The sequence below is a fragment of the Anabrus simplex genome, chromosome 5, assembly GCF_040414725.1.
Source record: "Anabrus simplex isolate iqAnaSimp1 chromosome 5, ASM4041472v1, whole genome shotgun sequence".
NCBI classification, from domain to species: Eukaryota; Metazoa; Arthropoda; class Insecta; order Orthoptera; family Tettigoniidae; genus Anabrus; species Anabrus simplex.
In genome coordinates, this window is record NC_090269.1 from 253,916,637 (window position 1) to 253,988,725 (window position 72,089).

A 72,089-nucleotide genomic window follows, 5' to 3' on the forward strand; every position below is an offset into this window, starting at 1 on the left:
TAACAATCTGAGCTTAGAGCTCCCACATTTACCGTTTTATTTGAGCACTACTGCTCCATTCACACAATAGTCAAGAAGATGGATCTCCCAATTTCTTTTACACCAAGGTAACAGCCTCCTTGCTCTACAAGTTTGTCTAGAAGACTATTCTCTAAACCTTATAACATTATTGCCTTCCAAAGGCACAATTGAACTTTTACATTGATACATACCCGTGAGGAACTCCAGAAAACTCTGGGCTAAAGCCCGAAACACCACTATTTTCATTGGGTAATTAAATGGATACAAGACAATGCTTATTGGCTGAAAAATAAATATAAAAAATGTTCTATTATTCATCATTTGAAGTTGGCGGGCAGACATACAAGTGTTGTTTTCTTCATCACTACAGGGTTTATTTGATTACAGGTCTTTCCATCCGGCGATATCCATGTTTGCTTGTGTACCTCTTTATGAGGGAAACAAGTTGACATCACTTTCATGTTTCTGATTGTAGCAAGGCCAAGCAATTACTGTCCATTATCATTAGTATTGTTGTATAAACTATGGATCCCCTTTATTCCTGGATATATCTGCTCCTTCCCAAATTGTGCATTTAGGTCTCCTATTAACATCTTAGCATCGTTTGATGGGATTGAATCTAGCACGCGTTCCAGATCAGCATAGAACTGATCCTTGACTATCTGTTGCTTGTCTTCCGTTAGTGCATATACATTTACGATTGTTAGATTATAGAATCGCATTTTAACACGCAGTGTTGCCAATCTTTGATTTACTGCAAAAAACTGTAGTACATCACCTTTGGCACGTGTTCGTACTATAAATGTTACTCCTCCTTCTTGTGCCTTCCTTGACTTCCCACTACTAAATATTATGTGGGTTTTGGTATCCGAAATCTCATTTCTTCCTGACCATCTACTTTCTTGGATGGCTACTATGTCCACTTCGTTGACTTCTAGTTCCTGCCTCAATTCTTTCAATGCTCCGGCTCGTAGAAGGGTACGTACATTCCATGTACGAATTGCATAGCCCATTTCCTTTACCTTCGTTTAAATCCACCATTCCGAAGCTAATTCTGGAGCTTCACAACAGTTTGTTTTCCGAAGAGAGATTGTTAGCCCTGCTCCGACCCCTAACAACCCTGGAGAACCGATGTATTCTGTTAGGGTTGTCTCTCTTAGCTGATTGGTCCCCATTTAAGCTCCGGAAACTCGCTTTCTATCTTTACATGACTTAGCCGTGTACCTTAACCTTTAAATGCGCAATTTAATATTTCTTTAAAATATGATGGTTTTTCATTATAAAAATAATAGACTGTTACCAGAAAAATATTTAAAATATTATTTGTCAAAATTAATATATTTTTATTTGTATCAGTCAAAATTATAAGAGTTCTGCATGTTTTAAGCATCGGTATATGCAAAACTGTACGATTACTGTAGCTACTGCCACACTGAGTCCTAAGGATGTCGTGGCTCACGAATTCTCTGAGGTAAACAACATTTTACTTGTTTTACCTTAACTGCTTAAAGTTCACACCACTCCAGCTGATTAGCAAGAAATCTCATAAAGTAAAAGATTGTTCATTTTTGATACACTAGCGACCACTAGCGAGTTCGTCTGTAAGGCAGAAGTAAATGGACACTTGTAAAATCATAAAGCAGATATAACAATCAAGTATATTCTCCTTTGCACATATGCAATGCTGTGCATTTAAGGGTTAAAAATGTACCCGTTGCCCAGTGGCCACGGCGTGGACGTGCATGTTTCGGACTTGGTAGGAATAAATGGCATTTCCTGTGTTTTGCTAGTGCACTTCCATCAGCAAGAAGTGCGCCCATAGGACCACATACAACCCCTTCGACCCCTTCTCGTTCCCCTCATGCTTGTTATTTCCAACTTATGAATAAGATATCCTTAGTCAACCAAACTTTCAATCCCATACAGCAAAGTCAGTCTGAAAATATATATATCTATGTATAGGTAACTTCTTCGAAGAGCTGTCTTCTTTCTTGCACCTTATACTTCAACTGACGACTACTGTAGGTTTATAACTTGAAATTGCTGTATTTTATGGGAAGGAGAGGCATCAGGATGAGAATAAAAATGGTAGTGTCATTGGAACGATCATTATTTTATAGAAACATTTACACTGGCTGACAGAGCAAATGCAACACCAAGAAGGAGTGGTTCGAAAGGGATGAAAGTTGGGGAAAAAACAGAGACGGCACGGACGAATAATTGATGTTTATTTCAAACCGATATGCAGGTTACAAAATGCGCACGGCATCGACTCAGTAGGATGTAGGACCACCGCGAGCGGCGATGCACGCAGAAACACGTCGAGGTACAGAGTCAATAAGAGTGCGGATGGTGTCCTGAGGGATGCTTCTCCATTCTCTGTCAACCATTTGCCACAGTTGGTCGTCCGTACGAGGCTGGGGCAGAGTTTGCAAACGGCGTCCAATGAGATCCCACACGTGTTCGATTGGTGAGAGATCCGGAGAGTACGCTGGCCACGGAAGCATCTGTACACCTCGCAGAGCCTGTTGGGAGATGCGAGCAGTGTGTGGGCAGGCATTATCCTACTGAAACAGAGCATTGGGCAGCCCCTGAAGGTACGGGAGTGCCACCGGCCGCAGCACATGCTGCACGTAGCGGTGGGCATTTAACGTGCCTTGAATACGCACTAGAGGTGACGTGGAATCATACGCAATAGCGCCCCAAACCATGATGCCGCGTTGTCTAGCGGTAGGGCGCTCCACAGTTACTGCCGGATTTGACCTTTCTCCACGCCGATGCCACACTCGTCTGCGGTGACTATCACTGACAGAACAGAAGCGTGACTCATCGGAGAACACGACGTTCCGCCATTCCCTCATCCAAGTCGCTCTAGCCCGGCACCATGCCAGGCGTGCACGTCTATGCTGTGGAGTCAATGGTAGTCTTCTGAGCGGACGCCGGGAGTGCAGGCCTCCTTCAACCAATCGACGGGAAATTGTTCTGGTCGATTTTGGAACAGCCAGGGTGTCTTGCACATGCTGAAGAATGGCGGTTGACGTGGCGTGCGGGGCTGCCACCGCTTGGCGGCGGATGCGCCGATCCTCGCGTGCTGACGTCACTTGGGCTGCGCCTGGACCCCTCGCATGTGCCACATGTCCCTGCGCCAACCATCTTCGCCACAGGCGCTGCACCGTGGACACATCCCTATGGGTATCGGCTGCGATTTGACGAAGCGACCAACCTGCCCTTCTCAGCCCGATCACCATACCCCTCGTAAAGTCGTCTGTCTGCTGGAAATGCCTCCGTTGACGGCGGCCTGGCATTCTTAGCTATACACGTGTCCTGTGGCACACGACAACACGTTCTACAATGACTGTCGGCTGAGAAATCACGGTACGAAGTGGGCCATTCGCCAACGCCGTGTCCCATTTATCGTTCGCTACGTGCGCAGCTCAGCGGCGCATTTCACATCATGAGCATACCTCAGTGACGTCAGTCTACCCTGCGATTGGCATAAAGTTCTGACCACTCCTTCTTGGTGTTGCATTTGCTCTGTCAGTCAGTGTATATTAATCGTTTACAGTTACTCTATGTGAATCTATTGACTACAATAACTTAGCATGTGTGACACATGTAAAACAACAGTTCGAGACGCCGGCGGCAATATGCTTCCCGCTTTCACCTCTTGGATTTAGGAAACTAGTAACACAACTCACATAAAGTCAAGAGTGAATTGTGGAGTCATTAATGTGCATGCATTCTCAAAGAAAAGTATAAAAGGGTGCATTGAATAAGTCACACATTAGTGACCTCATATGAGATGTGTATGCACGAAACGGTTAAGTTGTGAAACAGACAAAAATTCCCAATTCATTGACAGACCACTGATTAATGATAAATCCTGAGAAATATGAACTCCTTTAACTAAAACTCCAGGTGAAAATTACTACTTACACATGGGATTTCTTGTTTGGCATTTCTTCTGTTGAACTGTTCCAAGTCAGGCTGAAGGAAACAAAAGCAGCATTGTCATGTGGGATGTTAACATGCAGAAAGATATCGGCCCACAAAGAAGAAGAAGAAGAAGAAGAAAATAATAATAATAATAATAATAATAATAATAATAATAATAATAATAATAATAATATCGCGTAATGCAAAATTACGACACTACAAGACAGTTGTATTGCCCGAAGCTTTATATGCCTCAGAAACCATATGCTTAGGTGGTCACTCTAAAATTACAGAAATTGGAAAGCAGGAGCGGAAAATTCTCAGGTAAATGTATGGTCCTACGAGAGAAAATGGAATGTGGATTAAGAGGAGAACAGCGGACCCCTACTCCTTCACCGACAGGTTTACTGATGCCGTACGGAAAAGACGCCTTAATTTATATGGCCATATCTACAGAATGAACAGCGACAGACTAACTAAAAGATTATTCAAAGTAATCAACTCAAAGAAGGTCAAAATAAAATGGTTAGAAGAAACTAAGGCGGACCTCCAAGAAATAAATATTACAGACGACATCACGGAAAATCGTGGAGCTTTTAGAATAAAAGTAGCCAATCATAAATTTAGGGAGAAACCAAAAAAAGACAACTGGTAGGAAGTGGTCGACAGAACGCAAGATGCAACACAGTGCATTCATGAAGAGATTTTGGGAGGATAAGAAGGCACAAACCATCAAACCAACTAACAAGTTCAAACGCGCTCTATGAATGGGCATAACGAAGAAAGAATAATAATAATAATAATAATAATAATAATAATAATAATAATAATAATAATAATAATAATAATAATAATAAAATGAAAAAGGCCTCCCGGTGAAGTATAAGGTGTGTCTCCTCCGCTTCTGCATCTATATCTAGAAAAAATGGTGAACTTTGTGAAATCATAGTAGTTTTCTTCCTTTAAGGACTAGATATCTCTGACAAAATGTTAGCGCAATCAGGGGTTCAGATCCCATTAGTAGTCAGAGAGAATATTTGTACTTAGATGTTGTACGTACTGTCGACCTTCTATTGTTTATTTTAAACCTCCGAAGTTATCTAAACTGCAATTAATTTAACCCGCCCGTCTCAAGGCGTGATATCAAGTTGATTCACCTATCACAAATGTTAATATGAATTTCCTTTAAACCAATCAAAATCGTTTTCACAAAAACATCTAGATTGTTCTGCCAAACCTCCATATAACGAGCAAATTTTGAGCATATGATGTCTGATCTTGCGGCAGCTTTATTGTGTGTTCTTCGAACTAAGAAGAGAGGAAATCTCCTTCGGGAGATGAGAGTAGGATATTTCGGCATCATGGCATCTTTATAAACAAGGAATGGCAGTCAATTTTATTAAGTGAACTAGAGCGTGTGAAGCTAAGGAAGATTTCTACGTTCCTCTTTAATATGTAATTGCTAGATCGCCGGCCCTTTTCCCAAAATAAATGTAAGACTTCCTTTTTCTAAATCAAATGTAAGTTTCAGTCGTCGAATTTTCATATTTTCACTTCCCCATGGGAAATAGTTGAAATGTAAGGAACCACGAATAGTTACCCTCGTTGATGTTCTTCCTAATTAATGTGGGGGTGGCTAAGTTTCTAATATTCTAAATTTCTACTCGTGTTTCGGCTTTAAATTTGTTTTTTTCTTACTTAGTCACCCTGTAGCATGGGATGATACTCTGTGTCATAGGGTTTGCGCCCACTTAGGTATCCTGTCTAAAATTAATTCGCAGTGTTTTTGTTTCCACCTCCTTTTCATTATTTACTTTCGACCTTGTAAATGTAACCTTCTTTCTCTTTCTATGGCCGGGTAGTATAGGCCTTATGCCTCTGAAAATTTATATTCTTTTCGAGGGTAATATATATAATATTTAGGGGTAATGTTACAGCAATGTACCTACTGCATCAACTGTAATTATGACTGATGTGGTCATGTATGAAATTTTAGAGCCCACAAAGGGCAAATTGTACGATAATATAAAGTGAATTCCCAGGAGTTTGAAACCCTTGGGTTTTGCAAAACTTATTGTAAACCTAGACTCCTTTTTCTAAACTTGTTAATTTCCGAAAGGGTTATCTAAACCTTGCAAGATTCTGAAGACCTGTGGGTCAAATATTGTGACTAATCCATTCAAAGCGAGTTGTATTCAATTGTAAATACTGTACCTTGAGCCTTCGAGCTCCTAGTGTTGTATAGTTTCTGAATTGACTGATGTAATTTCTCGGGCTTCTCATCCTCTTGGTGAAAAACTGAAGGTACATTCCTAATGGCAATTTTGTTTAATTCCACGAAAGAAATAACATGCAAATGTGGATTGTTAGCAATACTTAAGTTCTGATTAGTTCCTTATCCATCCAATCACCCCTCACTCTTCTTCTTCCTCTCTGCTCCGTGGAAATAAGTTGGTAATAATAATAATAATAATAATAATAATAATAATGTTATTGATTTACAGTCCATTAACAGCATTTACGGTTATAGATATGCCGAAATACCGGAATTTTCTACCGTAGAAATTGATTTAAATGCTGGTAAATCTATTGACAAAAGGTTGGCATAATGAGGACCTTCAAACATCACCGGACTGAGCCGAGACCCAACCTATCAACTTGTGAACAGGAGGCAAGAGCATCTACCATTAGAGGTACTTAATCCGGCGGAAAAAAAGAAGATTAATGAGAATATACAGTAGCATAAGAAGGAAAGAATGTATCTTTCTACTCATTACTTTGATCTTGGAAGTAGCTAACTCATCAGAGGGAGGTGTTACACGTCTTGTTTAACGTCCCTCAGCAACTTATCTCGCTACATGTACTGTAATTGCTTGAGAACATTTCCACTTGGCAGTTTAGCGACCGCCGCGCCAGGTGCCAGTGTTAAATCACAACGTTAGCGCCTCTTTCTCGAGGCTGATAAGAATCAGTTTATGACCTGTAGCAATGGCCAGTTTATTGGGTTAGACACAAGATCGATTGTATCCCCCCAAGCCGTGCCTCACGTCTTCACACCCTCTCTGCTCTCCTGACAGCCGGCTTTGAAGATGAATCTGCTGGCCAGTATTAGAGTTTCATGAACTACGGTAGCCAAGAACAATCGCAACAACACACTAATACGGGCCGCGTAGAATACCAACAGGAACCATTTTACTTCCATCTCACTTCTGTGTCGTACAGTGTGTTTCAAAAAGAAAATTCGTGCTATTGGAAAAGAGCCTCTTAGTTTCTTTCTTTAACATTTTAAACCAACATCCTTGCATCCATAACATTAATTTAACCCCGTAACACCCATACCAGTTATTTATACACTAGGTTGTGAAATCTTATTTTCTTTACACATTTCAGATTATGCAATGATACGTAACGTGTTTTTGTTGTTTTGTTTTGTTTTGTTTTGTTTTGTTTTGTTTTGTTTTGTTTTGTTTTGTTTTGTTTTGTTTTGTTTTGTTTTGTTTTGTTTTGTTTTGTTTTGTTTTGTTTTGTTTTGTTTTGTTTTGTTTTGTTTTGTTTTGTTTTGTTTTGTTTTGTTTTGTTTTGTTTTGTTTTGTTTTGTTTTGTTTTGTTTTGTTTTGTTTTGTTTTGTTTTGTTTTGTTTTGTTTTGTTTTGTTTTGTTTTGTTTTGTTTTGTTTTGTTTTGTTTTGTTTTGTTTTGTTTTGTTTTGTTTTGTTTTGTTTTGTTTTGTTTTGTTTTGTTTTGTTTTGTTTTGTTTTGTTTTGTTTTGTTTTGTTTTGTTTTGTTTTGTTTTGTTTTGTTTTGTTTTGTTTTGTTTTGTTTTGTTTTGTTTTGTTTTGTTTTGTTTTGTTTTGTTTTGTTTTGTTTTGTTTTGTTTTGTTTTGTTTTGTTTTGTTTTGGTTTTCAATGAATGGAAAAAACTATTGTTTACACATTTGTCAATTCTGTATTGCAGTATGGAATTATAGGATTGGGTGGAGCAGTAAACAAGTATACAATCCCTCTATCCATTACCCATAAGCAGATACTAAAAGCTATGCATGAGAAATCTTTTTTTTTCTTTTCTTTAGTTCCCCATAAGCGGATACTAAAAGCCATGCATGGGAAATCATTTTTTTTCTTTAGTTCAGGTTTTAAACATAAGACATTTATACGCGAAAGTTGTGACAACACACATCATAAAGAACTACCACAGATTCCAGGACCAGAAACTTACATGCCATGGCACTAGACTACCGGTGGCGTATACTGAAGGCTACCAAGACTATCAGTGCAATCTAAAGCACATTATAATGTAAGCATCTGACATATTGTTCCATTTACAAACCCTGAAAGCAATGCGAAAAAACGTCGCACGTATTTCTGAGAACAAGGCTTCGGAGATTGATATTGCAGCCCAGACTCGCGTCCCTCTCCCCTCGACTCACCTCACGCGGCTTGCTGCTGTATGCCTGATAGGCGCAGGGAGCGGTGGGGATAGGTGTGCTAGGCTTCGGTCCGTCAGATCGCCACTGCTAACGTGCTAACTAATCAACCGTGCGTTACTCATCGTATATACTTCCTCACCTCATCCTTCTGACTTGATCACATGGATAATAGAGTGCTGGTATTTCACTCACGTTTACTTCTACATCCTTGTAGGAAGACACTGCAGGGCTGCTGTTATAGGAGTAATATAGTTTTATTTTAATAGATAAATCTGGTAAAATGAAATGCAATCTTTCAGGTTTAGTGTTCTCTTTTCTTGGTTGGAATCGAACCCGTGATCATGGGTCGGACACCACCACTGATCTCCCGAGGAATTTAATTAACCAGTGAACGATGAGTATGGCCGCTGTAAAATTCAACATTTTTATTTAATAATAATAATAATAATAATAATAATAATAATAATAATAATAATAATAATAATAATAATAGTGCATGGTAGCTGTACGGGCTTGGTGGTGACCTAATAAGAATGAACGGTGAAGACGTAATAAACACCCAGTCCCCAAGCCAGGGAATTAACAGTATGAGGGAGTTGATTCTGAGAACTGAACCGGGGCCATCGGACCAAAAGTAAGCATTCTATCCATTTAGCCTCAAAGCCGGACTTTAATTTGCTAAAACTTAGGCAACCATCTCCACTGATCAGGTGTTGAATATTGGCAGTAGCAGAGGCCAGGGCAGTAGCCTTGACAACACAGCAGGCTACTCCGTTGGCTATTGGCTGCAGATCAAAACGCTGAAGGCTTGACTTTCACTAAACCAACTATCGAAATGGGGTAACTTAAGTCTAGTGGTAGCCCACGTCTTGATCCCAGCATACGCCACTGTAGACTACAATTAAGATCTGCATTACCAATCCAAAGTCGGAACACACTTCTTGGACAGAGACATGAATCATATCTAGGACCACGTATTTTTTAATACTCTACACCCAGAAATATGAAATGTGAGAAAAGGGACAAGGCTAAAAAATGCCTGAGCATCTGGCCTCTCCAAAAACAGATATGAATCATATAATAAGTATTCACCTACGATAATTCTTTCCAAACACCACAGGCTATTAAAAGTACTATCATTACTATTTGAATAACTCCACGTCCAATAATCAATTACCACTATAATAATCAAAACTAAGTAAAACAAATTACGTCCCTATTTACAATAAGTATTACCTTGTTATGCTATTTCATCATGTAAAGATATGACGTTAAAGAAAGGAAGAACATTGTAAACGCATCTGAATTTTCTGGTTACATATAGGTAGATTTTAAAAAGTTCATTTAAGTAAAATTTGTAAGCCTACATATATAAAATTATTATTATTATTATGTTTTACCAATAATTACTCGAATGGAGAGTGAAAAAAGTAAATAAATCAATACTAAATGGGTGCCATATTTTTCTTACCATTAATCCAATTTTCATTGAAATGATGTTTTAACGTATCTAATGTAAGTAATGTTTACAAGTCCACAAACAAGTTCGCTTATGTGGAATTCACCAAAATATAGATTGATCTACTGTAATTGTGAATAATATGAATTAAAATAAAATAAATAAGTAAAAAGTAAATTTGAGATACAAGTCGATCAGTAACATATTTTTTCATTGTCGACGACCTTCTGCCAACGCTGGAGCAATTTTCCAGTTTCACCTGAGAAGAAATCTGTTGGTTTGGAATTAAAGAAATTGTCAAGCCAAGTTTGAAGAGCATTTCAATTAACAACGAAGTTATTTGGATATTATTGGATGGAGAACGAAACAGGTGGAAATCTGAGGGTGCAAAACCGAGGTTGTAAAGATGATGAAGGACGACCTTCCCATCAAACTTACGGATAAATGCGTTTATCAAATAAGTTGTGTAAAAGCGTGCATTATCACCTTACACCAACATTTGATGTCTTCTTCGCGGTTGTTTTCCTTGCATTGCTGCTCCATTTTTATTATAATTTAAATAATAATTTTATTTCTCACAAATGACAAGATACACAAGCAACACAACACTATATTTTACTGTATAATGTTCACTTGTCACAATGTCCTTCTGTCCTTGAAAAAACACAAAACTGCATTTTCGCCCCTACCCTATAGTTCTAGAAAACAGTTCTTTCAATTAAAAAACAATCCGTTGGCACAAAACACATTGCGTGAAAAACATAGCACTATTTACCGCACGACCATTCGACTGTTATAATGGAACACTCTTGAGTTCTTTAACGTGATGTTTCTCTCTCGGTGGCACAGGTTTCAATAATTTTTGTTTAGCACCTTTTAGAAGTCGGATGAATGTGTTCAGGGAGCATTGTTCGTTTTTCTGGACATGATAGAGATACCCATGACAAGCCAAGTTTGTGCAAATTTAAGTGCTGCGTACCTAACTCTAGCTCTAAAGCTGCTCTGTAAGCTTCATTAGGATTAGCTGATCCTGTCATCTGTCTTAGCACAGAACAAAACCATTTACAGACGACTTTGACACTTCCACAGGTAGTAACTTTATGCCTCTGTGTCCACCTCCAAATATTTTTTACAGAGTGGCGATTGGATGATATTGTGACGTAATTGTTTACCTTCTGTTGGAATAATTTCCAGTCAGTTAGTATATGAGGATCTTTGAAGTTTCTCCAGATTTCATTCCATTTTATATTCGGGTACTTCTTCGTGAACTGGGATTGTTTTTCGTTCTTCTCTAATAGATGATTGTATATTACACTTGTAGGAGGTACGTTGTTTCCTGTCACTCGTATCGTATCTATCGCTTGCAGCGCTTTTCTAAAACATCGTGTCGGCACTGAATACTTTGGGTTTCGCTGACTTGTATTCCAAATAGAAGTATGATGAGCAGCTCCTATTCCTGTCTTTGCGACCATTAACTCTCACATTAAAAGCGCTTGGCATTTTTCACCAACTGCTGTGAGACCCACTCCTCCTTTCTCTACTGATTTTCTCACTCGTGATCTTGCTACACGAAACATATGTCGTCGCCATAAATAATAACTAATACGTAGTTCTACGCATTGGCTGTTTTCTCACCGGCATGGGTAGAATTTGTGCCACATACCACAATTTAGATAAGGCAAACAAGCTTATATGCCACACCTTATGGATGATGTTCAGGTTTCGACTCAAACTGAGTGACAGTGTGGCGCGTACACTCGAAACTATGATTGTCCCGTTTATGTCAATATTTGGGGCCATATTAGGGGTTAACACTGAACCCAAAATCTTAATTCTATCTTTAATAGATACTGACGCTATTGTCGTATCTTTAGATCAGCTACCAAGCGGTAGTATCTTGGATTTTTGATAACTGACTTGGGCATTAGAGGCTTTCTCGTATTGTTATTATGCACTTCAACTGTGGGGCAACAGTTGGTGTCTGCAGTAATATGGTGACGTCATCAGCATAGGCTGCAACCGTGAACAGTCCATGGGAGTTGGGAATAATGCATATTGAAAAGTGGATTGCCCGAATAAAGGGCGCAATGCTTAAAGCAAAAAAGAGTCATTGACAGGGGATATCCTTGCCGTACCGATGTTTTAATTGGAATTGGTCTGGAGAAGTGTCCATTAAGAAGTATGCAAGTATGCACCGAACTATAAAGGATTTGAAGAAGATTGCATATTGCGGTTTGGAGACCCATGCGTTGCAGCACTGCTAACAAGTACCCATGATGCACTCTGTCGAAAGCTTTTCAGAAGTCCAGGTTTAGAATCGCGCCCATTTCAGTTGATTCTGCTTCAAAGTGTAACACTGCATTTCTTGCTGTCTGCAAGATGTGGGTTATTTTCCTTTCGGGAATAGCATATGTTTGCCCTACTTTGATGATGTTATTAATGTAAGGTCGTATTCTTTTCGCCCGTATTTTCATGAAGAGTTTGTAATCGGTGTTGAGGAGTGTTCGGGCGGAAATCTGATATAGTTCGTGGTGCGGAAACTTTGGGTATATAGATTAAAATTCCTTCATTAACGCCTGTGCAATCTTGTAGATTAGCGAACAATACTTGCATAAGTGTTAAAAGGGTTGTTTTCATGATGTTCCAGTACTTTTTGTAGAAAAAATAATTCAGACCATCAGGACCTGGAGCTGATCTGTTTCTGGCCGTTCGTAGGACCTCGAATAGTTCACTTTCTTCAGTTGGACGGAGGAGATGTTTCCTTTCATTATCATTGAGTTATTCGACGAAAGACAGAATGGTCGTTTGATCTAGTGGGGATTCTCACTGTCCCGGAACGTTTCTCTAAAGTATCCCTCACTTTCATTTACACAGTCTATAGTAGATAAGAGTCGTCTGTTGTCATCTGTATGAAGAGTAGATATTATTTTGCTCTTCCCGTTTCTTTTTTTTTCATTGGCTACATGATAAAGCTGTGCTTTTTCTTCTCCTAAGGATGAATTAGAACATGAACGAACTAAGGAACCCTGTAGGATGTTCTCCTGAATGGCTTTTATTCTTCGTTTAACTGCAGCTATGTAGCTGTTTACGTTGTAACCTGCTTGTTGATGCACCAGAAAGTCAATTAATATAGTGTAATAAGAGTGTAGACTTTTTCGTCTGTTACTTGCTTATTCTGCTCCATGTTTCTTAAAGAAGGTTTGAATCGCCGGTTTAACCTTATGCAACCACTTATGAACAGTTAAAGGTCCCTGTTGGGTGAGACGACTGAGCTTATCTGACCACATCTGTTGAAAGTTCTCTTTCACTTGCTCGTGGTAATTGTTCCTAAGGTAAGGCAAAGTAAAGACGTTAACTTGTTGTAGGAAAAGGATGTCATAATCTCTAATAAATCCTTGTAATAGTACCTGTTGGCTGCGACTTTTCAGTAAATTTACATTAAGTGATGCTACGGAATGAAGAAGTAAAATGGTTAAGGAAAATAACACAGTGCCAATCATAATGATTATTTTGAAGATGGAGACGAGTGTTGAAGTTATTTTTTCGGAACATGTTTGATAATTTTAGTGCCTTTCTTTTTGCCATTGCCATCTACCGGTCGCTTTAACCTAGGGTCCCTGTGGCTAATTTGAGGTAGTTTTGTTTCCGTAGTTTCCATTTCTTCTACAGAGGGAGGTATCTCGTTTTCAAAGGTCGGTGATCTGTTATGCGCTTCCCTACTTTGCATGTTACCGTCTTTGACAGTTTACATATCCTGATTTAATAATAATGTTATTTGTTTTACGTCCCACTAACTACTTTTTAAGGTCTTCGTAGACGCCGAGGTGCCGGAATTTAGTCCCGCAGGAGTTCTTTTCCGTGCCAGTAAATCTACCGACACGGGGCTGTCGTATTTGAGCACCTTCAAATACCACCGGACTGAGCCAGGATCGAACCTGCCAAGTTGGGGTTAGAAGGCCAGCGCCTTAACCGTCTGAGCCACTCAGCCCGGCATATATATATCCTGATTTAGTGGAGGCTGTAAGTGAATATGATTTACTTCTTGGGGCAGCTGTGCTGGCAGTAATGTATCCGACTCAATTGTAGGTAGCCTTTCCGGTTGCGGTATTTGATTATTATTAACAGAATTGTCGTCCTCAGTTATCTGATCCCCCACCTATTGACCTAACAACTCTGTCTCCCCGTGCGTAACAGAAATAGCCAGCATAGTGTTCTGGTGATCATTTTGTGTTGCCTGTGTAGCTTCATGTAAGTCACTAGGTGGCGAACTGCGTGAATTGTCTACAGGAGTCAACTGCGTAGCTTGCAGCTGAATGCGCTGTGTCGGCAGTTTCCCGCACGCCAAGGTTGCCCAGGTGGGACTAGCACGTTGTTCGGTTAGCTGGCCAGGTTATTTACGTCTTGGCATTGACCCCGAAGTGTCCCACTACATTACAAGACGAACACATAGTAGGATAATTTTCGTAACTGATCTGGGCTTTATGCCCACCAATATCTAAGCAAGACGGCATATGTTGCTTTAACATTAATCGAATTGCTCTTACACCATTATGAACCTTCTGCCGGAAATCTGAGCTCCATTTTTCGTCCTGAGTCGAGAAAATGGTCCCATATGTCCTCATTTGCTCCACAATTATTCTAAGTGGTACCTCCATCGGAAGATCAAAAAATCGCACCAACTTTGTATCAAGACTCGCAGAATCAATAGTCTCTTTGCTACGGAACTCATTACTGTGTAGGAAGGAGTACTCTTCTGCATAACCCTGTAGCAGTTTTTCAGTTGTTTCCTGCTTCTTGCATTTGTCGTGTTAAGCTCGATCATATCGTGTTTTCTTTCTTCTAGCTTGAAGGTGTCAAAAATCCAGTCATGCACTTCGTACGGGGCTCGTCGGGGCGTGTCTCGGTGAAGTTGATCACAATCGTGTTCTTCCTTTCCACTAGCATGATCATCTTTTAACTACAAACACATAGATATCTTGAACAACCCTATTCTGTCACCATTGTCAAGAGTTTATCAGGTAGTCACTCACACACAAGGAAAAACAGGCTCGTTAGACTGTACACTCAGTTCGTGAGCTCTCGAGCTGCCCTGATTTGCACACACGCTGGTCCAAGCAGAACTGTCATGGCATTTGAGCTGTTGTCGATAAACGTCAATAGTGATTACATTTACAGGACGCAACTCTCAGAACACTACGTCATCCTTGTACCACCAGACAGACAGTTGTATTTCTATTAATGCTCACCTATTCCTTTCTTTTCCTGATGTTCACACTCAGACACAATTTTTTCGTATCCCAATAACAGTCTTGAGCAGGAACGATTGATGCTGTTTATGGGCTAACCGATAACGCTCAAGCGAAGAAGCACGAATGGCTACACTCGGTTTGGTTATTTTCATTTAAAGCATGTGGTACCATCACTCACAATTTCTGATATTTACCAATTGAATGCAAACGTCACCCTATGCTTAACAGGTTACAGCTTATTCCATTTTTCTTTCTCTGGTTGTCTGACGTGAATCTTCCCTCCTGATCGAGTTACTTCGTAAGACGGTTTTAATCAAAGGCCGATGGTTTTCTTGAAGGTGAATTATTCATGTCAAACTGGACATGTTTTAAACGAGTGTAATATTTATTTGACGTTCTTTCCCGATAGCATTTTCCCCGTAAACGGTGTAGATTTTTCATCCTCTGTTTAAACTCAAACAGAAGAATAAGTCGGAGGGGTTCTCTTTTCCCCCACTTGGCTCTCCGTCTCCCATTGTCTACATATTAAACTGGCATTCTTCAAATATCAACAATTTAAGGTGTACCTACAAGAACAACAATTTCACTCCAAATGACAAATGATAAACAAAACTCCTAGCGACCACACTGCTGCGAGGCCACAAACAAACTCTGCCAATGTTTACATCAATCCAGTATCTCCTCAACGTATTCACTTAGTTCCAAATTGAACCCTATTGCTTCAGTACTTTATGATTGATGTAACATATTTGTAATTGATGGCAATAAATGGCCAAAAGACTATTTTAAATTAATATTTGTCCATGAATTTCTAATAAGGAACAGAAAATTAACCACATTGTTGAGAAATTGCCTTCAATTGAATTACTGTGTTTTAAATGGGAAGCACTGAAATTAACATATCGAAGTACAATGAAATTTCCTGTGATAAATATTCCTCATTATCTACATAGCACAATGTACAAACATTTCCGAAATGCAGTAATTTGTGTTTCTTGCTATGACAGAAATACTTCAAACTTCCCTAGTCATTGTTGGCGGATGACAAAAATTGGTGGTAATACCTCGAAGTAAATTTAGAGGCTACTTTCGATTCTGTGTCAAAAGTGTCTCAATGGCCATGACTTGTAGTAATTATTTGGAGGAAATTATGTATCTCTGGCCATAATACAGTTAAAGCAATTACATTTCACTTGTTTATAATCTATGATTTCCAGTGATTTTTAGTCAGACAATAATAATTTCGTGGATGGGGAGGGGTTTCGAGACCTTTGGGCCTACCGAGACAAGGTCTCATCAATGACGCATGGATCCCGAGGCTCATGCATTTGTACTGACTAATATTCGGACTGAATAACGACTCCTATACGGAGATTTCAAATTAAAGCCCAGAGCAGCCGGTGTGAAGGCGGTGACGATAGTTTTGTCAAGGCGAATTAAAAATAGAGAAACATTCCCTCCTAATACTTATCAAAGTAGAAAATAAAAGAGTTCCAACCTTTCAATTATTGAAGGTTCTTGGCCAAAGAAAGAAAGAAAGAAAGAAAGAAAGAAAATAATACTAATAATAATAATACTGGGCTGAGTGGCTCAGACGCTTGAGACGGACTCCAACTTGGCAGGTTCGATCCTGGCTCAGTCCGGTGGTATTTGAAGGTGCTCAAATACATCAGCCTCACCTCGTGTCGGTAGATTTACTGGCACGTACAAGAACTCCTGCGGGACTAAATTCCGGCACCTCGGTGTCTCCGAAAACTGTAAACATTTAGTTAGTGGGACGTAAAGCCATTAACATTATTGATAATAATAATGTCCGCGTCCGTGGTGTAGTGGTTAGTGTGATTAGCTGCCACCTACGGTGGGCCGTGTTCGATTCCCAGCTCTGCCACGAAATTTGAAAAGTGGTGCGAGGGCCGGAGTGGGATCCACTCAGCCCCGGGAGGTCAGCTGAGTATATGGGGTGGGGGTGTTCGACTTCCACCTCATCCATCATCGATATGGTTTTCCGTAGTTTCCCACTTCTCCTTCAGGCAAGTGGGAAGGGAAGAAGGCAGGGTTAAGAAAGTATGTTTAGCATTTACATATTACCACTATAGGAGTTCGTTATACACAAATAAACATTTTTGAAGAGTTATTTATGGATATTAGTATGATAAGAGGGAATTTTGCAGAAGAAGACGGTATGTTGTTATTTGGAGATTGGAATGCGAGAATAGGAGAGCAGAACCCAGTGTACGGTAGAGAAGAAGGAAGGGTAATGAGGAAAAGTAGAAGTGAAGATAAAGACATTAACAGTTTGGAGATAAACTCTTAGAAATGTGTGCAGCGAGAAATTTATATATTCTAAACGGATGGAAGGAGGACGACAAAATTGGGGAACTGACTTATGGCACAGAACAGGGAGGAAGCGTGATTGACATAGTAATAAGCTCAGAAGATATTATGTTGGAGAAAATTATAATGGAGTTAGGAGATTGGATCGAATCACATCATTTTCCAGTGTGTGTGTTAATAAAAAGGAGGGAAGGGAGGGACAAGAAGAGAGAGGTTAAGAAGAATGATGAACTAGGGAGAGGGTATATTAAATGTAAATGGACAGAGAAAGCAGAACGGGAATTCGATACGATAATAAAAGAAGAGTTACAAGTTGTAAGTATGGATGGGAGGTTGCATTGGCGGAAAACAACATAGATAGAGCTGTGGAACTGATTCTATACCCAATCAAGACGATAGCACAGATGGACAGGGGCAGGAGGAGGAAAAGAGAGAGGGTAAGGCTGATAAAGTAAGGAGTGTGAGGAATTGGGAAATAGGGTATGGATGCTTTAAGAGAATATATAAAAAACGTGGACGTACAGAAAGAGAAGTATTCTGTAATTTAAGAAAAGACTATAAAAGGAAAATTAGTCAGAGAAAAAGTCGTGGATGAAAAAATAAACGGAAGCGATAAATAAAGAGTGTAGGACGAATAAAACGTAAAATATTTGGGGAAAAAATAAACAGAATCGTCAAGTGTAGAAGGAGATTTGAGAAACCAAGTACTGAGGATGAGCAATGGGTGAACTATTTTAGTGAATTACTTGGGGGGAGGAATGGCATAGAGAGAAGGGGGAAGAAGTTATCTGGAGAGATAGGGGGTATCGATATTTGAACTGGACAAAGAACTTTCAAAGAAGAAGTCATGGGAGTGATAGGTAAAATCGGGGGTAGGTCTGCGGGAGGATGCAATGGTATTAACAATAGGTTTTGGAAAGAATTAAGCAAAATTGGGCTGATGATAGAGGGCATAGTGAAGTTATTCAACAAGATTTTTGATGGGGGTAAGTACCCTAAAGAATGGCAAACAGAAATTGTATGTCCCACAAGAAGAAAGATAACAAAAACAACGCGAATAATTATAGGGGTATAACTCTGTTAGATTGTCTAAGTAAAATTTATACAGGAGTTTTAGCGAACAGATTAAGTGACTGGGCTGGAAAGAACTCGGTTTTGACAGCTTATCAAGGGGGATTTAGTAAAGGAAAAAGAACGGTAGACAATATAATGATAGTGAAGGTGATTTTAGATAAATACCTTAGTATGGGAATAGGCAACGTGTTTGTGGCGTCAATTGATTTTGAAAAAGCGTTTGATACGGTAAATAGAAGTGCCTTAGTAGAAAAATTGAGTAGGTTGGGGGTTTCGGAGAAGAGGATACGTGCAGTGGAGACGATATATAAGGAGGTCAGGTGCTGTGTTGAGCTGGAGGAAAACAGGTTGAGTAGGCCATTAGAGTGTCAGGTGGGTTTAAAACAAGGATGTAAATTATCCCCGATATTGTTCATTTTATTTATTAATGACATTTTGGATGGACACGGCGGGAATAAATGGGCGGCACCGGTGCTTAATGGGTTGGAGATACCGGGACTGACTTTGCAGACGACGTGGTTTTGCTGACATTAACTGCTGGTGGGGTGCAGCAAAGTTTAAATGCAGTGTCAGAATATGCAAACGAATGGGCCCTGAAGATTAACGGGAATAAATCTAAAGGGTTAGTAACGCATAAACATAAAGGAAGAAAAAGAAAGGATTTGGATGGCGCAGCGAGAGAGGTTGGAACAAGTAAATAACTTAGAATATCTAGGAGAGATTTTAAACAGAAGAGGGACATGGGAGGATCAAATTAAGAGAGCAAGGAGTACAGGTGGCAGCATTAGCTTCAGTCAAAATTTTAGTGGCTAAATTTCCGGGAATTAGCTATAAAACCTTGAAGTTAGTCTTAAGATCAGTAGTATTCGGCACGATATTGTAAGGGGCAGAAGTCTGGGGCTTGGAGGAAAAGAGAGTATACTTAAGACGAATTATTAGTAAATTTGGTAAGGCAGTGATGGGGCTCCCTCAGTACACAGCGAATGCTGGGGTGGAATAAATGTGCGGGTAAGAAATAGAGGTTGAGTGTGTGAAAAGTGTAGTCAAATATTGTATGGGGTTGAAAGGAGGGGAAGGAGGGATGGTGCTCCAGACTGCGTACGAACAACAAAAGAAGAGTATGTATAAGTGGTGCTGCCTTCAAAAAATTAAACTATACTTGGAGAAGATGGGATTGTGTACATGTGGGAAGAGGTTTGAAAGAAGAAGGAAGCTAGGGGTCAGGGGGTGCTTTCGAGGAGGATTAAAGATATTCAAAGGCGGAAATTGATAGAAGAGCGCAGGTACAGAGGATCACTTAGTGTTTTAATAAAGTAATTGAAGTGACAGTGTTAAATATTAGGAATAGATATGTTGAACACAGGAGGATTACTATGGTGGCTGATGGGGTTCTACAAATGGACAAAGGGTAAAAATATGTCATTATGCTTATTATGTGGGTTATCAGGCAATGATCTACACTTAATAGGTAATTGTAAAGATACGGAAAAGGTAAGAAATAAACATTTCAGTGCCAACAATCGGGAATTATTAGAAAAAGGGGATGAGCAAAAAATCGTACGGTGTATTATCAAAGAATGGGAGAACGGAGAAGTATTAACAGATATTTATGTGCGGTAAGGAGAGTTTGTGAAATAAATCTGAAAGAGGTAAGTTCAGAGAAAATTTAAGTTACTAATGGCGTAAAATGAGTATAAATTAGGGGAGTGTGTATGAGTGATAAGTAAAATATTTAGATGTAAGGATTTGTAGGACGTAGGGTTGATTAGTGCGCTTAAGTAGGAAAAGTATGGTTACAAAAGTATATGAAGAGTGAGTGAAAGATTGTTAAGATAAGGATAAAATGTTAGTAGGTTCTGTTATATCTGATTGTAAAAACGTGGAGTTACATGGTAAATGTGAAAGGTTTGTGAAGTGTAGTTAAGATTAGGAAAGTGGCAAAATATTGTAATTTGGAAGGTGCAAGTGATAAAGATAGGTCATGATTATATTGATATGGCAAGACATGGATGTATGATTGAAATAGTAGTGGTAAGTAAGTTAGATAATGAAACTCATGACACAACTGTTGACTCACAAGTGAACTGGAATTTACGTAGAAGTAGGTTAGTGAATTTGTAATATTAAGAACCGCTAAGTCAGTACGTGAATAAGGCGATTAGGTAATAAGAATTAAGGCACATGCCCAGCGGATGACGGAATGCTAAGTAATTGGAGATGGAAAACAGCGTTTTTCTGAGGACGAAATGTTGATTTTAAGAGTATTGAATAAACAAGGGCAGGTCTGGAGGTCTTGATTAAAAGAGTGTGTGTAAGAGTTAAGGAAGAGGATTTTAGAATAAGTTAGTTATAGGGGTGGCGCTTACATGAGGCTTGATTTCCGACCATGTGAACGTCCACATACAGTAGTAGACTTTGTATATTTTATTGTTTACTTGTTTGGTTTTTTGTAGGAAGGGGAGGAGGGAGGGAAGGGCATAAGAGGGAGGGATAGGGCGGTCCTATCCCAAATGTTGTTGGCCAAGGTTAACAGATGGAGATCGAGAGAGAGACGGGGCGCATGTGGTGCTGGATTCCAGCTCGCGTGTGGCCTGTAATCGAACGGAATGGTGAGGATATAGCTTTGTCAACGGTGTAGAGGGCCGGACGTGTCGTTCCAGGGAGGGTGGCTCCTTTTTTTCTCACCAGGAGAGACGGCACGGCCGGTCAGTAAGGTAGTTAAAAGGGTGGCGCTTACATGTGGATTGGTTTTCCGCCCATGTGAACGTCCACATTGTAGACTTAGTTTAATTTTATTTTGTATTCTTTTCTTTGTAACGGGAACAAGGTAGTTATAAGGATGGCGCTTACATATGGCTCGGTTTTCCGCCCGTGTGAGCGTCCACATAGTAGATTTAGTTCATTTTTATTTTGTATTTTTCTCTGTAATGGGAACATGTACTTGGGCCGAAAGCCTGTAATGTTCATCACCAATAAACACATAAACAACGTAAGTCAAGCAGGTATACGTACCAACATATTTGGGGATGTGTGGTATCTGGTAACTGCAGCACGGGTAAATTTTAAGGAAGCGGAGATTGTTATCAGTGGAATAATTTGTAGGACGGATACTAACTGGAAGGTGGTTGGCGATTTAAATGAGACTATGGAGTGGGTATATGGGAGACTGGTTGTGAGATTCCTAGATCCTAAAGGGTGGGTAAGAGATAGGGATCTACGCTCAGATGGCCTTCACTTAAACCGCAGTGGTACGTATAAGTTAAGAAATTTGTATAGTATGGTTACAGGGAAGTATATTCGGGGAAAAGGGATGGTCTAAGGAGTGGTGGTAAGGGTACAGGGATCTGTAAATCAAGCAGGGATGCCATAAAAAATTTATTGTTGAACTGTAAAGAAAGGAATGGAATTAAGCAATGTAATAGATATACACTTACGAGATATTGTAATAGGAGATGAATCATGGCTGAGAAATGATATAATGGATGCGGAAATTTTCTCATGGAACTCGAGTGTCTATCGTAGAGATAGGATAGGAATGGTAGGAGGGGGAGTATTCATTCTGGTGAAAAAGATTTTGTAACCTACGAAAAAGTTAAAGATAACAAATATGAAATTCTAGGTTTAAAGCTAATTTCTAAAGATAATAGGCAACTTGACGTCTTTAGAGTGTACAGAACAGGAAAGGGTAGCACTGACGCTGATTCACAATTATTTTGGAAACGATGTGGGAAACGAGACGGAAAGGAATGTGATTGTAGCAGGAGATCTCAATTTACCTAATATCAAATGGGAAGGTAATGCGAACAACAGGAAGCATGACCAACAAATGGCAAATAAGTTCTGTCGGAAAGACAGGTGGTTCAGAAAGTGATGGAACCAACTAGAGGGAAGAATATATTGGACGTGGGGCTGGTAAAACTAGATTAGCTGTGTAGAAAAACCGAAGTAATGGATGCTATTACTGATCACGAAGCTGTTTTTGTCGTAGTTAAAAAAATTGATTGAAAGGAAGGTCTTAAAAGTATGATTATTAGGCAGTACCATATGGCTAATAAAGCAGGCATGGGGAAGTTTTTAAAAACTACCTGCGATCGGTGGAAAATGATAAATAAAAATGTAAATGGACTCTCCGATGGATTTAAAGCAATTGTTGAGGAATGTGAAAAATGGTTTGTACCTTTAAAGGTGGTAAGGCATGGTAAATGCCCATTTTACTATAACAAATGAAAAGACTAAGAAGGTAGTGCAGATTGGAAAGAAATACAGTTTGAAATAGCTGTGGAAGTAAGGTGAAATTGAAGGAACTAACTAGGAAATTGAATCTAGCAAAGCAGACGGCTAAAGATAACATGATGGCAGTATAATTGGCGGTCATAAAAATTGTAGTGAAAATGAAAGTGAATGTTTAGGTACTTTAAGACAGAAATAGGTTCCAAGAAGGAAATTCCAGGAATCATTAATGAACAAAGGAGTGTATATGTAAGGATCTTCCAAAGGCAGAAGTATTCAGTCAGCAGGATGTAAAGATTGTCGGTTACAAGAATAATGTCCAGATAGAGGAGGTGACTAATACCAAAGAAGTATTAAAATTTACGTGTGATAACAATGACATTTACAGTAAGATACATAAGTCAATATCTAATAAAGCAGCAGGAATTGTCCCGTCTTTTATACCCGGGCTTGACCCTGAGCATACACGTCATTGAAATTACTTGATACCTTGAAGTTGCGATATCTCCTTAAATAAAATAGTTATCAACATGAAATTTGGACCTGAGCTATCTGTTATTATAGGCTACACGTTCCCGTTATCCGTTAGTCGATAACTCATCTGGAAACGGAGATATAAAGTAGCTTCCAGATGGTTCCCTCTGACATGTGGGCCACGCGCTTCATGACGTCGTCAATCTCATATAGTTTGAGGACCTCTGCCCTTGATCACTTAATTTGTCTGGAACATTGTTTAAATTATAAAAACTGTACCTGAAAGAGAAATTTTTTTGCTATTGGCTTTTACGTCACACCGACACAGATAGGTCTTATGGCGACGATGGGACAGGAAATGGCTAGGACTGGGACGGAAGCGTCCGTGGCCTTAATTAAGGTATAGCCTCAGCATTTGCCTGGTGTGAAAATGGGAAACCACGGAAAATCATCTTCAGGGCTGCCGACAATGGGGTTCGAACCCACTATCTCCCGAATACTGGATACTGGTCGCACTTAGGCGACTGCAGCTATCGGTCTCGGTACCTGAAAGAGAAAGAGGTAAGAATGAGGATATATGCTACAATCTTACGTTAATAAGGGATAACGTAATGTATATGTTCTAATACATGTTTTTTTCTTCCAGATGCTGATTATTTAGTGTCTTCCATTTCAGTTTATCGCTAGCTATTCAAATAATTATCTTCACTAGTTGTAAGTCCGATTCCTTGATTGAATAAGCAGCACAGCAGCCTTCAATTCCCGGTCGGATTGAGAATTTTAGCCGGATCTAGTTAGCTTTCTCATACGCACAAAGCTCGTATAAGGTGTGTCTGTTCAAAAGGTTCTATTTCCGCTTCAAAATATTGTTTAGTATTTCGTCCATATACATTACAGTATTTGAATACTATCGAATTCCGTGAAAATCCAGACCAGAAAGATGTAATTCCTTAAAAGTAGTACCATAACTGACCATGGGTACGTTCCACGTGCCTTTTATTGTACGTTTCCTTGCGTTTTCCATGACTTTCTTAGGGTATAAATAGCGCCTTTTGAACAGACACTCCTCGTATGAGGTCCCTAACAGGTGTGTTAGTCACTGCGCTCTTTGGTACTTCCCTTTATGGATGTATGCAATATGATGCCTCCATAGTTAGACAACATCAGAGATAATTTATTATTTCCACCCAAATCTAATAGATTGAAACTTCTCAAACTACCGTTTTACATCTGTGACATACGCCAAGTTACTGAAGTAAATACGCCCACCTAAAATATTCTTAATCCGTGAATAAAAATGTTTTCTATAGTGGACCTCCTAGACCTCTTCATTACTAAATCCTTATTGTCATTGTTGTTTGCATACATAAAACCGGGTGGATCAGCTGCGCCTATTTTTCTTGAACATATGCAACCTGTCAGGGATTAAATCTCTCTTAGTCGCATCTTACAATAATATTGTATGTACACCTTATATAGGCTTTCTCAAAGAATGCAAAAAAAAACGTACTAGTGGCAATAAACGAGGCCCATCTTAAAACTATTTACCGTTTTATGTATATGGGAGTCCAGTTCTCTAATCGTTTTTACGAAATATTACTGTACTGCCAAAGCCATATGAGACACCTATAGCTGTCGCTAGAGAATTGCATACCTGATTGGTCCAAGAGGCCATATTCTTTCGACAGAAAAGGGCTGTCGCAGTATCATAGGAGACGTGATAGGTTTGGACCACTTACAGACAAGTCAATTCTCATCACGTCGAATTTGACAGAAACGTGTTTTTCATAGTATCTTATAAATAAAGTTGAATGGGGTCCGCTGTCTGTAATTCCTTTTGTTTTGCCAAATTTTCAAATATTTATCCATTTTAGGTCAACTCAAGACCGAATCGGTGGTTTTTACTTTTCTTGTCTGTTTGTTTGTTTGTCTGTTTGTCTGTTCCACCATCACGTCGAAACGGCTGAATAGATCTCAACCAAACTTCATATTTAGAGTATACTCATCCCGGGGAAGGTTTCGATATGCATATCATTTTAAAATATTTGAAAAGACGGGGGTTTTATAGGAAAACCACAACGGTTCTCCTCCATTTTCTCTTATACTATTCATTTTCTGTAAACTCTGCGGACCGTACGTGAAAGGTCTCTTCATTATAAACAACTTTCGTTATGTTCATAATTTACCTTACTCTTCAAATGACGGAGAAATTTACTATTTTCTGCCGATACCATGCTCTGCATTGAGTGACCGACAGACCGACAACGAATATATGGGTTACCATGGCAACGTCTCTGACTGCTTGCCAGCAGGGAAGTGACGTATTGCCATTTTCCTCATCGTTCCTTTAAATTCGTGGTTGTTCCTTGGGTAGAAAGCAAGAGAGTCGTCAATCGGCCATTCTGCGGGATATTGGTAGAATATCATTGGAGGTTATAAACGTTCTGGAATACCTTAAGTAATAACACAAATATTCACCTTCTTATCTGATTACCTAAGAATCCCTGCGCCTAAATTTCTCTCCGATTACCGCTTTCTTATATCCATAACTCACACCGTCATAATTTATTGAGGAGCATTTAATTTTCCAATACATTCACTTGGTATTTACATATTTGTCGTCATCCGGATGTCCTCAGTTATAATCCATTTTCTATTAATTTCAACTTACTAAACTGTATTGTTTTCTTCCTTAATTACCACGTATGTATGCGAGTGCTAATTCCGAATGCTGGACACTCTTTTCTTTGAGGAAATATTCTAAGCTATGCAAATGTATAACTTTTGGCCCAGGAAAATTCCGAAATATGGATGCAATTTTAACGACGGTGCAGACCTTCGTTTCTAATGGTGGCTAATCAGTAAGTCGTATCACAAGTCAGAAAGCAAATGGCGTTTCATTTTGGAGAGATCTACAACTTTTGTCCTATGACTTTTCGTCCTATTTTTATCCCTAATACGTTAAATACAGCTGTATTTCTCGATTTCAAGTTTATTTTGTACTTTTACACGTATATGTTATCATTTGGCACACTTATAGGAAAGGTAGAATCATGACATTCTGCACGCACATTGACATGACCATTGGCCATGTTATAGCCAAATTTTATGATTCTAGCTGTCACATGAGTATCAAAAATATAAAGTAGTATGTGAAAACTGTACAATATTTCACCCCATTCAATGACTCTAACTCAATCTAACCCATAAATATAAGAGATACGAGAAGATGTCATAGGACCAACCATGTAGAGCACTGAAAGGGGCGTCTGATGGTGAAGTCCGTTTGTAGATACGTCGTACAGTTTCAAAGCAGTAACTATCGAAATAAAGGTCTGGACTTCTAGAGTGTGTCTGTACATTGACAATTTTGGCGAAATTTCCGTACAGCTATCCGTTTCAGGTGTAATAATGACCATCTGCATATATTCAGTTCTGGTGTCTGTCTGTTTGTTTGTTTGTTAGTTTGTCTGTTTGTCTATAACTTGGAAACTACTGGACATATTTCCACCAAACTTGATATTTAGAATCCACCTGTCCTTTGGTAGGTTTTAGAGCAAATATTGTTTCTAAATCCCTGAATTGACTGGGGGATTATTCGAAACCGAAACCGTTATTTTGCATTCCCACAAAATATACACAACCAAACTTAATGTAAATTTACCTGCCTTAATGTAAATTAATTTCTAAGCCTTTTTCCTCGTGTGCATCATTTCAATAGGAGGATTAATAAGGGAGATATCATTAACGGACCGTTTTCCGGTACAAGTCCCACCGGACTTAACACAAGAGCGGGTGCGTGTAAAGCGTATTTTTTACAACTTGAAAACTACTGAAGATATTTGAGTCAAACTTTACATTAACATCCACCTGTCCAACGGTAGGTGTTAATGGTCAATAACATTTCATGTTCCCGGAATGGACTGGCGGTTTATAGGGAACCGAAATGGTGATTTTACTCTTACACAATATATACAGTACAACACCAACCTGACTGGAAATCGACCGAACGTGATGGAATTCCATCTCTAAAACTTTTTTTCATGTGCAGTTTTTCGACAGGAGGATCAATAAGGGAGATATCATAAACGGTCCGTTTTTCAGGTTAAGTCCAGCGGATATAGCCCAAAAGGTGTTGTACGTGGAGCAGGTTCCTTATCTATCTCTGTAAATAAAATCGTAACGACTGTGTGTCTGTACATTGACTATTTCGGCGAAATTTTCGTACAGCTACACGTTTAAGGGGTAATAATGTCCATCTGCATATTTTTTGGTATAGTTTCTTGAAAGTCCTAATTTTTACACTCCTCACCGAAAACCCAGATTGCGGCATAATCTGCCAGTCGAAGAAGGATATTGAAATTTGGCAAAATTATACGTTTTAGCCTGTAACGGACGGAAAACTTCCATGATCTTTAAATTTTTCCCTTTTTATCCCGAAGAATATCTAAATATGGAGGCAATTTTAATGATGGTGCAGACCATCGGGAAGTATTATCACATAACGGATGGCACAATCCCCGTTCAATTTGGAGTGATCTACAACCTTGGTCTTACGATATTTCTATCTCTTTTACGTTTGATTTTTCTCTATTTCTCGATGTTAAGTAAATTTGGACTTTTCACATACATAATTCATACCTTCCATCACTTATAGGAAAGATAGAATCGTCAAACTCTACACGAAAATTGGTCCACCCAGCAGCCATATGTGAGCCAAATGCTATGTACACTGACTGACAGAGCAAATGCAACACCAAGGAGGAGTGGTTCGAAAGGGATGATAGTTGGGGAAAAAACAGAGTCGGCACGGAAGAATAATTGATGTTTATTTCAAACCGATATGCAGGTTACAAAATGCGCACGGCATCGACTCAGTAGGATGTAGGACCACCGCGAGCGGCGATGCACGCAGAAACACGTCGAGGTACAGAGTCAATAAGAGTGCGGATGGTGTCCTGAGGGATGGTTCTCCATTCTCTGTCAACCATTTGCCACAGTTGGTCGTCCGTACGAGGCTGGGGCAGAGTTTGCAAACGGCGTCCAATGAGATCCCACACGTGTTCGATTGGTGAGAGATCCGGAGAGTACGCTGGCCACGGAAGCATCTGTACACCTCGTAGAGCCTGTTGGGAGATGCGAGCAGTGTGTGGGCGGGCAATATCCTGCTGAAACAGAGCATTGGGCAGCCCCTGAAGGTACGGGAGTGCCACCGGCCGCAGCACATGCTGCACGTAGCGGTGGGCATTTAACGTGCCTTGAATACGCACTAGAGGTGACGTGGAATCATACGCAATAGCGCCCCAAACCATGATGCCGCGTTGTCTAGCGGTAGGGCGCTCCACAGTTACTGCCGGATTTGACCTTTCTCCACGCCGACGCCACACTCGTCTGCGGTGACTATCACTGACAGAACAGAAGCGTGACTCATCGGAAAACACGACGTTCCGCCATTCCCTCATCCAAGTCGCTCTAGCCCGGCACCATGCCAGGCGTGCACGTCTATGCTGTGGAGTCAATGGTAGTCTTCTGAGCGGACACCGGGAGTGCAGGCCTCCTTCAACCAATCGACGGGAAATTGTTCTGGTCGATATTGGAACAGCCAGGATGTCTTGCACATGATGAAGAATGGCGGTTGACGTGGCGTGCGGGGCTGCCACCGCTTGGCGGCGGATGCGCCGATCCTCGCGTGCTGACGTCACTCGGGCTGCGCCTGGACCCCTCGCACGTGCCACATGTCCCTGCGCCAACCATCTTCGCCACAGGCGCTGCACCGTGGACACATCCCTATGGGTATCGGCTGCGATTTGACGAAGCGACCAACCTGCCCTTCTCAGCCCGATCACCATACCCCTCGTAAAGTCGTCTGTCTGCTGGAAATGCCTCTGTTGACGGCGGCCTGGCATGCTTAGCTATACACGTGTCCTGTGGCACACGACAACACGTTCTACAATGACTGTCGGCTGAGAAATCACGGTACGAAGTGGGCCATTCGCCAACGCCGTGTCCCATTTATCGTTCGCTACGTGCGCAGCACAGCGGCGCATTTCACATCATGAGCATACCTCAGTGACGTCAGTCTACCCTGCAATTGGCATAAAGTTCTGACCACTCCTTCTTGGTGTTGCATTTGCTCTGTCAGTCAGTGTATATAGCTGTCACTTAATTATCCGAAAAGCAATTCAATGTGAGATAATCTTACACAAATTTTACCCTATTCCACGTTTTTAACTCAATCTGACCCATGAATAGATGAGATATCATAAGACCAGCAATTTAGGCCGCTAAATCCGGCGTCTTATGGTACAATCCTTTCTCGATATGATGTACCGTTTAGCAGCAGTTAACCTGTAAATGAAGGTCTGCAATATTATAAACAAGCACATACTTTCGTATGTCGAATTTTATATATTCAATGATGTCGATTTTGTAGCGATCGAGAAAGGGTGTGTCTGCTATTGTAATCAGTACTCCCTACACCGACTTTGACTGGCAGTAGGAATGGGTTCCTTCTCCAATTCCTGTGTAACTGGCATTAATAAGGCAGGCCTACCATTGTAATGAATAATTCCATAGCCGACTACAGTTACAAGCCGGAGTCATGTAAGTTTGGCAACGTTCAGTGGAGGCCAAGATGAAAGCGCGGAATCTATCCGTGTATGTTGATGTCTAGTGAACTTCGTCTCGTGTTTCGTTTAATTTTTCAAGGATAGGTTCGAGTATATATAACAAGAAAAGTGATAGAATGAGCATACGTAGAACCTATTTAATAATGTGAAGTCTAAGCAGGGCTGAGTAACTTGAACTTTAGAGCTGGCTTTCTAAACCCAACTCAGTCCGGTGGTATTTGAAGGTGCTGAAATATGTCAGCCTCGTGTCAGTAGATTTATTGGCACGTTAAAGAACTCCTCCGGGATAAAATTCCGGCATCTCGGCGTCTCCCAAAAACCGTAAAAGTAGTTAGTGGGACGTTAAATCAATAACGTTATTACGGTATTTGTGAAGGTGCGGACTGAATTAGGCTTATTAATAAAATGTTTCGTGTACTTGCAGATGTCCATAAAATGTTGTGCTCCCATATATCGTAACAACTATAGCATTAAAAAAGTTTTGTTACCTCGTTTAGTTTTTCTTCAGATGAGGAATTAAAACAAAAATGGATTTGTCATTTTAAACGGGATAATTGGGAACCTGGGAAGCTTTCAGTCGTATGCATAAAACATGTTACACACGAAAGCTTCTCAACAGGGGGATAAAATTTGTGATGGCAACTATACTACCACCTAAACTTAGTGAGCTTCTCCCTGATGCATGTCCAATTATTTTCTCAAATTTTCCAAAATATTTGTCATCGAAAAGTGTTAAAAGAAAAGATCCTGAAGTTAGGAGCCTGGAAATGTAGATTAGGGTAAACAAGAAGGTGGATGATACAACAAATGTAACCCATTTACTGAAAATTCACCAAGATATGAATGTCACTGTCAGGTAGTAATGGGAAGAAGCAGTTCACTTCTGGGAACTAGTTCATTCACTCTCGCTCCCAAGAAAAAACTACTTCACGAACTACTTCGCGAACTACTTCAAAATGTGTAACTTTGCCGCTAGAGTACTCTGCAATCGCTGAAGTAGTTCGTCCGCGAACAACTTCCTTCTCATTCCCTTCATACAAGGCTTCATCGCTTCGCGAGCTTTCCAGAACGCGGAAGTACACAAAGTGGACAACAGGTAGCACGCAGGTGCACTTCTCTATAACATTCGTACAGATTTAGAGAGATGAACGTTCCTATTACCGGTAATGTCAGTTCACACTCTCTTCCCCTGCCCCCAAACCCTCTGGAATGTAAGTGTAGGAAAAATCTATTTCTTTTCAAAGATAATAAAATTTTCTGTGAAATATTGTCGACTTGAAAATGAGATGTTTTAAACGCTGATCTGTTATCGCAAGAGAACCCTTTTCTTGGTGGTGATTCCATCCCCTGACTGAAACATAAATTTGTAACATCTGAGCGTTGGTCAACTTTTTCTCGTCGGTGGCGCTAAACGTCAGACTCCAACACTCTCGCTCCCAAGAAAGAACTACTTTACGAACTACTTCGCGAACTACTTCAAAATGTGTAATTTTCCCGCCAGAGCACTTTGCACCGCTGAAGTAGTTCGTCCGCCAACAAGTTCCTTCCCATTCCCTTCACACTCCTGAAGTTCTACAGTTCGCGAAGTAGTTCTCGAGAGACGAGCGAACACTTCACAGTTCATTTGTTATGTTCTTTGGTATGTGTATATATAGTTCGCGAAGTAGTTCTCGAGAGACGAGTAAACACTTCACAGTTCATTTGTTATGTTCTTTGGTATGTGTATATATAGTTCGCGAAGTAGTTCTCGAGAGACGAGTAAACACTTCACAGTTCGTGGGAGTGAAGTAGTTCCCAGGAACTAGTTCGTTCGCGAACTACCCATCACTACTGTCAGGTAATGGTAACAGAAATGAGTTGTGTGTTGTTGTTTTTTTGTTTTGTTTTACGTCGCACCGACACTGATAGGTATTGTGGCGATAATGTGGCAGGATAGGCGTAGGAATGGGAAGAAAGAGGCCATGGCCTTAATTAAAGTACAGCCCCAGCATTTGCCTGGTGTGAAAATGGGAAACCACGGAAAAACATGACATGTTTAACAGATAGTAAAATATCAAAGTGGTCTCAACTAAATGCATATTTATTAAATTATATAGGAACCACTTCTTGTAGTATTAGTATTAAATGTGTACAAATAAATCTGTTAAAATGCTTCACATTCTCATAGAGTATCGTGAGGTCAGCACACTCTTTGTCTTGGCTCATATTTTTAAGGGAACAATTCGAACTTTTCACTAAAAGGGCCGGGCTGAGTGGCTCAGACGGTTGAGGTGCTGGCCTCCGACCCTTACCTGGCAGATTCGATCCTGGCTTAGTCCGGTAGTATTTCAATGTGCTCAAATACTTCAGCTTCGTGTCGATAATTTTACGGGCATGTAAAAGTACTCCCGAGGGATTAAATTCCGGCACCTCGGCGCCCCAAAAAACCGTAAAAGTAGTTAGTGTGACGTAAAGAAAATTATATTATTATTATTATTATTATTATTATTATTATTATTATTATTATTATTATTATTATTATTATTATTATTATTTGCATTAAAAGGAATAAGAGTTAGGCCCTTCTCAAAAAGTTTCGTTTGGAACTGTGAAAGCAAATTATTTACTGTCAAGAAAGTTTCAAAGTGATAACTTAGAAAGAAGGTTTAGTCAGTACTTATAGCTTATTGGTTGTAACTACAATGATACTACACTTCAAGTCCTAGAAAGTGAGATGAAAATTAGGATTAAGGATGTTCTAGAGTTGCGGTGGTGGTGGTAAGGTATAGAAAGGTGAGGTTTGGCTGTAGCCAATTAGAAACGTCTTATTCCACCAATACCGATGTTATTGGGCTCAATATGGAACTAATAAACAAGTTCGACTCATTCTTATCATGTGAAATTTTTGGTGGGCATTTTGAGATGTCAGGGGTAACATGCTGTTCATTTCTGGGTATACACTTAGGACAATATCCAGAAGGATATGTTGTGACACTTGTTTAGGTCTCCTGCAGAGTAATGGAACAGGTGATCCCTATTTTGAAGAACTTCAGAGAGGTGGGTTAGTGGTGCCATCACATTGTGTTGTGTCTGCAGAAGTGGTATGCGAAGACTACCTAGATTGTGAAAATTATAAAGAATCTCTGTTCTCTCTATCCTGAGCTGCTTTAGGAAGAGATGACAATCAACAGTTCTGCTTTGAACGACGTCGTTGTGGGCGTGACTATAATGGTGCGATTGATTGTTTATTGTCTACATTTTCCAATGACGTGTTAAATAAGCATTGAAAGCAGATTAAAAACACGAGTTATATCAGCAGTGAGGATAAAAACACTAAGCGGAGGAAGATGTCAAAGCCCCACAGTAATATTGAGCTTGTGAGTACCGTACTTAAAGTGTTTTGTACTTTTTCCTGTAAAATGTGTATTTCTAACTTGAGTGAATGCATTTACTGATGTGTGTGTTTCTTAGTACCATTTTACGAAGAGTGTGCATTTATCGTAATCATCGTATTGGTCTAAATGTAGTGAATATGGGTGAAAATCATTCAAAATCGGACACGCCCCCTTTTCTCTCGGTCTCCGCTTGACAGATAAATACAGCGTTGCCAAGCGTACCTTCCGGCTTTAAATGTAGATGGCTCTGATAATTCACTTCTCGATTGACTTGCAGAAGGCATGCAGTTTTGTTCAAAACTCTCCTTACCCGATTGTGTTTGGCTGCAGCAAGCGTTCCCGCAGTTATGAACAGATGTACCCATCTAAAATGTGACTGTCATTAGGCATACTGGCCTGCTATTTTGATGGAAACTCACCAACTTGGTGTGACTGGCAGTAAGATGGCTGGCAGTTGGAAAAGGGGCCTGTCATTATAATGACAACTGCACAACTCAATGTTGACTGGTTGTAGGGGAGTTTCCTGCCATTATAATAAAAACTCCTCAATTTGTAATATGTCTGGAAGTAGGGAAGGGGGGCTGCCATTGTAACGGAAACTCCCCAAATCGATAGTGACCGCGCAGTAGGCAATGGGGCCTGCAATTATAATGAAAACTTCCCAACTCGATTGTGAATGGCAGTTGGCAAGTGAGCCTGTCGTTATCAACACAAATCCGTAACAAGCACTTTACATTGGAAACAACGTATGGGGACCTCTCGGATAACGCTAAGAGACATGCTATTTTAAAACAATCTTATTTACTGCATGTACACTATTTACTTCAATATTCGTATACAATGCAGAATACCGTAGCGAAGCACAGGTACATTTGCTAGCTTTATAACATATGGCATGTAAAATAAATGCTGTGCAGCAGACGTAATAGCTTAAGCCATGTTCTTACTACCCTTAGAGCGCTCAGTAAAGGATAAAACCCTTTCATAAGACTGTAACACGTCGGTAATTTTTCGAAGCAAGGACTGTCGCTCTCTTCAGTAATACTGAGTTACAGTGCTTAAACTGGCACTGTTGAAGTAGCTGCGTGTAATTATACACGACGGCATTTGGCTACTCGGAACGGTGAGGATTCAAACCCCGTTAATCTGCTGTCAAGGCTGTATGAACCATAAGTTGGGTGTTGTTCTTTGGTTCGTTCCTATATCTGCTGTACCTCTTCATTAAAATATCCTTATTGACATTGTTCCCACTTGTTTGTACCAGGAGGCGTTCTTGCTACTTTCTTGTCTTGGTAAATAAATATATTGGTAAATAAGATAGCCTGAGTTCATCAATGTTTCACTCGGAGGGCAAAGTAGACCTGGAAATAGAACGGTGTGAGCTTAATTTCAGCTGTAAATTCTCTTCTCCTTAGATCACTGATTGCTATGAAAATTGAATTAACAGTTCTTTGGACGCATGTCCCCCCCCCCCTCGCCCCACTGAGGTCACTGAGGACCTCTATGTACTTGACGCTCAAACAGCGGGATACATTTGTATTTCCAGAGTCACAATTATTCCGTGGCTCTTCAGAAGAATTTGTTTGGGTTTATGGTAAGAGCGCGCACTAGCCACGTTTGCATTAAAAGAAAAGTTGGTATTTTGTTGTCAGCGGCAATTGTGTTTTTAATTGTTTAACCACTGTAGACATTTAATAGGGAGCGTACGGAAACTCCACGGGTTAATTCGATTTAACTGCGAGTTGCCGTAAAATGAACAGTTTTGTTCTTCCACTATTTGGCACGACTCAAATTGGCTCTACCCTACTCTACCGCAGCTATGTGTTTCTTCTTTCGGCTACAATTCGGATAGGCAGGGATAAATGTCATGTGATCTACCAATGATTTTTCCAATTTGTACTATCAAGAGGTCACTATTCCAGTAGACGATACCTTCCATGAGACCGTGGAGATCCCGTTCAGGACGGAGATGGCATGGAATGACCATCTATCAGAATCAGCAACACAAAAGCTATCAGACAATATGACATTTTGCCCGTAAAGCAAATATCAGTAATAATTTAGAATGTAATGTGAAGTGAATTCTACAGTTTTCGTCAAGATCAAATATATACCCAAGTAGTTTTTCAGTGGTATTCCTACAAACAACGAACGATGAATGAGATTTCTTCCTGTCAATAATGAAACCACCGACCTTCCTAGAAGTGGCTTTCCGTGCTTTCAAGCACTTCTTCTAAAGCCAAATGCTTGGATAGTCCCTCAAGGTAGAGTACGGCTCTTTCATTAGAACTCATGCAAATGAATTAAAAATGCGAGCCCCGATATTTTTCGCACATATTACATTAAAGCTCCTGTTGATTGCGATTTCCCGAGGTCCTAGATAAAGCAACAAACAAAGTAAAGTTTTTGAATCCAATTCCTATTTATTTATTTATTTATTTATTTATTTATTTATTTATTTATTTATTTATTTATTTATTTATTTATTTCTTCTTCTTTCTTCGTTTCGGCCTGTTGTGGACCACGTTATTTCAACCGTTTGCATCCTTGAGTTTTAATTCTTCCCCAGTACTCAAGCATTCTCGTTCTGTGAGCCTCCTTTCTTTCATCAGTCCACTTCTTGCCTGTTTTCAACTTTGGCCTTTCTTGGAACTTGTATCCCTGGAGCTTTTTCTGGAGAGGAGCACGTTTCTGGATGTCTTCGAGTGTGATTCCTATTTCTTGAAGGTCTTTTTCAACTTCGATAAACCAGGGTCCCTTGGTTTTCTTGTTAAGAAAGTAGGAAAAGATCCTATTGGTCTGTCTCTGTGTGCTCATGCGTGCTATATGGCCATAAAAATTAATCCTCCTTTTCCGAATCGTGTCCGTTATCCTCTCCATATGCTGGTACAGATCGCTGTTGTGTCGTCTCCTGTACTCACCATTTTCTTTGATTGGTCCAAGAATCTTTCTCAGGATTTTTCTTTCTTTAGCTTCTAGCTTCTCCACCAGACCTTTTCTGTTCATTGCAAAGCATTCTGCTGCGTACAGTGTTTCCGGGCGTACAACCGAACAATAATGCCTAAGCTTGGCGTTGATGGACACTGAACTTTTGTTGTAGACATTCCTAGTCAGCTGATATGCCACCTCCATCTTGTTGATTCTGCACATGATTGCTTCTTTCTCAGAGTTGTTAGGTACTATCCACTCGCCTAAGTACTTAAACTTTTCCACCTGCTTGATTTTTTCCTGCCCCACAATGAGCTCTCTGGGAGCTGGCTTGATGTTGGTTATAAACTCTGTTTTTTGGAAAGAGATTTGGAGGCCAGCTTTTGCTGCTTTGATTCTCAGTTGGTTAATTTGTTTTTCAGCAGTATCTAGGGAATCAGAGAAGATCGCTAGGTCATCTGCAAAAGCTAGGCAGTCTATGATATGATCATCTTTCTTATATCCTATTCTAAGGCCATTCTCAACCTCTTCCTTGCACATCTCCTTGCGCCATTCCCCGAATGATTTTCTCCAGAACGCAGTTGAAGAGAAGCGGTGATAGTCCATCCCCTTGCCTAACACCAGTCTTGATTTCGAAGACGTTCGAAATTTCTCCCCTGAATTTCATCCTGGACGTAGTGCTGGTTAAGGACTGTTGAATGATAGCTCTCGTTTTGTTATCTAAGCCCATTTCCTTCAGAATGCGGAGGAGTGTGTATCGATCTATGGAGTCGTAGGATTTTTGGAAGTCAACAAAAGTAACTACAAAATGCTTATTCCTGGATTTTAGGTACGACAGGACAGACTTAAGGTTCATGATCTGTTCTGCACAAGATCGTCCTTTTCTAAAGCCTCCTTGGTATTCATCCAACTGTGAATCATGTTGTTCTTCTGCCCGAGATTGAAGGGCTTTGGAGAGAATTTAGTATGTTACTGAGAGAAGGGAGATGCCGCGATAGTTGTTTACATCTGTTTTGTCACCTTTCTTATGTAGGGGATGAATCAGGGCTGCTGTCCAATCATTTGGGATCTTCTCTGTTTCCCAGATCTCGCGAATGATCTCCGTTAGTTTATCGATCGCCTTCTCACCTGCAGACTTCCAGAGTTCAGCTTTGATTGATTGATTGATTGATTGATTGATTGATTGATTGATTGATTGATTGATTGATTGATTGATTGATTGATTGATTGATTGATTTATTTATTTATTTATTTATTTATTTATTTATTTATTTATTTATTTATTTATTTATTTATTTATTTATTTATTTATTTATTTATTTATTTATTTATTTATTTATTTATTTATTTATTTATTTATTTATTTATTTATTTATTTATTTATTTATTTATTTATTTATTTATTTATTTATTTATTAGACTTTGTAATGTACTGTCGAACAATCAAAAACTGAAGCATACAAAACGTTAAAGTCCCACTTCGGAAGTTTATGTCCTGGAAAGAGGAACATGAGGTGGTACAGATACAACAAAAAGTGATGCAAATTTCTCATCGTTGAACGACACCTTCCTGACGAAATACGACGGTCAGTACACAATGTAACTGTCCTCGTACCAGGATAACATAACTTGACTTACTTTGACTTATTTCTAGTATTTCTAGTTGCTCCCTCTGGAGCATAGGGCCTTGGCAAAATTTCTCCACACAGTACGGTTCCTGGCCATTTTCTTAACTTCACTCAAGGTACTGCCCACCTCTACGATTTCTTTTTCGGTCGTCCTCTTTCAGGTCTTCCTGGGTCGACCTCGATATCTGGTGCCTTCAAGGTTCCAGTCAAGCACCGCCCTCTCAACAGCTCCATTCGGCTTCCTTAGTGTGTTCCTGATCGAACGCCATTTCCTCGCCTTGATCTGAATGTCAATCGGCTGCTGATTGGTTATGGTCAGATCTTCATCTGAGATTACATCCGGCCACCTCACATTTGTTATGTGACGCAGACATATATTAATGAACACCTGCAGCTGGTTGTTGATCTGTGTTGTACGTTTCGATGTTTCGCAGTCGAATACAAAAGTCAACTTTACATTTCTGTTGAAGAGGCGGAACTTAGTCTTCCTGGAGATGTGTCTATTCTTCCACACGCGGTAGAGCTGGACAAACGTACCATTTTCCTTCTGGATATGGCTTCAAACATCTACCTCTGATCTCCCATCAGTTGTAACTATAATTCCCAGCTAGAGAAATAACTCAACTCGCTCAATTTCCTTTGCATTGACTGTCAATCTAGTCATGACATTAGAATTATTCCTCATATCTTTGGTCCCCTTTGTGTTGATCATGAGACCTGCACATTCCGCTCCCTTCTGCAATCTACCCAGTTTGTCCTCTATGTCCCGGTACCGCTGTGTCATGAAGCAAAAGTCGTCTCCCAAGTGAAAATATTCAAGTCTGCCTCTCCCCCCGCATTGAAAACTCCTCTTCCGTCGTCCCATTACCCTCTTCATAACGCTATCCAGGACCTACAGGAACAGTGGGGGAAAGAACACACCCCTGTCTCAGTCCAGACTTGATGTTTACTTTTTCTGTAAGTTTCCCTTCATAAAGAACCCGACACTAATACCCCTCGTACATCTCTCTCATGATCTTGATGAGCTTTGATCGAGCTAATTTCTTGAAAGTCTTCCACATAATTCTTTGATTTGGAGAATCGAAGGCTTTCCCGAAATCCACTAATGCGAGGTAGAGGGTATTCCGCCATTCCACACTCTGCTCTTAGATGATTCGGAGTGTACTGAGAAAATCCACACAGCTGCGATGTTGCCAAAATCCCTTTCAGAGATTTCTTTCTACAAAATGGTTGATACGATTCAGGACGATTCGCAAAAACACTTTGCTTGGAATGGAGAGCAAGGTAACTTGACTATCAGCCCCTTCTTCCAGTCTGTCGGTATTTTCTCCTCTTTCTTTATATTCTCCAGCAGCGGGTGCAGCAATTTGATTGTAGTATATAGGTCTGCTTTCAGTACTTCCGCTGAATGTTATCCTGACCTGGTGCCTTCCCATTTTGAACCTGCTTCAACGCTGTCCGCATCTCACCTTGGGTTGGAGTCAAGGCTGATGTCTGGATCACTTTCTGTTTCTTCTGCTTTTTCTTCTTCATCATCATCCTCCCTTTTCCACTCATTTTCTACTCCCACAATTCTATTAAAAACCTCCGCAAAGTGTTCTCTTCATCTACTCAGCAGTTGTTCGCACGTAGTGAGAATCTTGCCTGTCTTCCTCTTCACAAGCATAGTTTTATTTAAAATGTTTTACAAAATCATCTTTGTGATACCATAAAGCTCCTTTAAATCCCCCCTTTTGCCGCTTGTTCTACGTTCTCTGCTTGCTCTTCAACCCACTTCCTATGATCCTTTCGCACACTCCTCTTTATTTCCCTATTTACTACTGAAAACTCTGCTTGTGTCTGAGCCTTCTTCTGTCTAATCTTGCAGATGTTTATCTTGGCCTTTATTTCTTTCCTGTAATTTATAATGTCCCATCTACCTGATCTAGAGATCTGATTAGATATCCATTATTTTCGCAGGTAGTTATTGTACCCAAACTGCTTCCCACTTGTCTCCACAGATACGTTCTTCTCTTTGCTCCATACTGCGCCTTAGGCGATATGCTGGTATATTAAAATTCATTAAATTGTTATTAGAAACGAAGCAGCATTCGACAATTCTAGCAAGGACTGCATAACTTAACACAGCCCACCGCTTGGCTTTATTCCCACCACTCCTATTACTATTAATTACATTCTCATAGTTACTCTTTAAATTAGCTTAGCGCCAGCCACTGCAGCCACTATAATAAGCGACAAGTTCGGAGAACATACCTCTTATATTTATTATTCTCAAGGGGTGGGGCGATAAACTCACACACCTGGCAATATACAGGAATATGGATCAGGACATATGAATATTGTAGTCGCAATTCCACAATTGATTATTGTACTTGGAAATTGAATCAATTATTATTATTATTTTATGTGAATTACATTTGATATTGCTGCTGATTAATTTCTCCTTCATGTTATTTATGCAAAACAGGTCTGATGCTGCAATTACCTTATGTCTGCAACCACCGCTGTGGGTCAGTGGTAGAGTGTCGGCCTCCGGATCCCAAGATAGCGGGTTCAAACCCGGCAGTAGTCGGATTTTTGAAGGGCGGAAAAAAGTCCATTCGACACTCCATGTCGTACGATGTCGGCATGTAAAAGATCTCTGGTGACACATTTGGTGTTTACCGGACAAAATTCATTAAATCTCAGCCATAGACGCCCAAGAGAGTTTCGGTTTACTCGGTCTGCCATCTAGTGGGCCTAGAGTAAAACGGAACGTCGAAATTGACGAGCAGACAGCCAGATGGCGTCAAATTGAAATGTCTGCACACGGTAGCTGAGGCCATACGATTATTATTTATTATTATTACAATAAAACTGAACTCATGATTATACCTCACAATTAACTTGCATTATTTAATTGAATAATATAAAAAATACTCTGTGAATTGTGGTCTTACATACAAAGAAACATGATCTAAATTTAAGAAGCTATTGGCATTTTATGTGAATTACATTTGATATTGCTGCTGATTAATTTCTCCTTCATGTTACTTATGCAAAACATGTCTGATGCTGTAATTACCTTATGTCTGCAACCACCGTTGTTGAACTTCGTACACCTGGAAACCTCGTCCGATTTGTAGTTGGAAGCTGTAGTCGGTTATGTCATCTTCTTGCGTACCTGGAGTTGACGTACTTTCCCTCTCCAAGTTTAATGACCTCCATGTGGTCACGTCCACTCATGTTCATTGTCAGAAATTGGAAGACTTTACTGAAGAACATGCAATAAACAGGCAAGCTATCTACTCTAGTTTCACACGTCCTGATAGCTAATATAGAGAATATTGATATAAATACAACAATTCTAGATGATGTTAGATGTATCTACGTATGATTCAATTCTCTAACAAAGTTCGCGAATTACATAATAGAATTCAGCAAAGAATTCGAAGTTCACTGACGACTGTTAACTACATATATCTGTTAAGTTTGATATATACCGCCTATACATCGACAGACAATGGCGCCAAGCCGCTGGTGAATACACTGATAAAACTTACATTCAGACGTTCTACCTCGCAATTAGACGCTGTTGCTTCTCCATCAGATCAGTACAAATTACCACTCATACTAGACGACTCTACAATTACTATTATTACAAGAAAACTGAGCTCATGACTATACTTTACAACACAATTAACGTGCATTACTTGAACTGAATAATAGAAAAATACCCTGTGACATTTGTTCTTACACACAAAGAAACCTGAACTACATTTAAGAAGCTATTGGCATTTTACGTGGATTAAATTTGATATTTCTACGTCTCCCTTCCACTGCATCACTCCTTCCACGCCGATACACGGTAACTAGCGAATACGGAAGCAAGTCGAAGACACGTGGCCACGCGCGATACAAAATTTGGCATGTGGCTTACAAGCTTCCCCACGCGCAAGAATTGTTACAAACTGACCGTGTCAACGGAAACATTCTTGCCTAAGGCAAGATCGGTTAAACATAGCCTTGGTTGCACAATGCCTGCTACAATGCCATGAGTTACAAGTTAACATATGACTTACTTTACAAATCAACAAATCTCACTTATTTATATTCATAATAATTACAGACAGAATTCCCTTATCGAATGGTTAGATGACATAAGATGCGTGATACATATTTAATATTACAATCTAAATGATGAAAATAGAACATAAAATCTAATTAATCGGGTCAATAATGATAATAATTATAATGAATGCCGAATGAACTCTGTAACCCTGTTGTACGGTTACAACCGGCGTAGAATATATAATCCACCATAGCAAAAGCACGCTCGGTTGAGGAGGTTGTTAAGCAATTATAATATCATAAATGCATTTAGCAAGAAGCTGCACCCAGGCGCTATTAACTGTGCACTCACAGCCACACCCTCGGTAACGAAATTTTCTAAATGGTCCACGCATCTTTGTTAGATAGAGAAAACTGTGCGATGAGGAAAGAAGCGAAATTCTTTGAATTAGAGGGGTAGACCCCGTGGAAAATGGCTCATCCATTCAAATTGTACCATGTTTAAGCTCCGAAATTTCCCGCTGAGGATATTTAGTCTATCTCGGAAGTTTCTATAATGTTGGACGTCAACAGGGCTTCTAATGGTTGTATCAGAGTGTATATAATTTTGGTGTACTCATTTAAATGAATTACAACCTAACTGAAATACAGTCATCGTGCGCGACTGATCGCGTGTTGATGGCGTGAATAGAAAAGGAAGTAAGAAAGTGCCACCATCAAGCAAATGGATGACGTTACTTTAATAGTGCCCACGCCAAGTGAATTGCACAAAACGGTACGATCGTATACCTACTTTCAGGTCCGTACCGTGATGAGAGCAAAATTAGGATCAACGGACACCTGTTAATGGCTTGCCAAAGCCCCTGGATTAATTTGTGACGTTCCGTAATACACCGGAAGTTTGGGTTAGAATCACGTAGTCGGACAGAAGGTTCATAACGGAAAAGTGAACCGGACCCTCACTCAGTGCAGTCAGTCAGTCAGTCTACCTCAGTCTCCATACGAGCAGCCTTGTTCGGGTAAAGAATTCCTTTGCGTCCAACCCACTTCGAGTGTTCGCCAGGCGACCGACTATTCAGGACTTACATCAATATAATTTGGAAATGTAAATGGATATTCATAAACTATATTTATTCACTTTCAGAAGGTAGAATAGGCTCTAAGCAGATGACTTTCTTATCTTAGAAATGCGCCATTGCCTAGGACAATCAGAGTATCAGAATGTATATAATTTTGGTGAACTAATTTAAATGAATTACAACCTAACTGAAATACAGCCTCCGTGCGCGACTGATCGCGTGTTGATGGCGTGAATAGAAACGATACCATAAGGCAAGGTGCAAAATACAAAGCCGAGATAAAAGTAGCCAGTCTGTTCTAAAGACGGTGAGTTGGAGAGATACATTCTTATCAGGTAGCAGAGGGAAGGTTTTGGTAAATAATAATCTGTCTGTGAACACACCAGTCTTCAAGTTCGCTAGCCTGTCCTTAAGTTCATTTAGAGCATTCCATTAACCAGACAGGCAGAGGACAATGAACGAGAGGGGAAGATTGTAAACAATTTCTAGCCAGCCTTCTAGGACAGGTGTCTCGATGATCGAGCTTTTAAAGTGCCAATTCATTTCCCGCAGAGTTGACCAGCTGATAGGAAATTATGTAACTGCAGGACAACTTCACACCACCATAATAGAGCGAGTTTATCACCGGGAGTGTGTTACGTTAACAATTATTTTTAGAGCATAGAATTTTGAAGAAGAGTGTTAGGCGTGCGCAAAAGTAAGGCGTGTGTTATGAGTGTATAAATAATGCGCCAATTTGGATATACACCAATTTTCACCATGAATATGGTCATATTTAACATGGCGTAAAACCCTTGGAGGTGCCGACAGGACGGCATGGGATAGCCGTGAGAGCGCAGCTTGGGTGATGTGAGTACCAGATCACAGAAATGTTGCTTTAATTAATGTGTATATAATTAACTATGTCCGTGACCACGCTGTCATTCCATAGACATTATTATGCCCATTTTTAATCTCATGCTTTCGGAAGAATATAATATAAATGTTATGTCACGTACCATAAATTGCGGGCATGTGAATTAATGTTGAGGGCCCGGCATTAATTCATTATTTGCTTAACGTGTATGATTTCATTATATTCGTATTTTGGGATATCTACTGTGTCGCTTAATAACCTAAAATTGTATATATCGTGTCCCTAATTTATAAGTTATATCAGAGTAGTAGTGGTAATAATAATAATAATAATAATAATAATAATAATAATAATAATAATAATAATAATATCCCGATACTCTCCAACTGTGTTCTTGAAAAGATCATCAGAACCTGGCGGGTGAGATTACAGGAAACCAACTACAGTCCATTAAGAATAGGAACCAAATACAAGGGGATCGCAACAGACTGCTTAGCATTTGCCGATGATATTGCTGTTCTCTGAAACGACATAGAAACCGCTAAAGCTCAAGTTGAAATTTTAAAGGAAATTGCCGAACAAACTGGTCTGCAGATATCGTTTGAGAAAACAGAAGTAATGACTAACATCAAAGAGGCTCCACCAAAACTCCATACAAAATACGGGGACATCACCGGACTAGACAAATTTAAATACTTGGGTGAGATCATCATGAAAAATGGACTGGACAAAGAAGCACTTCACGAGCGAGTACGCAAACTGGAAATAGCTTACCAAACATCCCGCATCTACAACAAAAAATGCCTTTCCCAAAACACCAAGATACGTCACTATGAAACAGTTCTGAAGCCAGTAGTTCTATATGCAGCCGAAACCCTGTCTCTACATGCCAACAAAGGACTCCTTGAAGAACTGGAGAGAAAAGAACGCAAAATTGTGACAGAAATCTTGCGATCAAAGTACAGAAATGGAATCCATCAAAAGAGATCCAACGAGGAAATCTACAGCAAAATAGAGAAAATTACCGACACAATCAGAAAAAGACGGGCACGATTTTACGGTCATCTGAAAAGAATGGACGGAAGAAAGTTAACTAAAGAAACCTTTCACTTTTTGATTCAAACCTCAAAACCACAATTACCTGGTTTAGAAATACAAAAGAAGACCTGCAAATGCTACATATCTCAGCTGAAGACTCCCTTAACAGAGATCTCTTCCGCAAGAAAATATTGACGAACGGGCTAAACCGAGACGAGCAACCGAAGGGAAGACCTGGTGCCTCTTGGACAGAGGAGCGTAAGCAGGCCCACTCACAAAGAATGCGGGAAATTTGGGCTCTAAAGAAGGCCAAGTTCAGTGTCAAATGCAACAGGACTTAACGTGGTCCTTGATGGCCCCAGCGAACTATATATATAATAATAAGTTTTATTGCGAATAAAAATTTTGTAGCGATGGGTCACGATAGTAATATTAATTGTTATGATAAATTTTGATGACGTGATTAACAATAACTATTTATGAAAAGTTTTGACGTCAGATAATCGGAATATTAATAATACTGTTGCGATTTGCATAAGTTATTTAGCCAACTCTAAATTATGGGTTTTACGATGTTTTCAACATGACGTCAGAATTTTAGGATATTGATGTCCATGTAAGGATTTGTTATTGATAGCCACACAGTAATAAAATAATTGGGAACTTCTAAGAAATAAATGATAAATGTTTTGTGTTGTTTACGTAAACAGTGTGTTAACTGATACAGTGCCGGCAGGATGGTAGAACTCTTTTTTTTTTTTTTTGCTAGTTGTTTTACGTCGCACCGACACAGATAGGTCTTACGGCGACGATGGGACAGGAAAGGGCTAGGAGTGGGAAGGAAGCGGCCGTGGCCTTAATTAAGGTACAGCCCCAGCATTTGCCTGGTGTGAAAATGGGAAACCACGGAAAACCATTTTCAGGGCTGCCGACAGTGGGGTTCAAACCTACTATCTCCCGAATACTGGATACTGGCCGCACTTAAGCGACTGCAGCTATCGAGCTCGGTGATGGTAGAACTAAATTGAGGTCTGAAATAAATTAAAAATATTGGGCAATAAGAAAATCTTGTCCCACAATGAGAAACTAATAAAACCCCGCAAGAGGAGAATGCCCTTGAAGACACCAACCCTATATGGAGGGATGTAATCACTATTGCGAGCTTTTGTGGTGGTTGGTAGTGTAGTGTGTTGTCTGAATATGAAGGGGAAATTGGTGGGACAAACACAAACACCAAGTCCCCGGGCCAGAACAATTAATCGGACGCGATTAAAATCCCCGACCCGGCCGGGAATCGAACCCAGGATCCTCTGAACCGAAGGTCTCAACGCTGACCATTCAGCCAATGCGTAGGACAGGATTCAACCACACTGTAATATGAATATGAGAGGTCAGTAACCTTAGGGAAGAAAGGCAACTTGGTTACTTCTTTTAAAACAACATTTCCTTTACAGTACCCAAGCAAATTGCAACTGAATGATTAAATCACTGAACATACCTCTGTAAAATGTAAATGCGTAGATAAGAGTGCAAATTGAGTATGTAGAATGTTAATGTGTAAATGTTAAGAAAGTCTGTTCATCTAATTTAAAGGAATAATTAATAATAAATCGACCCACAGAATCCATGTATGTATATAACACAGTGATAGGGTCGGCATGATTCGCAGATATCATCCCAATTACTAAGGAAATATCTTAAAATGTAAAGTCTAAAGTTTTACATTTGCACAGTTCAACAAGCTGAAAAACCCACCTGTGAGTGGGATTGCAAAATACAATGTTTCCAGGAATGTTGTTAAGATTGTAGTATCGTCAATCGGAAGGTAAAAACGAACTCATGATCCCCTCATGACAACATTTCTGCAGGTAGAGGGCGGTTACGAATATAAAGTAAAGTACAAATTAGTATTATTATTATTATTATTATCGAATACGCCAAGGATCCTATTCCCATACCGTGTTAAGGCCCTTTACGGCTCGTGCATAGTTCGAACTGAGCTGACACATAGGCATACTGACGAACAGCCAAACGAGCAAACTTTTTTTTTCACATACATGTGGCATGCAGCTTAGTTGAGTGACAGTTTCCTTATCATCTTGATTGCTTGTTTACATATTGAGACACTTTCTTAAAACTAAATAGTCAGCGAATTTACAGAAACGTGTCATCAGAAAGACTCACGACATATATAAACAGCCACAGAATAGCATACGATATAGTACCACAAGAAAACATAAGAATTCTCTTTCGACCTTGCGCTGGAGACTTGGATTTTCCGTGGAGTCTAAATTCCACGCGAGCGGCGTAAACACTGTACACAGAAACGCCGGTCAGCTGCGCGGTCTTTTTCACCACGTCTTCCACAGCCCACAGCGGATTCTCATCTCGCAGGCTACTATAAATGTTTAAAACAATTTGTTTAGATTTCCTACTTAATTTTTCTCTACTTTTGTTAGCTTTAAAGTATTTCACAGGGGACTCAAGTGCCACATTATCACACACGTGTTGCTTACAGCTGGCAGCCATTATGAATACTGAACATGCTGTTGAAACCAGTATTGCCAAGAGTTTTCTTGAATCCATCTTCAACGTCGCAAATATGATGAGAACTTATCAACAATGGAATGAACTCGAACAAAGCTTACTAAGTTCACAGTTCAATAAGATATCAATCTCATATTAAATTATTATTTTGGTACATGCACCACTGAGAACAATAACTATTCATAGCCATCTACGTATGAAATATAAGAGTTGGTAACGAACCCGAATAACATTCAACCTGTGACATATTTTCCATATTTATACAGGGCAATTTATTTTATTTTTTTATTTTTTCGTCAAGTCTGTTCACCAGAATAACTAACCAAACTGTGCCGGTGCGACGTAAAACAACTAGCAATTTAAAAAAATGAAGGAATATCCTGACTTCAGGAACGAGTAACAAACCTAGGGAACTATTTAGCGCTGCGGAAGCCTTTTCACCGACCAGAAGTCTAACATCAAAGGGACCGCTTAGGTCGTGAGTTGACTCTCGGTACAGTTAGGCTCAGAGCGAGTAGGGAGGCGCCTATAAGTCTGGAAAATGGCGCATCCAGTCGGAGAGAACGCCGGAATGTAGTACTCTCTCTCTCTTTCTCTCTCAGCTAGTAGCCATGTAAAAGGAGAACTCACTTTTCCGCTTGCACACACTGGTTCCTTAACTGGAATAGAACTGTACGGAGAACTGTGAAGCGCAACAACTCAGATTATTACCACACAAACCACCAGTAGCGGCTGGTGGTATCTGAAGCTGGGTGTTGCACAAACATTTTCAGGGCCACATTTTTATAGCTTACAGAAATAACAAGAAACACTTATCGTTCTGTAATGAACTACATTCCTACTAAAACTTTAATATATCTTGGCAGTTACAACCCAGGAAATAAGAGGCTAATTATACACTGTGACTACAGTTACTCTTAATAATAACGTTATTGACTTTACGTCCCACTAACGACTTTTTACGGTTTTCGGAGACGCCGAGGTGCCGGAGTTCTTTTATATGCCACTGAATCTACTGACACGAGGCTGATTTATTTGAGAACCTTCAAATACCACCGAACTGAGCCAGGATGGAACCTGCCACGCTGGGGTCAGAAGGCCAGCGCCTCAACCATCTAAACCACTCAGCCTGGCACAGTTACTTTTTCCTCACTTGAATCGAAAATTTGCTGCCCTGTTTTCATTGAAACAAGATGTTGATAATATTGTAGATGGTCTGGTATGGCGTGGAAAAGAAATCACCCAGCAAGTTGGCCGTGCGGTTAGGGTAGCGTAGCTGTGAGCTTGCATTCGGGGTATAGTGGGTTCGAACACCACTGTCGGAAGCCCTGAAGATGGTTTTCCGCTGTTTCCCATTTTCACACCAGGCAAATGCTGTGGCTGTGCCTTAATTAAAGCCACGGTCGCTTCCCTCAAACTCCTATCACATCATCGCCATAATATCTATTTGCGTCGGTGCAAATTCGTAAATTAATTAATTAATTTTGTGTGGCTATTTCTAGCCGAGTGCAGCCATTGTAAGGCAGACCCTCCGATGAAGGTGGGCGGCATCTGCCATGTGTAGATAACCGAGTGTTATTGTGGTGGAGGATAGTGTTATGTTGTGGTGAGTGAGTTGCGGGGATGTTGGAGACAGCACAAATACCCAGCCCCCGAACCATTGGAATTAACCAATGAAGGTTAAAATCCCTGACCCGGCCGGGAACCGAACCCTGGAACCTCTGAACCGAAGGCCAGTACGCTGACCATTCAGCCAACGAGTCGGCCATTTCTAAATTTTTAAAATGGAAATGAATTACCTTTGCGAGAGGAGAGAAAGTAGGAATGAAGTAATCTCCGCAGAGTGGCGCTATCTAACGGGGACATCTGGAACTGTTTCTCGGTAGGGGACTTGCTAGTCTCGTGCAACTCCCTGAGACCGATACTGGCGAGTAGAGATGGCTGAAAAATAACGTAGCAGTTACTTCGTCACAGTTACATGCCTGTCACTCTCTTACAAATGTAACGACCAAGCTCGATAGCTGCAGTCGCTTAAGTGCGGCCAGTATCCAGTAATCGGTAGATCGTGGGTTCGAGCCCCACTGTCGGCAGCCCTGAAGATGGTTTTCCGTGGTTTCCCATTTTCACACCAGGCAAATGCCAGGGCTGTACCTTAATTAAGGCCACGGCCACTTCCTTCCATCGTAGCCATAAGACGTATCTGTGTCAGCGCGACGTAAAACAAATAGCAAAAAAAAGAAATGTAACGAGGACAAAAATAACAGGTTACCAAGTAACGACAACAAAATAACGTACTAGTAAAACAGTAACTGGGAAGTGGGAACTGTCACTAGTAGCCGCTTATAGACACAGTGTGACCTTCAGAGTTCAAATAATATGCATGTCTTCCAAGTGAGAGGGCTTTCGTAGGAGATTGCTCTAAGTCCGGTATAGTGTATAATATACGCTACAGTGTATTTGTTTAAGTTGCTGCTGTCATCTGGTAAGGAAAGTGTAAACTGATATGACATATTCAACTGCTCAGGGGTAATCATTGACTCAGACATCGCGCAGGGCTACCTACATTATAATATTATTATTACTTTCAGCCGTATAATTTTTCTTGTACCGTAAATAAATTTGTATGCTAACTTTCCATTTTGATGTTATAGATAACATAACATTACTTCATTTTACTTAATCGATCGTCTTGTACCGGTTTGTGTCAAGGTTTGGCAGACAGATCGTCAAATTTTCTTGTCTTCTATCCTTGATCGGGTCATAGCCAAACTCATTCCTCTAGATTTCAGAAAAGACCCTATGTTATTTTCTCATTTCATCCGTTGTCTGCCTCTCGTTAACTTTATAGCAAACAGGAATGCGTGTTTTGCTACACCGACTTTCAACAATGTAGTAATGCGTGCGCATGAATAGGACTTCGCAACACAGCTGTAAGGAGGCAAGCTTGAAGCCGTGACCAGGTTGTGACCAATAAAAGGTGGGTAACGTTGTACGTTATTTTTAACTGTTACTTTTCACAGTTACTTTATTGTAGCAGTAATAGATGTATCAGTTACAGAAATAACCGTTTGTCACACCTCTACTGGCGAGCTAGCTACCTGATGCTATGCAGGCTTAGGCTCGTCCCTGCTGAGGTACATTGCGCCGCACTGTCCGCTAGGGAGTTGCCGTAGGAAAGCAAACCCCCTGAGTTTGATTGGAAGCCAGCAGCGTATGTTGGTCCGTTACGAAGCATTAGTACAGCTAACAACCGAATATGGTTGATTTTAACATGTTTTCGAATACATGTTAGGTTTATTAAACTAAAACATTAGACGAAAAAACGGCAAATGCAGTGCAAAATTATTGGGAGTTGTGCAACCCTGCAACACCACGCACCGCCCCTGCAAACAACACAAACTGCAGCAGTACTAAACTCGCGTATCTGCTCTTGCCGCCATGTTGAAGTACATATCTGCTTAACCCAGTCTATTTTTCGGTAAAATGAACCATCAATGAAATGTAGATTAAAGTGCCCATAGTTCTACATTTACTGTACAGAACTAGACTATCTACAGTCACAAAGGGGTAGGTAAACAAAGCCAGTAGCGTTTCCTGGGCCACCATTCGGGCGTTGTTATAGATAAAATTAACGGATTAAATGTAAGCCCACAGATTTCACCCCCTCCGCACCGCCATACCTTTTGCCAGATTATTCACTACGGTAATGTACTAGAAAGACATGGAGAAAAAATAAAGAAAGTTTGCAGAGAATCACGATTTTCTTTCTAAGATGAAATATTTACTTTAGCCATTTCAGTCCTTTCACCATCGTAAAACTTTATATAGGGTATACTGTAGTAGTATAATATTGCAAAATCAAAGTACAGAAAATTAACAAACCACCGTCGGCAGCCCTGAAAATGGTTCGGCATGGTCCGCCTCTGTCAATCACTTGTTTCTTTTCTGACTTGGTTGCAAGGAAGCCTCTGCATGACAGGAAGTATTTCATGAAATAAAAATGTGATGAGAAACTAGTGTTTAATAATATTGTTTTACTATGCTTTCACTGCCCATAAAAAACTTTAAAATCTTTAAAATTTGATTTTTTTCCAGAACCTTGAAACGAAGTCAACACAGTAAAGACGAGGCGGATAACCAAAATAAGAAGAACGTAAGATTTGAATGGTTAGTTTAAGAATGAACGGTGTTGATTGTAAAAGGTTGCTTTACAGATCGCTAGTGTTGTAAAAATTATAAACAGTACTTTGTGTTTTATTTCCGCGGACATGTACGAATTCAATTAGCAATCACATATAAATATACAATATAATCGTAATATATGGCATCTTTTATTACGTCACATATCTAGCGGCTGTTACTTTGCGTATGATTTGAAGAATATATTGCTTGCTGAATTCTTCATCTATTTAACCTTAGTACAAATTCTAATAGTTTACAAGTTAAAAATCTTAAAATTGAGAAATTCAGACAATGATTTAAAATGTTTGAATTGGGCAATAATCTCACCATCCATCCTTTGGTATGCAGCAGTTCCAACAGCATAACAATTTGGAAACAACGGGGGAAATTTCGATTATACATCAGTTTCATAACATCTGCCATGGACAGACACTTGAACGTTTCTTATCTTCCTCGTCTAGATCGACGTCCATCAGACGGCACGATCCGGTAAACTCAAAATAGGAAAACTTACTCTATGATGGTCACCAACCTTCTGTGAAGAGCTGGTATCAGAAGAAGAGGGTTGGTGTCAGGAAGGGCATCCAGGTGTAAAACAGAGCAAGCCATTATGTGAATCACAGTTCGCACCCGCAATCAAACAGATGTGGGAAAAGCGATAGAAGAAGTTAGGGTGTGAATAATCGAGATGTCTCTCGAACGTTCCAGTGGTTTACATACGCATACTCGCTACGGCTCCTGATCTGCCGGGACTGCTCCCTAGCGTTTAAAATCCTCCTAAAGAAAGAAAGATGTGCCGCAATATTCCAAGATGGGAAACAAAGTGACGCAAGACCCGAAAAAGTCTGAGAAGCCCAGTGTAGATGTTTGGTCTCCTAAGATAATAATCTCCTGAGGCTAATAACGTTTCCCCTTAACCAATAATGGCCACTGTCTAATAACCTAGAAACATTGCCTCCTAAAACAACAGTAAGGACTACGAAAACAGATCTGATATCACTTGAATATTTCTCCGCACATTTTGTTTATCATTACGTGTTTCATCCTTCCCCTCCACTGGATCATCTTTCTAATTAAGATCCAAGTTTCATAACATTGTATCCCCACCAAATTCCTGGCACACCAAGAGAGAATTTATTCTTGCGGCTGCTAGATTACTGTCGCCGAGTTGTGGTTATGAGAATAATACGTACCGGGTGAATTCCATTTTAGGTTACAAGAAACGTGAAAAGTCTACCACATACATTCCGACCAATATAATAAAGAGTAAAACTTGGTAAGTGGCAAGTCTCAAATTTCAGAAATTAATGCTACTGTAATTTAGACAATCCTTGGAGAATACGTAGGCCTATTTCCGTTTCATACTACATCAGTGATGGAAAAACTACAAATAAGAGGTAATTAGGTTCAATTAGAGTTAAATGAGAAATAATTTACTCAGTTACAATTACAAATTACTTCCTCAACAAGTAGGTAAGGGTTGTTCTGCCCGAAGGCAGGTCCGAACCTCCGCACAGGTGTTCCTGAGCCGGAGTTTACGTGCGGTAGGGTGGCCAGTTCCTTTCCGCTCCTCCATTCCCTTACCCCCACCAACAGCGCGTGGCAACCCATCCAACTCCTGACCACGCCCAATGTTGCTTAACTTCGGAGATCTTACGGGATCCGGTGTTTCAACACGGCTACGGCCGTTGGCCCTCAACAAGTAATCTCTGTAAAATTCCAATAACAGTTACTTTACAGAATGTCAGTCTTAAATCACTGACTTTTTTTTTTTTTTTTTGTTTTTTTTTTTGTTTTTTTTTTTTTTTTTTTGCTCAGCGCTTGAATGTTACCAATGTTTGTGAAGTAAGATATTATAACGCGACAGGGGTAATAAATAAAGACACAACTGGTAGCGTTTTAATTTTTCTACTGAGATTTATTATACTACCAATTACTGATGCACTTACGCAGACACACTAATTCACAGGTTGCGCTCTCTCTACTCACACTAACTTAGTCACACCGGTTTTACAGTTTGTGCACTCTATCACAAATTAACACAATGCATAATCGTGCAATCTCTTTCGTAATAAGTAACTGACGCTCGTTCTTGGGCGAAACTCCAACAGTCTCCGTTCGATTTTCCCCGTCGGTCTTCGTTGATTCCCACGCTGGCACGCGCACCCTGGGGCAATCCCAGACTGCAGAGAGACTTGAACACATCTCCGCGACATATCTCACTTTACGGCTGACACATAACTCCGCAGCTCAACTTAACACAGCTCCTGAATAGCACTCAGCCCCACTTCACCACCACAGTAGAAACCACTACTCCGTACTGCACTTATTCAACCGAACTCCACAGCAATAACCACGCCCACAATGCACGGTGCTCACAACAGTACTCCACGGCAGTACGCATACAGCACTCCGTTCAGTACATACACTAAGACAATGAGTCCCCTACACACCGACCAGAATTTCAGACCGAGACCCTGACCTCTAGCGGATTGGTAGCCGAGAGTATTCTGAGCGTATCCAGCTTCCGGACTGTTCAGAAATTGTTAGGTGCCTATATATATATATACCCATTCCGATTCAATGTTGCGTAACCTAGGTCGTGTAATAATCGTCACCACATGAAACCCCAGCTACCATTATTGTATCCGTGTTAACCAAACACACCATCAGCCCTTGCCGTTCAACGTTATTTTTTTTATAAATTATAACCATGCGTGCTTATTTAAGCAAGTATATGTAGAGAATTCCGAAGTAACATGAAAGTTCTGCGGTACCTACTAAGGCAGAAACTAATGTGTCAAAAAATCGAGAATTTCGGTTTTAATGCCAATATGGTAGATTTTGCAACAAAGAGTATGTTGGCAAAGCCTGGTATGATTCTGGTGTTGTTGTTGAATACGTTGTTCCCAAAATAAAGATTCCGATATGTTCAGTATAGATATTGAAGCAACCGACAAATTTGTTTCCTGAACTTGCTGAATAAATAAGAACAATACTTGTTCCTTCTCTTTTATTACATTCAAGAATATATGCCACTTTAATTTAGAAGTCATTGAAGTACAGTATGAATTTCAGCAAGCTCGCCAGCTTTTAAAAGTGTTGTTGGTGGTGGTGGTGGTGGTGGTGTGGTGGTGATGGTGGTGGTAGTCATTGATTTAAGGAGAATTACAACTACTGTCGTGGAAAAAAGGCAACCATCGCCCATATAACACTAATCAGGGAGATAAATGGAAGGGATCCGATACTTCGAAAAATGAAGGTACCATCCAAATAAGGACAAGGGCCACGAAGGGCGTGAAAATGAAAGGCTCCCTAGGCCTCGAATGCTCTAATATCGTCGGGGTCGGAAAAGAACAAGAGTTGACCAAGGAAGGTCGGATAGGATACCGGTAGTTGAAAGTGAGGAGTCTGGGACAAGCAAGTGGAAGCGATTCCAGGACTCACTTAAGGGTCCTGTAATAGTCGCCAGCCCACGCTCCCATGCTGAGAGCCCCTGAGGCCCCTTTGAGTTGCCTCTTACGATAGGCGGGGGCTAACGCGGATGTTATTCTACTGCCCCCGCTCACAGCAGGGCAACATTTAAAAGAACATTCCAAAAAATCAAGTTCTTTGACTTATCGGGTTCTTCCTCAGTGCTATACAATTAAAACGTCTAACTTCAATTATTTTTCCAATTAATGAATTTGTTCTTGGAACATATTTCATTACTTGTGAGATTTGAACATTTTCATTGCTTAATATTTTCACGATATCAAGCAGTGACACAAGCGATGCAGTCACATATTGTTTTCCTCTAAGATTTTAACTGAACATTTTGGAAGCACAATCTTTTGCCATAAGCACATTGGATTTCTTCAAATTTAAATGGATATTTTGTGACTGGTCCACATAGAACTGAGCGTTACTCCGGTTCAATTAAGGACCCATTCAGCAATTACTGAGTACCCTACGCTGGTACTTATTCGGGGGATAACATTAATTTAAGCGAAAGTCTGGAGCTCAGCGACGAGAAACTGAACTTTTACGAATCGAGTGGACTAACCCATGGCTTTACATGGAAGCAGAATTTTATAATTTTCAGCGTTTTCATTTCTTATACCGTGGTTTTCAACCAATGCAGCTCCGGAATGCAGTAAATGTTAATCATTGGGAATAATGATGTTTTCCAATGAATTTAACGAATTACTTGTTTGATCACAGGGCGAGTTGGCCATACGATTAGGAGCGCGCAGCTGTGAGCTTTCATCCGGGAGATGGTGTGTTCGAACCCCACCGTCGGCTTTTCTTATGCCATCATCGCCATAAGACGTATATATGTCGGTGCGACGTAAAGCAAATTCTAAGAAAAGTTCTTTCAACTTTTTCTTATTTTTCATCGTTCAGTTTCCGTAAATTTCATATATAATAAGTTTGAGCCAGTACTATACTCGCCTTTTATTTTAAGCATCTACACCTTCCTTTGCATCCTGTCGATCATTCGAAGAAGTGACAAGAAGAACCCGTCAACCCCTACAAGAGCCTATAAGTGCATTCCTCTGATGCAGCCGAGGCCGATGATAGTTGCTAATGCCAACTAAAGGGTACCCTACGCTGGTACTTATTCGGGGGATAACATTAATTTAAGCGAAAGTCTGGAACTCAGCGACGAGAAACTGAACTTTTACGAATCGAGTGGATTAATGCCATACATTACATACGTACGTACATACTGTACCGGGAAATGATTATGGGGCCAGAGCATGGGAAGGATCTCAGGTTGTGTGCGGTTACTTATTGGAGCAGGTACAGAGAAGGATAATTTCGCAGGGCGGATAATAGATGGTAACTAAAATTTTTGACAATATTTATTGATATTTTCAAGTAAATCACCCTGCTGTTAATTTATCAAAATTACATTTTCACTCAATCTTTTCAGAATGCAAAATGATATGCGCTGTTTAATTCTGGGACATCCACTTGACGTTAATAGTGTCCAAAATGAATACCAATTTTCTGAGATCTCAAACACCCTACAGTTCATCTAGGATCTCTTATATAGAATCAAATTCAAAATAACACTTTGTACATAGAACTTCATTTAACGAAATTTCTAGATTGGATAGAAATTAAGGCCATCATTTGTGATGCAAACCTAAAGTTTTTCTAAGGTTGCTAAACATAACAGTAACTCACACTTCCTTTAAAAATCTGATAGTTCAAAAAATACTTTCAATCACTTGCCGAAAACTCCTACAGTTCATCTAAACCAATTATATAAGACGGTAAAATAGTGCACTTTCTTTATGGCAAGCCCTATAGTTCATCTAAGTGAAATGACTTCAATTTACACAAAATTTAAAGAGAAATCTACAGTTCAAAATAAGACCTGAAGTCTTCTTGAATAACCTCCTACAATTATTATAAACAGTAGAATTAGAATCCACACGAAGCACTTTTCCTCTGATGAAATAGCACTGTGAATGATTGAGTACTTTATTAAAAAGTCAGTTAGTGTCTAAGTGTAATTACTCACTCAAAATATATGAAATACTCTTATATCACCTGTAATCTGCTCAGAAGGATATATGAAGTACTGTACTGCGGCTTGGTGACTGGAACTTTTTGCAGCGTGCAGCGCGAACTCGAACTCGGCACCAGCAGCATAACACGTTCCATCCCATGAAGACACCACGATATCATCCCTCGTAGAAATCACGATTAATCCCTCGCTGGATATCACGAATGTCCCGCGAAGAAACCACGATTAATCCCACGCTGGAAATGACGTTCTACGTAGTGTGATATCACGACACTTCGACAAGATTTCCGATGTTCTTTTAAAGAGAAATATTGAAACACGGAAAGTTCAATTGGCACAATATAACGAACTGTAGGACTCTTAATTATCATTGATGAGTTGTATTTTATACTGACATAAGTCTTAATGCACAGTTTGTACTCGTACTTTTGTTCTACGATATTAAATACGTGACTCAGAATATCACAGTCTATGCTACAGTTCGAACCATAAGTCAAGTTAATGCAGTAATGACCTGAGGTCGCTTTCAAAATGGAAAGCACAGATTTTCACTCACAGTTTATAAAACATGAATTGGACACCATTATAGTTCATAATAATCATTGATTATATCTTAAGTTCAATCGTAGCATAACTATCATTGTCCGTAAAACACTTGAGAAAATGCAATTAATATCACTCCTGTAACAGTCTCTTGAATACTAATGTTCACAGCTTAAGAGGTTTTTATGAATGAGTTTGCATGACGCAAGTTCGTATAACCTAATATTGCCATAAAATGCCCTTAACATTCAGTTAGTTTCTTATGGTAATAATCGAAAGTTCGAGAAAATGCGTCAAAAATAGTAACATTTAGTCCTATTAATTATTGAATATTAGAGTGAAATTGTGTTCCAAACAGTTCACAATCGTAATTTTATACGAGAAATGCTTCTCACAATTAATGAAGTTGTCATAAATTGAGTGTTCAGTTCATCACGCACAATGTCCTAGTATGCTGTCACTGTCAATGATCACGACAAAGTTCAAAATATGAGAGATTAACGAAGTCCACAATACTGGCGAATGGTAAATTAAACACATGTATTCTCAATTATACTTCAATACACAGTCTCTATCGTAAATTCAGTTAATTAAGACACTCGTAAATCTTATAGAACGAAGACTCAGTTTGAGAAAACTGTTCAACGTCTCGCACGTCACGACGCGGTTGAAACTTCACTTACGACGACCTCGCACAAATTCAAAGTTCTAGAGTATAACTTTCATATCTCTCGCAAAGCGGGACGGAGCATAATGACGTCTAGTCATGATCGAGTCGTAGAGTTTAAGACATACTGACTATACCCTCGGGTCGTCGACCTATTTATATCCGGCTGGAAGCAAGCTCTCTGAGCCAGGCGACAGAGGGGTGGTTATACATTCCAAACTTCAATTCGTCATATCCTTCAAATCACTAGGCGGATAAATCTCAAATTTGCAACGTCGTACATTTAAAATGTGAGCTACAAGTTGGTGTTAGTCTCGTATTTATCGGTCAAGTCGCTGAGATGTATAAAAATTATTTCTAGACGTTTCTGGGGGGAGGTGAGACACATGTGGTCACATGACTTCACTCGACCTTGCCCCCTCTCATGGTGTCTTCCTCACACAGAGCAGTAGGGACGAGAACGTCCTCTCGTACAGCTGTTCGGACATCGTAACTCAGCCGTCCTTTCATGAATACAGATTTGATAACACGTATGTGCCAGGGCCTATGCCTTCCTAGTATATGTTCCTCTCGATCTGACGAAAATAAAATACGCAGGTAAGGGGATAAGTCTGACACGTTTAGATGATACTCATAACCAGCTATTTCTCCAGGTTTATCATCGAACACACATGAAAATTTCTGTAGGACTTCATTTTTAGCCTCCTCTAGTTTCAATCTGATTTCCGGGTCTTCAACCACCCTGGCTATAGACATCAAATAATCTGGACCTATTATGAAGTTTTCATCAAGTAGGGACTCTACTCCATCCTCTTCCTGGTCGCCTGCTCTACTATCAGCTAGGTCTGGCGCTTCCTCGCTTACAGCGGGCTCATATCAGTCGCCACTGGCACCATCGAAACGGGCTCAATTTTCTTGAATCTCCAGGTCGTCTCGTCCTACCAGCTGCAGTTCTACGTAATCATTTTTCAATTTCACGAGGTTGGTATCATAGTCGCTCGTCCCCTTATATTTAATCATGAAATCTGATCCAAGGATTAAGTTGAAATTAAGGCGTGACACCACCAGAAAAATGTGCTGAAATGACTGGTTATTTATTTCAAATTCCAAAAATGCCTGTGACTTGCACTTAATAGTTTCGTCAGGGACTGTCCCTTTTAATTTAATCTGCGCTACAGGTAATAACAAGATGTTGCTCTGACTTTTTAATGAATCCACAAGTCTGTCAGAAATCAAAGGGGCTTGAGCTCCGGAGTCAACGAATGTGGTTACATGTTAATTATCCGTGCGTACAGTAATAACTGGTAATGAACGTATAATTACTGGCCGTTGTGTCTGTGCGTCTTCAAATAGCAACTCCGAATCGTCATTATGCCAGTAGTTAGTGACGGCAATACAGTGGCTCGATGTTTCGTCCTCATTGTGATTTGTAGGCAATCTTCTAATTGCAAAATTGGCGTTTTTTATAGCGCCCGTTGATTCAGGGTCAGGTGATCGTCCCTCTTTAGGTTCAAATTGTCTTTGTTATTCCAGGGATGTGGCTCCTGGCTCCTCAGGATTAGGAGTTTTTTCTTTGACGTATTCCAGGGTATCTCTCCATCTTCTTTCTAATTCCCGTCTTCTCGAATCTCGATTTTCTTCAGGAGTTTTCTCCCGTTGCCTCCATGATTTTCTTGTGCGGTAAGGATGTCTATCTTGATTCCTCTGACGTCTGAAATTCCGAAATCGTGTTGGAGTAGTTTAGCTTATTCTACCTTCTTCTTGTGGCCTGGGTTCTTCTCTCTCCTGTGGCTTTATTTCCGTACAGTTCGTCTATTTTTGGGAGCAGATTGAGTGTTAGCTGTATCCAACCTACGTAAAGTAGCATCAAGATGTTCTAGCGTCTTGATGTTGGCTGCAACTAGTATCTCCTGCACGTGAGGTGGCTAGTGAAAGATTAGAATGTGAATAAGCTCAATATCTGGCAGAGGAGGATCCAAGAATTGTAACTTCTTCAATCGCATTAGAAAGTAATCAGAATACCTTGAAGTGTTGACTGAGGTATTGTACTTCCTAGCATACAATTGCATTTTCCTATTTCGCTTCTCGATTTACCAACGTCATTTTTCAACGCATCTCTAAGGTTTTCTCGTACCTGAGCTAACTTGATTTGAGCTTGTGAAATGTTACCGTGTGATTCCTGAAACTCTGTTCGTAGATCTTTAAGATCTGCGGAAAATGCCTGAACTGAAGGAAGAACTGTTCGTAGATCTTTATCCAAAGACTTAATAACTTCTGTATTGAGTTCTTCCTTAACAGATTCTAAATTTTCTACGAACTGATCCCTCATATTCTTCAAAGTTGCTTCGGCTTAGAGCTTGAATCTGTCAACTTTTTTCGAGGTGGATTTCGGCTTCACGGAATCGTTTCTCCATTAGTGCACTTGATTCAGTGAGCCCTTTATTAATTAATTTATCAGACTCTGCGAATTTTATTTCTAATCTCTTGTCAATTTTAGAAGTCAATTCTTCGACCTTGCCGTTCGACTCAGTCAACTGCGCCTGCAGTTGAGTGTTTGACTCTACTAGTTGAGTATTAAGCGACTTCATCTGAGTGTTAAGCTGAGAATTAGAGTTGACTATCTGTTGTTGTAGCTGAGAATTAGAGTCAAATATCTGTGCCTGTAATTGCGCCTGTAATTGGGTGTTTGACTCGACAATTTAGCGCGTTCATTTGCGTGTTAAGATGGGTATTATACTCTACCATTTGGGTGTTAATACGATTAATTTTAGCGTTTTGGTCGTTAATGCTCAGCCGAAGAGCTTCTATGGCTGCAAGTAGATTATCCATGTTGCAAAATAGTCAACAAAGTCAAATGTGAAGTAATGTGTGCCCTTCACGTTCGGACTATTATCTATTAAGTTTATGTCACTCTGATCGGCTATTATGATTTCATCGCGACTCCAATCGACATCATGGCATTATGCGGGAACACCTATCGAAAGATAACCTAGCTACACTCGAAAGATGAATGCCATGTATCTTGAAAAGTTCTATAACTGACAAAAAAACACTCCTTTGTGACTAACCTATTAGTTCACGAGGCAACCGTTCTATATAGAACTGCAATCAAAAATACCATTGCCTTCTACGACACAATACCACACTTTACATCAAGAACTGGAGGATTAAAATAAAGTAAATATATGGATAGATTTTACCAAACAAACGGCATGATGACATCAGATTAGAGGAATTATGACTACGAACTGCGGCATACCATAACGCGCTTCTTATTAAATGTTCATAAAAGCATTGAAAAGGGCAGGCAAAACAATATGACTACAACATGCATATCAAGACGAGTTATCTGACCTATTTATAACGAATGCTACGGATCAGCACGGGTCCTCTAATAATAATAATAATAATAATAATAATAAGAATAATAATAATAATAATAATAATAATAATAATAATAATAATAATATCCCTCGCATAAATTATTAATGCACAGTACTCCCATTAAAATACTTAAATGTACTAATTTCACACATACTGATTTCTTCAGACAAAATCGTTCCATAATATTCACTAGGAGTTAAATTATATTCTCCAAGGAAAACTTTTACGTCGAGGGTTGTTTTGTTTTGTTATTTGAAGGGACTAGGCTATTGGTATCGTGATTGTAGGTAGGGTGCAGGTAATTTCCGGACAGCGCTAAGCTGTTGTGTTGTTCGCTAAGTTTATACAAGTAATAGGGCTTAGCGCGCTATCGTGTTTTGACATGGGGCTCTCTCCCACCCACCCCTTGTTTTGGTTAGTCAAGAGCCTGTTTCACATCCCGAGAGAGAAAACCAACCCACTCTCAGGCCTTTGACTTGGAAAATGATTTATACACGGTGTCGAAACCGGGGACTCATTTCTCTTCGACCGAGGCAACTATTCTTTTATTGAAGAATGAGTTGTGACGCCGAAGTTGGAAGAAGTAGGTTCGTCCCGGTTCTTTGCAAGCCAAAGGATAGCATCGCAGCACGAATTATGGAATCTCTTGAGCTCGTAGCGGTGTTGTTTTATATCACGACCAACTTTGAAGTTTTCACCTTCTCTTTCTCCTTCTTTTACCGAATCTTTTCTCCATTTCTCTTTCCTAATGGGACGTGGCGTTGCTCACAAAGGGAAATGCGAAATATTTGTGGAAGTGTTTTTTGTATATGCTGCTTTAAAATTAAATGAGCAGAAGTTTCAACCGCATATCAGGTTACAAAGAAGGGGAATAACACGTTAGAGGGAGCTCGTAATGAACTTGAAGTGAGGGAGCTTTTTAAGAGGAAAGCAAGTAGACATGAACACTGAAAGCACGCTTCCAAATTTTGTGACCACACAGAGCTCTAAGCAAGCACACGTACAAAGAAGAATGATCTTCTATCAACAAAGAGATGCGTGAGTAATCACTGAGTCCAGAAGTGGTTAGATTTTTGCCTTCGCTGTCACGTGGCACGCTGAGCAGACCAGTGGCGGACGACGGGCTCGAAACCTGAGAAAGCTAAAGTACGGCCTGATCACTTGAAGAGTTTAGGTGCCCCAAGTCTTTGAACACTTAAAATTACATTGCAGTAATAATAGAAATAAGCTGGGCTGGTGAACATTAGAAAGGAAGATGCTCAGGAGAATTCGGGGCCCAAAGATGAAGAATGTGAACGGGAGACTCAGATTTAACAAATAATTATTGTGCCAGAGGATAGAGGAAGTGGTTGAACTGATGAGGAAATGTACACTTCTATGGACACTTAATGAGGATGGATAGGCACTGCCTGACAAAATGAATTCAGAGTTATTTATACAACGAAAAACAGAGTAAAAAATGGTACTCAAATGCGCAAGCAGTTTTGGTAGATTTAAGAAAAGAGCTATCTCAGTGCAGGCCGTGAATATCCTTGGAGGAGTGGAAGATAAAAGCTTCCGCTATCCGTAACCTCGCCACTTGGTGGGGTAGAGTGGTTAGCTCTACACCCGGCCACCTTTACCCACAAAATTATTCTGGTACTCATTTTTGGTGTAGGCCGAATTAACCTCAGGGCCATGTTGAACTCCGGAAGTTGGTAGATTACTGGCCCATGAAAGAACTCTTATGGGACGAGATTCCGATACCTTGGAACCTTCGAAAACTGTGAAAGTAGTTAGTGGGATATAAAACCAAATAACAAAATATCAAAGAAAGAAACGTGACACGAAATGCTCATGTTATTTTTCATACCTCTGCTCTTGTTCTTCCACACACCCAACAAATTCTCCTTCACTGAAGAGAGCCGGTAAATTAGTAGCAGTTCAACAATAGTCAGGATTTTGAGAAAATGACGGCATTTCTCTATAACACTTTTGACAAGGAAAGTTCACGAATTTCTGGCAGACATCGGTATAATACTGAAAAAGGTAAGGGACTAAACTTCTCCTGTGGATCAGTTGTAGAGTGTCGACCTCGGGATCACAAGATAGTATGTGTAAACCCTGTAGCGATAGTCGGATTGTTGATGGACAGAAGAAGATCGATTCGGAACCCCTTGTCGTACGATATCGACCTTGTATATCTCTAGCTGACACATTTGGTGTTTATCCGGCAAAATTAAAACGGTCATAAATCATCCGAGATCCGGCTTACTATGCCATCTGGAAGAGTAAAACAGGACGTCGAAATTGATGCACAAGCAGCCTAAATGACATCAAATTGGAATAACTTCAGACTGTAGCTGAGGTCATAGATTATTATTATTATTATTATTATTATTATTATTATTATTATTATTATTATTATTGTACCGGGCGGTACACCTCTACACCGTTTATTTAAAAGTTGCGCCAGTTGAAACTCCTCTTCTGGAGGAAGGTTGAACTTTATCTATTCTATTAATTCTCTACTTTCTCAGAAGATGTCACCACGTGGAAAATTTTGAGTTTTTGAACTGTGTCACTTTTGATGTGTTTTTGTTTCGCTTGAAGTAAGAAGTGTGAACTTTCTCTTCTAGAGGACACTACTGAAGAATTACAATAGTGCAACCTAGTGCGAAATCAAAGAACTATTTTGTTGGAGAAATTTTTATTTCAAGAGTTTGTTCTTTGTTAAATTTCTTTCTGTCATGGTTTAAGTTGGCTGTATACCCCTCTTTTTCCCCTTATTTTGGATCTAGCCAATCCCGAATTTCTTTAATTAATTTTCCACCAATAATGTGTTTCTTCTTCCTCTATGTAGGGGTTTCTTTTCCCTAGCCAATAAAAACTTTGAGGGAGGGTGTTTTATTTCCCCTAACGCCTAGAATCTTCCGCGAGAGGATATAAACTGCTGATTTTGGGGTCTCCGGGCCACTTCTGTTCCATCTTTCAGTGTATTAAGTACATAGCAGGAGGCGGGAAGCGCCTCTTTCTTCTTCAGCCGTTCAACACCAGGTAATGGCCTATTAATAACTTCTTTTCTTGCTAGGTCGGCAGTTTAACACTCGCGGCGGGTTCGAAGCATTTCCATCATGTAACCTTTTCCTAAAATGTAATTACTCTTTTCACCTTTTTCTTGTAAAGCTACATATTGGGATAGAGAGTGCTAACCCTCTCGAGCTCCCACTCACATTTGTTTTGAGGTGAACTTATTTTCTCAAACTATTCTTCGTTTATGTAATGTAAAGTGTTCTTCTCTAAGTCACCTCTGTAGTATGGGATTAGCCCTTGCGTTAGCGGCCCAGAGCCAGATTAGGTTTTAAAAAACAAAGGGTATTAGGAGTGCAAGATCGCCTCCTCTCAAATTGTTAGTTTAGAGGTCATGTAATCAACCTTCTTTTCATGTAATAGACCTCTGTAGGTTGGGTATTTTACCCCTGTGAATACGTCCTTAGAGGACAGCTTGAAGGTAGAGTTTGGTGTGGCCTTTGAGAGGCTTAAATTTTAAGAGCGGATCGCTCTTTTGATAATGGAGTGTCATATGCCTCGTGGAGGCTTTTCTGTGTAATTCGGAGCCAGGGGCTCCTAGGGATGAATGGGGTTTTCTGCCCCTCTGTTAAAACTTGTGTTTGTGGTAAAACTGAGCTGATCGCTGAAGTCAGGGCGTGAAGCCCAAAACCTGTAAATATTGTATCTCCCCTTGTTTTGCTACATTGTACCTGCCATGTCTGTTATTGCTTGGTTTTTGAAAAGAAAATATAACCTAGTTAAATTTTAAATTAATTTTACATTAACTTTGATTCCGTAGTTTGAAACCCATTCACGCCCGCACCTTCTTACGCCTCTACCTACCGCTAAAACACGGTAACAAGTGGTAGCAGAGCGTGGTTGAATGGGTCTCAATTTAGCCCCTTTTGACGGCTAAACATTGCTTTGATTCGAACTCTAACAATTGTCTCAGTTGCTGGAATTTTTTGAGTTTTTCAAAATTGTTCTGTCATCATGCCCGGCCCTCGCGATGTTCTCCTCCTTAACTATTTGCGCAAAGAGGAGTTGATATACGAGTTAACTATCAGAAATGTGCAATCTGGAGGCACGGTTGCAATCGACACCAACAAGCTTAGAGAGTCCCTTGATTTGCCCATTTCCATCCCCAATTTGGGAGAGAAAGAAATTGATGACTCTCTTTCCACGATCGTCGAGAATATTACTGGGCTAGCATCTGTAGTCAGCTTTTTTGATGAAAACGATCCGTCTCCTAATCAAATTAAGCGTGTGCAAGGCAGGCTGTATCACTTTGCAAATAGAGTTAATGATCTGTTGTCTCTAAAGGTGAATGACGTTCAGAGGAAGGACGCTAATACGCTCCTTGAAACTATTTCTGAATTGTCTAATAAGGTCACTCAATTGCTAACCGGCGAAGTTCCTCCCAAAACTGATCAACCCGCCACAGTGAACGTAGGTAGTGATGAAGAGCCTCCTCAGGGAGAAGTCAATAGGATAACCGTTGCTGCTCAAACTATCTCTGCCCCATCGAACAACGAATCTGAACGCCGTGCGTCATTGGGTAACATCCGCTCTGAATTAACTTCTTTGCCATTGAAACCTTTAACGACTATGTCACCTGGGTTCAGTAGCTTGCCTCATCCATTGGCAATGTTGCTTAGAGGTATCTCTAAGTTTTCCGTCAACACCACCAGTGATGTAATTTCATTTTTAAGATTTCTAGTGGAATTTCAGGATCATGCTCTGGTTTTTTCTCTTTCGCCATGTCAAATTTTGCAAATTATCTATCCGTATGCTATTGGTATTCTCTCTGATAAAATCGTAAGAGCCATTGCCGAGCAATCATCTATTGAGGATGTCCATGCCCATTTGCTAGCTAACTTCATCCCGGCTAGGGCCAGGTCCTCCCTGATTCAGAAGTACTATTACCGTGTACAGCGCTTGGATGAAAACTTGGCTGATTTCATTCAAGATATCAAATTCTACACTAGGGTGTTTGCTCTGCACTTTCCTGAAGATCAGATTGTGCAGGCTATTGTAGAAGGTATTTCGCCATCCTACAGGTCATATTTGTGTTTCGCGGCGTGTCCGCAAACCTTCTCTGAACTTGAAGCATTGGCCGTCTCAGCGGAAGGAGTTAGATACGCCGATTCTTTGCGTGTCGCGAAAGAACCCCCGCCTTCCTTTAGTAACACTCGGCCTCCACCTCGCCGACCTGTCAATCCCCGTAAATGTTATGCTTGCGGGTCGCCTGAACATCTGCGGAATAAGTGTCCTCTGATCAAGTCAAGTGGGACAAGGAATGGAGTAGGGTCATCACAAGGCTGTTTTAAGTGTGGGGCCTTCTCTCATATCGCCAAGAATTGCCCAAACTCAAATAGCACCCCCTCCTGCTCAACTTCTGGTGCAAATTCCAGCTATTCCAATAATAAAAAGTGACTAGTGGCGTCGGCTGAGCCGACTAATCCATCTTCCCGAGACTTAGCCCCTAGTAAACAGGTTGTAAATGCAGAGAACGACCAGCCTTCAAATTCATCTTTTGAATGCCCTAAAGAGTGTCTTAGGATTGCGGCGGATACCCCCGCACCTGTTCCTTTTCTTAAGATTGAGTTAAATAACGAGCCTATAACAGCTCTCTTAGATTCAGGCAGTGTTTGTTCCATTATTTCGGCTGATTGGTATTCTAAATTGAAATCTGTTTGTAAACTCCCTGACTATGACTCATCTCCTGTTAAATATGTTTCGGCTAATTCATCTCCATTAGAAATTCTAGGTTCCTTACATGTCAAAATTCGGGTTTTTAAATTTACATGGAAGATCAAATTGTTTGTGGCCAAGCGTTTGTCTTGCCCCATCATATTGGGAGCGGACTTCATTTCTCACACTGGTCTTGTGCTCGATCTCCAGAGTAGGTCGTGCACATTCAAATTTGCGTCCAATTGTAGAATTCCCTTGTTAAAGTGTAATTCTGTATCATGTTCATCTATTTCGCCTACCCAGGATGAGATGTTGTTAGACCTTAGACATCTACCTGAGGAGCAGGCTGATAGTATTCGGAAACTGTGTCAGTCGTTTCCCGAGGTGTTCTCTGATACTCTTGGTGTTACTGACCTTATTGAATACAAAATTGAGGTCACGGATTCAATTCCTGTCCGTTTTCCACCGTATAGGCTATCTCCACCTAAAATGAAGGCTCTGAAAGAAATCATCGATCAGATGTTGAAAGATGGTATTATTAGGCCCTCTAAGTCAGCGTATTCTTCGCCTATTTTTCTAGTCCCGAAACCCCAAGGAGGCTTCAGGCCTGTCATTGATTACAGGGCTCTCAATCGGAAGGTGGTGTTGCAATCTGTGCCCCTTCCCGATCTTCATTCTTGCTTTTCATGGTTTCGTAAGGCCAAGTTCTTCACCATCTTGGACTTGAATCAGGCCTATAATCAAATTCCCCTTGCCGAAGAGTCTAAACATCTTACAGCGTTTGCCACGGACTGGAATTTATATGAATACAACCGCGTGCCTTTCGGGCTCCCCACGGGGGCAGCTGTGCTCACTAGGCTACTAGATAGGGTCTTTTCCGACATCAAATTTGAGTACTTATATCACTACTTGGATGATGTCGTCGTATTTTCCGAAACCTTTGAAGAACATCTAGATCATTTGCGAGAAGTTCTCAATCGCCTTCGTAAGGCTGGGTTAAATGTTAAGTTGTCCAAGGTTGCCTTTGCTAAGCCCTCTATGTCATTCCTAGGGCATATTGTGTCACCTGATGGTGTAGCAGTCGATCATTCTAGAACACAGGCCATCCGTGATTTTAAACCTCCCAAGGACATTAAAGGTATCGCCAGGTTCATTGGCATGGTGAATTTCTTCAGGAAGTTCATTCCTAATTTTGCTAATAGAGCGGCGCCCTTAAACCTTCTTCGTAGGAAAGGCATCAAATTCGAGTGGGGACCTTCTCAACAAGCCGCTTTTGAAGATCTGAAATTAGCTCTCTGTAATGCCCCTGTACTTGCTATGCCTGATTTCTCGAAGAAATTCATCGTCCAAACCGACGCATCGTCGTCAGCAGTAGCTGCAGTTCTTCTTCAAGAGACTGAACTAGGGAGGCGACCCATCGCCTATGCGTCTAGGACATTGTCAGCTCAAGAAGCAAAGTACTCCATATATGAGCTTGAAGGTTTGGCAGTCTTATTCGCCTTAGAAAAGTTCCGTCTCTATCTGGAACACGTCAAATTCGATCTGGAGACAGATAATCAAGCCTTAAGCTGGGTCTTAGGTAGGCCGCGTCGTACAGGTCGTATAGCCCGTTGGGCCATCCGTATTTCTGCCTTCCAATTCGATGTACGGCATATCAGAGGTACTGAAAATGTTGTTGCCGATGGACTCAGCCGTATGTTTCATAACGACGTAGAGACCCACGAACCGGTCGACAGTTCATCACCTTTCGAGTCCATACTATCTGGTGTTAATGCCATCTTAACAGATGCTCCCATGCTTTTTAGGGATATTGAGAAATACCAACGTGAAGATCCGACGCTGGCTCCGATAATGGAAACCCTTTCTTCTGGGGAACATGCTGTCCCTTATGTTCTAAGGAATGGTGTTCTATGTTGCCCTTCGAGGCATGATAAGTTGATGAAAGTTGTTGTTCCAGCGGTTCTTGTACCTATGATCTTCAAATACTATCATGAGACCCCATTGGGGGGGGCATCTTGGAATCTTTAAAACTCGTGAAAAGATTCGTGAAATGTTCATATGGAAAGGTATGGACGGTGAAATTCGGGAACTTGTAAAAGCTTGTAAATCTTGTTTGATCAGTAAACCCACCATGTCCACTAAAGTAGGCCTTTTGTCTTCTCATCAAGCGTCGCGCCCCATGGAACGCCTGTATATCGATTATGTGGGACCCTTCCCCCAGTCAAAGGGTAATGCCAACAAGTTCATCTTTGTGTGTGTAGATGGTTTTACAAGATTTTCCTGGTTATTTCCGACTAAGCTGGCTACCGCTCAGTCCACCATTACTTGCCTAAATTCTATTTTTGCTTCTTTTGGTCCGTGCCAATACATTGTATCTGATAATGCTAAAGCTTTTACATCAAATCTGTTTCGTAAATTCTGTTTTGACTTGTCCATCTCTCATGTAACTACATCTGCTTATTACCCTCAACCATCTCTGGCTGAACGGGTTAACCGTAATCTCAGGTCCGCACTTATTGCCTATCATCATGAAGATCATTCTAGGTGGGACACGTCCCTGCATTGGATAGCTTTTGCTTTGAATTCGGCGGTTCATGAATCTCACAAATTTACTCCAGCTTCTTTGATGTTTAAGTTCGTTCCCAACACGCCGCTCTCTAACCTCTGGTCTCTGAATGACATTCTGCCCGAGACAATAGATCCGGACAACATTAAAGATCTTTGGAAGAAGGCTAAAGCTAATCTTAAAGTATCTCATGAAAAGGTTAGGGAAAGGTATGATCGTGGACGGAGACCCACCACCTTGAAGGTAGGTGACCAGGTTATGGTCAAAAATTTTGTTCCCGCGGGCAAGCTTGCCCCCAGATTTCATGGGCCTTGTATCATTCTCGATTTTCTTACGCCGGTTACCTTATTGCTAAGTAATCCAGCCACCGAGAGGATATTTAGAGTTCACCTGTCCCAGGTGAAACCGGTGTAATTTCTGTGTTAACTTGCTTCATATTATTTTGAAAGGATATGAAGGTTATATTTTTTTTTTTTTTTTGAGTTTCACTTTAAGGCATTCTGCCCCTTCTGTAATATTTTGGTTTTAGATGTAAGCCTTGTGTAAAACCTGCCCCGACCCGTTAAACTGCCATCCTGTTCTTGCCACGGCCATTACCACGCTCCCGTCTCCTGCTCCACCTTACACTGTGGCTTCATAATAGTAAATGCCATGGATATCTACACGCCGCTGGCCCCTCAACCTCTCCACAAGCCTGTACCCTCAAAGAAAATGATTGTCCAACACAATTCTGCCGCCTAGCTTTAATGTTTCAGCGCCCCCGCAGCCGCGCAGCGCCGTGCAGCGACTGGGGAGGGGGATGGGCCCCCTCCTCTCCAGCGAGGACGACATGTGCACGGCGAGCCGGAGCTCACCTCCCGGCCAAGGCTGATGTGCGGCGCACGACCTGCTACATGCCCGCAGCCTGTATCTGTTCACCGCGGGCGCGGCGTACTTCAACACCTCTGCTGCCCTCATAGTGCGGGCGAGCGGTATCTCAGGGTACTTGAGGGGTCCGAGCGGCCTCCGTTGGACGCAAGCTGCAACGGCCGGTCCGGCCATTCGACTCAATCTACATCAACTACATGGACAGTCACCATAAGCAATAACTACACCTGGGAATTCAACAACAATATTTGGTGGACATTGCCAAATTTTTCATCACTTTCAAGTATTAAAAGTTTATCTTCAGAAATTCAAATTCTACAAACATAAAGACTTTCATTCACCTGCAACAACAACATTTTGAAACTGAATTAAGAAATCTTGTAAATGCTTCTGCTATCTATCTTCGTATCAACATCATTACTTGGACTTTGTTTCAAACTGATTTCATGTGTCACCCCTGGAGGAACTTTTGGGGGGGGAGGTCTGTACCGGGCGGTACACCTCTACACCGTTTATTTAAAAGTTGCGCCAGTTGAAACTCCTCTTCTGGAGGAAGGTTGAACTTTATCTATTCTATTAATTCTCTACTTTCTCAGAAGATGTCACCACGTGGAAAATTTTGAGTTTTTGAACTGTGTCACTTTTGATGTGTTTTTGTTTCGCTTGAAGTAAGAAGTGTGAACTTTCTCTTCTAGAGGACACTACTGAAGAATTACAATAGTGCAACCTAGTGCGAAATCAAAGAACTATTTTGTTGGAGAAATTTTTATTTCAAGAGTTTGTTCTTTGTTAAATTTCTTTCTGTCATGGTTTAAGTTGGCTGTATACCCCTCTTTTTCCCCTTATTTTGGATCTAGCCAATCCCGAATTTCTTTAATTAATTTTCCACCAATAATGTGTTTCTTCTTCCTCTATGTAGGGGTTTCTTTTCCCTAGCCAATAAAAACTTTGAGGGAGGGTGTTTTATTTCCCCTAACGCCTAGAATCTTCCGCGAGAGGATATAAACTGCTGATTTTGGGGTCTCCGGGCCACTTCTGTTCCATCTTTCAGTGTATTAAGTACATAGCAGGAGGCGGGAAGCGCCTCTTTCTTCTTCAGCCGTTCAACACCAGGTAATGGCCTATTAATAACTTCTTTTCTTGCTAGGTCGGCAGTTTAACACTCGCGGCGGGTTCGAAGCATTTCCATCATGTAACCTTTTCCTAAAATGTAATTACTCTTTTCATCTTTTTCTTGTAAAGCTACATATTGGGATAGAGAGTGCTAACCCTCTCGAGCTCCCACTCACATTTGTTTTGAGGTG